At 36.5% G+C, this 72,089-nt stretch overlaps 2 protein-coding genes and 2 pseudogenes across 2 annotated transcripts; all 4 read left to right on the forward strand.

Annotated features, from left to right (window-relative positions):
- The first annotated feature begins 25,832 nt into the window (after window positions 1-25,832).
- LOC149566146 (replication protein A 70 kDa DNA-binding subunit A-like) lies at window positions 25,833-30,572 on the forward strand. Its single transcript, XM_089819571.1, has 2 exons — window positions 25,833-28,566; window positions 28,665-30,572. The coding sequence occupies exon 2, from the start codon at window positions 28,726-28,728 to the stop codon at window positions 29,005-29,007; it is 282 nt and encodes a 93-aa protein (XP_089675697.1). The 5' UTR covers window positions 25,833-28,566; window positions 28,665-28,725; the 3' UTR covers window positions 29,008-30,572.
- Window positions 30,573-31,166: 594 nt separating this feature from the next.
- Window positions 31,167-35,514, forward strand: LOC149566147 (uncharacterized). The gene is made up of 3 exons (XM_089816434.1): window positions 31,167-34,835; window positions 34,936-34,998; window positions 35,089-35,514. Exon 1 carries the CDS (start codon window positions 31,167-31,169, stop codon window positions 32,316-32,318), a length of 1,152 nt encoding a protein of 383 aa, XP_089672560.1. The 3' UTR covers window positions 32,319-34,835; window positions 34,936-34,998; window positions 35,089-35,514.
- A 333-nt stretch (window positions 35,515-35,847) lies between these two features.
- Window positions 35,848-40,715, forward strand: LOC149566148 (glucose-1-phosphate adenylyltransferase large subunit 1, chloroplastic/amyloplastic pseudogene; annotated as a pseudogene).
- A 4,650-nt stretch (window positions 40,716-45,365) lies between these two features.
- LOC149566149 (transmembrane 9 superfamily member 7 pseudogene) lies at window positions 45,366-46,583 on the forward strand (annotated as a pseudogene).
- Window positions 46,584-72,089: the final 25,506 nt, after the last annotated feature.

Genomic DNA, 72,089 nt, shown 5'->3' on the forward strand with positions numbered 1-72,089 from the left:
ACTAAATGCAATCTTTCCTCACTGCTGCTATTGCTGTTGCTCTGTGTTTTTTTTTTCCATCTTAGCATGTACATCATATCTTTAAATGAGTAGAAGAGTTAGTGTTTTAGTATTTTAGTGGAATTATGTCTTTAAGACAACTACGGACCTGTACAAAAAGCAAACTTTAGTGTTTTGCCTTCACCCGACTAGCTGGAAGAAAAGGGGATGGCCAGCAATTTTGGGAATGGCCAGAGGGGACCCGTCCCCGCATCCCCGTTTCATCCCTGGTACGGGTATGAGCCTAAAAGCATAGGGGACATGTCCCCGTGGAACATTGGAAAATAGCTATTGGAGCAGCAAGAGGACTTGCCTACCTAAACAAGGATTCAAATCCCCGTATCATACATCATGATTTCAAAGCTTGCAACTTTTTTGTTAAAGGACGATTTTACTCCTAAAGTATCTGATTTTGGACTGGAAAAACAAACTTCTGATGAAGGGAAAGAGTACAGATGCACGTGGGTTATGGAAACCTTTAGGTATTTAGCAAGGTTATTTTCAGGCTCAGTGCTTCGAATTTTCTTTTTCTTTTTCTTTTTTCTGTAGCTAAGGAAATAATGTAGCATCTTTAAAATTATTTGATATAAATCCCTTTTTTTCCAGTGGGAGATATTGATTCGTGAATTCTATAGGAATACTTTGACTTATAGTGAAGAACTTTCCCATGCAGATATGTAGCTTTTGTGTATGCAATGGATAGGCACTTGCTTGTGGAAAGTGATGTATATAGTTATGGTGTAGTGTTGCTCTACTAATTTTAAGAAGGAATCCAACTGACATGTCGTAACCTCCTAGGCAAGCAAGTCTTGTTACACGGGCTCGTCCCTTACTACTAAGAAAGGCGTGGAGATGTTAGTAGATTCTGATATAAAGGGAACCCTTTCTTTTGTTAGTATGGCCAGAGTTGCAGCCATTGCTTCAATGTGCATACAACCAGAGGTTTCCTATAGGCCATAAATGGGTGAAGTTTACAAGCCTTAAATTTTTTTTTTTATTGATTTGTATGTGAGCAACAAGGGTGGATCCAACTTTATCCCTTACCGAGCATAAGGAAGACTGATCACACATGGTAGCCGAGAACCCAATACATACCTGATGCTATTTCTTTTGTCACAATTGATATAATTTTGGCCCACTTCAAGCATAGGGTTTAGACATGGAGAGACCACTTTCAGCATATGCATTGTTTTCTTCTAGATTTTTAATGAGAGAATTATTGGACTTGTTCAGGTGGCATAGCTGCTCTCGTCCTCTGAGGACAAACATTAATAATCCTGTTTGGTACAAGAACTGGGGGATAATAAGAGGCAAAATGAGTGAGCCATTTTACAAGGCACTTTGAAACTGGTCTAGGCACAGATGTGAATGAGTTTTGGCCCGAATGGTTTTGTGTGTCACATTTTTGGTCTGGATAAGAACATGAGCTAGCTGGTTCTAAATGGATTGTGATACTAGGGTGCAAGGTGGAAAGTACTAAGGCTACTAATGGAAGATATTTGAGCCTTTCAAATAAATGATTTAACAAGTTGCTCGCTTTGAAATTTTTAGCACTGGTTTAGTAAATTGTTCTTGCATGATGCATTGAATTTTATTTGTTCCTTGACTATCTTAGAGGAGACAAAATGATTACTGGGGCGATGACAAACATTGATCACTATTCTTGGGCTTTGGGATTCAATTTTATGATGAAATGCATTCTCTGGATTAATGTCTTGCTGGGAACAGTCGTGGAAAATTCTTTTCTCATCTCCAATCTATAGTTCAAGAAGAGACAATGAATAGATAGAAATCAAGATCTGAACAGCGCCCTTGTTGACATATCCATGGGGAACATCTCATTACAGAAGTATAAAAGTGAAATAAAAATAATCTTTCTTGCAGCCAGTAAGTTGAAGTTTCTAGTCTCGAACATGACAGTTGGAGCTTGATAAAGAATGGGCAGGGTCCACTTTAACTGATTGAGGTCATTTTGTTGCCCCAAAATGCATTTTTGTCTGCATTAATGGATACTTGCATCAATAAAGTGACACTCCTATGCACTATTCTGCTTGTACTGAAGCTTTTTATTAGCTGATAGGCTTTTACATCGGGGCAATCCGCCCTGGAAAAGTCTCATGCAACTGGCAAATGGGTTTTCGTGGCACTTCCACCGGCTGCCCTTTACATGCCAATGACCTGGTTGCAGCAGGGTTCAAGTATTCCTGCTTCGGAGCCACACGGGTGATGGATGACACCGAGCTGTTTCAGAGCCACATGGAACGGCCACAATTCTATCAGCCAGACAGGTAATGACCTGTGATTATCTCCACCGCTATCTACCGCAGTCCAAATGCACCATCATGGATCGCTATAAAATCCCCAACGGTGGTTCATGCTGCAACGGTTCGCACTTCATCTGGATTTGAATGGATATGCCAGTCCTCGTTTTCTATTCCATTTGAATGCCACTTGATGTTTACGGTCATCTCTGATGTTGTTGCTTGTGTTCATTACAGGAACGAGGGAGCTGAGAATTGGGGACAGGGGACACTGACTACAGCGGGTTCGACTCTCACACTGCATTCCAGGTAATTTCCCAAACTAGGCTGCTTCGCAAAGGTTAAATGAATTATGTTGGAAAAGAATTCATTTCTCTAGATTTTCAGACTTAGGTGGGAGACGTTTTATACCCTAAAAACAGGAAATTTACCCAAATTACGAGAACAAATGCTGCAAATGCCAAAACCCTAAAGAAGTTATATGGCCGCTGCTGAAAAACCTTCAAACGCTAGTTACATGCAGCTAAACCATGCATTTTTCAGAGAAATTCTAAAAACCTCCAAAAATCTCAAAACTTGGTAGATCTCATCAGTTGAAGCTTTAAAAGCTTGCCATTTAATTTCTACCATATATTCCTCAACAGATCCACCACCAAGAAGAACGAAAAACCCTCAAAATCTGCTTGAAATAAACTAAAAGTCACAGGGAAGGTTAGAATACATATCTTAAATGTTTGTTGCACTTTTCTATTCAGATTCCTTGAATTACCTCACTCGAAAACATCATTGCGCCATCTGAAATACCATCACAAATTTGTGAAAAAATTGATGCAATTGGAGCCATGATATCTCTTAGTTTTGTTCTGGTTTTTCAAAGGTGAGACCTGCAACTATGAAATGATGGTATGAATAACTTATTACAATAAAATTGAAAAATAAACAGCAAGCATATCTGTCTTTATTCTGGAATCAACATTCCAAAACAAAATCCATCTTTGAGAATGGTTCAGGGATAGTTATAAATATCTAAAATAGCAAATAGTTTAGTTTCACCTCATTAGTAGTATAAGGGGATAAATCATGGTCTATATAAGCTGTAGCTAAATTAAAGGAAAAATATGAATGAGAACTGGCAATCACGGCATTGGAAGATTTGGAGCCTTCACTATATTTATTCATCTTCATAAATATCAAGTTTTATATAAATTTAATGGCATGTTTTGAAACCCACAAGAACATGGTTTGACAGTTAACTATTCAGAACCTTAAGAAAATCACTTTTCTATGCACTGCGCTCAAGCTTTTTAAACCTATTGTCTGTAATAATTTTATTATATTGAATAATTTTTATTTGTACTTTTAATTTTGTAATTAGATAGTACTAATTTTGTTGGCCGTTTATTTTATTTCTTTGAAGAACAATTATATTTAATGAGCCGAACTTCTTTCAATTTGTACCTCTTATCTATTTTTCCATGCACAGTGTTCTAAACATAGCATAGCATATTTTTTTCTAGGTACACTTGTTTGCATTTTGCACATCTTTCAGCCTCTTAAAAAAAAATGTAATAAAAATGTTTATTCTATGTAAATTTTAACAATCTCTAAGTAAATCTATAATCTAGTAATCTAGTAATCAGATTATACCGTGCTATTGAAGAGCAAGGTTGCTACTCATTGCTTCAAAACACTAGTATATTTCCCTGACTTAAGTGCAATTCCAAATTTACAATATAACTGCATAAATACAAACCCAATAAGAAGGCAATAAAATGGCAGTCACAACATTACAGAGAATAATGAATAGTCAAGTCCTTCCATTAAGAGAATTACTATGTCCAATTCCAGGACTATGTCCCTGTGGATGAATGCTACTGTCATTTCCCCTTGCACTCTCCTTTTCACCCATGGCCATTTCATCAAGTTTTACAGAAGGAAAACCTTTATGAAGTATAGCAGCTACTCCATGGACTTCATTTTTGTCTTCCAAACCAACACACTAATGAAAGCACATGCCTTCATAATGACTTGACTGTATTGAGAAGCTATGAATGGCTCAGACAAAAGGTATATATTACCCTGAAGAGAACGTAAACTCTGAGTATTGTATTATTGAAGGAAGAAAGAGTTCAAAAATAATACGAAAAGCTAGAAAGAGAAGGTAAAGGATGGCTGAGATGAATTCTTACAGTTGCAAATTGTACATCAGGAGTTGTAGTTGAGAAGCATGGAATGGAGCAGCTCTTTAAGAACACCAGAAAAACATTAATAATTGACACCTATTCCATATCATATTATTTCTTGTTTTAGTGGATGCCCTCCACGATCAGACCCACTGTCACTCACTAAACGGATTTACTCAAATGTACTCCTAATATATTTAATTTTTTCATCACTGATTAGAGTTTGGGAGGCTCCAATTTGAAGTTTTCATTTACTTTTGTCGGAAAAATTGAATATAGAATGTAAATGTCTGTAATAGTAGGTTCCATATTGAGGTGTATGTGGTCATTGTGTACCCACTTTATATTAGAGGTGTGCAACCTCATAATTTGATTATAATATTTTATATTGAAGTTTATCCGGTCAATGCTATCAGATTTGGGTGGAGGTGGATGTTATATTGATTTACAAACTCAGAGTATATTAGCAGTATAAACCTATAGGATATTTGCAAACTGATAGTGTTCAAGAAGGGTAATCTACATGTGCATGGGGGTACAGAGGCACATGTTTGAATAGAATTTAAGCTCAACACATCTCAGTGTGGGCTGGTGATTGCAGACTACACCCGCGGATGCTATAACCTTCTATTTTTATAATTTAGCATTCAAATTATAATCATTGTGTACCCACTTTATATTAGTGGTGTGCAGCCTCATAATTTGATTATAATATTTTATATTGAAGTTTATCTCGTCAATGCCATCACATTGGGGTGGAGGTGGAAGTTATATTGATTTACAAACTCAGAGTATATTAGCAGTATAAATCTATAGGATATTTGCAAACTGATAGTGTTCAGGAAGGGTAATCTACATGTGAATGGGGGTACAGAGGCACATGTTTGAATATAATTTAAGCTGAACACATCTCAGTGCGGCTGGTGATTGCAGACTACACCTGCGGATGCTATAGGCTGAAAGGATGTTGTGCATTCTTTCGATCTGGCACACAATATTAATAGAGCTTCAAACTTTCTGAAGCTAAATATATCACCGAGAGGAAACTAAAAATGGTTGTGGTAGTTTTTGCAATCACTGCTGATTTTTCATTTGCTGCTTGTCAAAAGTCACTGTCTTAATTTCCTATTTTTTGTTAGAAAATGCAATGTTGGCCCTTTTTCAGTATTTAAAAAAAAAAGTGATTCACAAATAAAGGTAAGAAGATTGCTATCTTTGGCACTCACCAGTATGAGATTAAAGTCACAAATACACTCCATTGAGGAGCAATATAGTTGTTACCCACTTTCGTTCTGCTAGAGTCTTCAAAATTCTGTAGGCATCATGATTACTACCAAAAAAGGACTTCTCACTAAATCTCAGCGATGTTGGTACATCCTTTTTGAATTTCAGAGCAAGCAAAGCAACGTAAACGATGAGCATGCTCACACCAGATTGTATACGTCAGTTGCTTGATGGACACGAAATACAGTCACGGTATCACCTACAGTCCAAGTACTCTCAATCAGTAAACTCCGCCAAGGCTTGGTTGAGAGAGAATGTTACAGCCTAGACATTTCTTTCACCTGGGCGAGAGCCCACCGGAATTTCCTCACGCTGCAGCTTTGTAACGGGAATTTTGTCGTCAGAGTGTTGTTGCCAATCATTCATCTTTAGCACTGGCGGATGTTCTTGATGCACAACCTCCAGACACTTGGCTAAAGGCATGTCTTACATGTCTGACCTCGGTTGTCTCCACCACCCCTTTTCAAAACCTAGATAAGCCTCTTCTCAACTCAGAACATCAAAGATTACCCTTATCATCTCCCACAAATTATCGCTCCCATAGATGAGGCGATCACTTTTCTCGGCACTACGCTCTCCACAAGGCCCAAATGGCAACAATTCCTCATTTGCTCTGCTGGATTTGGCTTTCGATATTTGGTCAATGATGTCTGCGAGGTAAGTTCTGCATGCATTGCTTATGGAGAATGGGATTAGTTTTTGAGAGATTGTTTTGCTGTTGTTTTGTAAGAGTGAATACTATATGTAGCATTTTATGCTGTTACATGTGTTTTCTCCTTATTAAGGGCGTTTAAAACAGGATGCGCTGAAAATCAAATCCTCTCAATAAATGGATTACTGGACACTGCAATTTTTTTGGAATTATGGTTGATCTTGAGCGGAAGCATTGACAACTGTGGAGTGGAGTGATTGCTATAGAGTGGAGTGAATTACTGTTGGTAAATCTGTAAGTTTTCTTGACATTTTCATTATCTGTATTGGATCAGGAATGAATTAAAATGGTCTTATGTGAAGGATTACAAATGTGAGCATGGTTGAAGATGTGAAATCAAATTACACCAATTATCTTAAGTAGTTTAAAGTTTCAGATAAATTTGGGCCTAATTGAGGCTTGAGGTTTTAAACAGCAAACACTCAATTCTGGGTACTTCAATGAAGACGTTATCTTAGCTGTTGGAGGGTCCTTTTCTATAAAATTTTCATTGATGTCAAAAAGACTAAGTAATTGTATCTTATTTATTTTTCGAGAGTAATATTTAAATAGAGAGAATTAAATGGTGGTGTTGTTTACTGCATAGGTTAATTAAGAAATGCACACAGAGAATGAACATGAACTCGAACAGCAGAACTCTTCTTCTTATTCGCATATGCCAAGATATTACATTAGGTTCTGATGATGATTACAATGATCCCGGAGGGAGATATAAATACCGTCCGAGGAACCTTCTCGAAGGTATCCATCGGCCACATACAACATGTCAACTATAATAATAGAACCTTCTGGATACATCTTGATACATGTCGGCCTGACGGCACACATCCTGATACACTGACAAAAACCTTTTGATACATCGTCGGGAACCTCCTGATACTCCGTCGAGAACATCCTGATACACCGTCGGGAACCTCCCGATACCCCATCGGGAACATCCTAATACACCGTCGGGAACATCCTGATACATCATCGGGAACATCCTGATACCCCGTCAGGTACATCCCGTTACATTATTTCCTGACGACATCATCCCCCCCAAAAAGAAAAGTCGTCTCCCAACGACTAGACAACAAAAACTGTCTCCTTAGCTAACCTTGATAGCCATTCGTGCTGCTTAGTCTGCTTCCAACTCTGGGTCCACTGAGCCAAGTGTCGTTGAAGTGCCTTCAACTGGATGATCGACTCCTCCCGAGCTCTCTACGCATCCACCAAGACAGCCTCTTGGCCAACACCTACTCCTAGTGCCTCTGGTACACAGATAATCCATGCCTGCAGCAGCTACAAGTCTTCTCAATTGGTCACACTTCATGACTGATATCCGCAACGACTGGGGGTCCAGGGGGCAACGCCCTCGGCGGGGTTGAGGGGCAGCGCCCTAGGTGCGTTCCTTGTTGCAATACAGGGCGGGGTCAAGGGGCAGCGCCCCTCGCCGCCAAGACCAAATTAGCACTCCGAAACCCACACAAAACTGTATGGAACACACTATTTCTGCAATTTCTTCTGATTCCACACTCTTTCTGGCAATCACTAATACTTCCCCTTCTCTTTAACATCATCTGTTACTCATTTTGAGCATTCTTGATTTATCGACTTTTTTTTTTTTTAGGGAAAACCTCCTCTCACCCTAATTTTGGCTTGCATACCACCTTACTGGAGGACTTTGTAATGTTGCGATTCATTTCCTCACAGACCACCGTACGCAAGTCCTTCCAATACCTTACGCCGTACTAGGACATGGCTTCTAGAGGACATGTTCATGCCGTACGGTGTCCTTGCTGCAAGCAATACGGTGTCACCTTCAACAAGCCGTACGGTGGTATACCTTAACGTCATACGATCTCAGATACAAATCCTACGCCGTACGGTGGTGAAAGTACTCAGGCCAAAATGACGTACGGTGCTTCATCTAGGATGCTGTACGGTGAATGTAATGCCGTACGGTGTTTAATTTGAATACTGCCGTGAGTAAGGAAGCCGTACGGCTCATTGCACAAACATATTTCAAAATGGCAAGGACTTTCGTACAGTGATAGGACTAGGGGCGTCGTACGGTGACACAACCTCCAATGACGTACGATGATGAACTTGAGAATATCGTACGGTGTGTATCGCCTGCTCCTAAGGCCGTATGGTCACTTGACCGTACAATGTCTTTTTTTTCTTTTTTCTACTGCTCCTTATCTGACATATGTACAATATTTACATATATACAGTACTTACAGTCATTTTTTTCAGTTGTTCGTCCACGAAGGTGCGTTATCATGGTAGACAGTCAACTTCGACCTATTCATTGCGTTGGTGACTCTCTTTCCGTCTAGCATCCATTGTTTTACTGCTCCTTTACCATCCACTTCTCGAATTTGATACTGCCCGACCTATTTAAGTTTGAACTTGCCTGGTTTGATCTCATTCTGGTTGTCGTACTTCAACACCCACTGTCCGAGTTGAAACCTGCTACACCTGTTCTGTGTCATCTCCATATCACCCAATTTGTTCTCGAAGCTCGCTACCATGGACTCCGTTAGCTGCCCCTTCTGTCCGTCAATAACACGTCCACTCCGTACTGCTGCAACTTTTATTAAACCCTTCCGCTTTGTTTCTTGTGCGGAATGTATGATGTGTCTTCCTTGCTGTTGGCACCTTTTTATTATATCTGTGGTTCGATGTAATACTTTATTCCTGCGCGGTCGTACAGTGGAATCTTTCCTCCTTTCGGGTTCGTACTGTATGTTATGTCCTTCAAGCTTCAGTCATACCTGCATTTCCTTCTTCGGCTTCTCTGTGTTGTTTCGAACATTCATTTCCTCCTTCAGCTTCTCCATGTTCCTTCGGACATTCATTTCCTCCGTCGTCTCCTCTGTGTTCCTTCGGATTTTCATTTCCTCCTTCGGCTTCTTTGTGTTCCTTCGGACATTCATTTCCTTCTTCTTTCTTACCATCGTCGATCCTTAGCATATTACAACTTGGAAAGAGCTCGTAATCCTCTATCTGCCAGTGGTAAAGACCATTTACTGAATCCAGATCGTCATCTCCTTCCAATCGTAGGACCCTCCTGATCGGGTTCCATACTCTGCCTCCTCTCATCCTCTTCTCCTTTGGAATCCGACGATAGACAAACTTCTCCAACCATCTGAGTGTGTAGATCGATGACATACTTTCGACCTTTGCTTCAAGTGATAAAGTATTTTTCTTCCAATCGTGCTTCGCCTTGGCTTGTACCAACCACCCCCGACCTAGAATGGCATCATATCCTCTCCGCTTCAGTGGGATCACGACGAAATCCAACAAGAATGGCTGTGTTCCAATCGTCACTGGTTGTGCTGTCAGGACTCCCAATGGCTTGATTCTATGTTGATCAGCTGTTAACAGTTGGAATGTAGGCGGCCATAATGTCAGTTGTCCCAACCTTTTCCAAGTGTCTTCAGGCAACACATTGACACCGGACCCTCCGTCCACAATTGTTTCCGTCAATACAGTCTCGAGAATTCCCATTTCGACGACTGCCGGATGGCGTTCGGATGAGAGGGCTAACAGTATCGGATCTTTTGCACTTGCGCCACTTTCCTTTTCCTTTTCCTTTTTGTCCACTGTACTTGCTTCACTTTCCTGCTTCCTTCCATGTTCTCTTGGTAGTTGAGCAGCGGGAACGATGTTTGCGAGTGCCGATCGGCGCTGAGGCATAGTGAGCAACAGATCATTTATCTTGATGGGTATCTTGGCTTGCAATATTTGTCGTACAATGTTTTGTTTTGTGTAGTTTCGTACGGAGGTACTCGGTGTGTCCTTCAGGTGTGTCGTTTCTGCCTGTGTTGCTTTTTGGATCTCTACCCATGCTTCCTCCAGTCTCTTCTCTTCTTCTGCCGGGTCGGGGTACACTTTCGTTTGCTACCGCGTGATGGCTAGAGCCTCTTCTTTGTCCGTCCCGACGGTGATCAAGTTTACTCCCAACTTCAGACACCTAGCATCTTCATGATCACTAGGTCCACACCATTTGCATAACAACTTCGGTGTGTTCGCCGCTGTACACTCTCGGGGGAAGTGACCCCACAGATTGCATGCGCGGCATTGAACTATCGGCTGGCCATTGGCATCATATTGAATTCGACTCCTTTCGCCATTATTGTTGTTGTTGCTATTGTTGTTTTGACTGTGCCGGTTGTTTCTGTATCCGCCCGATGTGGCACCTTCCGTACTGGTGTTCCCTTCCCCTCCTAATGGGGATGCCTCTTGTGTCAGGAACACTTGCTGCGGTGTTCTTGTTTTCAAATTGAAAGAGCATTCCTTTACCGAGTGTCCCATAATCTGGCAAATCTCACAAAATTGATCTTTCGGGCAGGATCCCTTCGTATGGCCTTCCTTCTTGCACTTTGTGCACCACAGTTCATTGCCCTTAGTCTCCTTGTTCATGTTCTTGAATTCCTTCATCATCCGAATCATGTCCTGATCCCTTCGTATGGCCTTCCTTCTTGCACTTTGTGCACCACAGTTCATTGCCCTTAGTCTCCTTGTTCATGTTCTTGAATTCCTTCATCATCCGAATCATGTCCTTTTGAAGGGCACGAACCTTCTTGTTGCTGCCTTCATCATCATTGCTATCCTCTCTTGAGGACATGTCGTCATTAGAACTGGATGAGCTAGTCTTCTTCTTCTTTGTCTTCTGCTCACTTTCTAGATTCATTACCTGGTTATACGCTTCAATGTATGTCGATGGTGGCACGATCTTCATCTTCTTTCGCAGCTTTGGGTGAAGGCCTTCAATGAACCATCTCTTCTATAACTCGTCAGCTGGCTTATTCTCCATCTTATTGATCAAGTCCTTCAATTTCCTTGCGAAGACACAGACTGTTTCAAATATCTCCGCTACAATTTCATTATCATTGCGCAGAAGTTGAAATTCGGCGATGAACTCCTTTTTAATATTATCCCAACTGTTTAACTTTTGTGGATCAGTATCTGTAAACCAATCAATTGCAACACCTCGTAGGGTTGCCGGAAATTGCCTCATCCATTCATTTGTATTCGTTATGCCATTAGCTCTCCAAATCGTTTCACAGGTTTTACAATGTCGGATGGGATCCGCTGCTCCATCACCACCAAATTTAGGTAACTTCTCCTTTGGTCCCGCCATCCCGACGCTCACGCTTGGTATTCCGATGCTCACACTTGGTATCCCGACGCCCACACTTGGTATCCCGACAGCTGTGTTCGGTGAAGAAGGGTCTCCGTTAAGTGAATCTGTTCCTTCTGGAAGTGGATCCTGGACGAAGAGTTCACTCCACACTCTTGTTTCTTCGGCACGCCGAGTTGTGCAAGTCGATTCTCTTCCGTCTGGACTGTCTTCCTTCGGCGAACACCAATTCAAAAACTCCTCCCTTGCCTCTTCCACCAATTCCACCCGCTGTCGCATCTCCTTCAACAATGCTTCCGCACTTCTGTGTCCGTCTGCAGCAATCTTCTAAAATCTCTTTCTGCATTCAGCTTGCTGCGCCAAAATCAGATTGCCATGTGCTATGCGTATTTCCTCCTTGTCCTTTAATTTGTTCTTATTCTTGTTCAACTGATTCGGCATTACTCTTCATTCTCCTGCCTTTCCAGGTCCATCGGGCAACGGTGCCAAATGTTTACTGCATAGGTTAATTAAGAAATGCACACAGATAATGAACACGAACTCGAACAGCAGAACTCTTCTTCTTATTCGCATATGCCAAGATATTACATTAGGTTCTGATGATGATTACAATGATCCCGAAGGGAGATATAAATACTGTCCGAGGAACCTTCTCGAAGGTATCCGTCCGCCACGTACAACATGTCAACTATAATAATAGAACCTTCTGGATACATCTCGATACATGTCAGCCTGACGGCACACATCTCGATACACCGTCGGGAACCTCCCGATACTTCGTCGGGAACCTCCTGATACACCGTCAGGAACCTCCCGATACCCCGTCGGGAACATCTTGATACACCGTCAAGAACCTCCCGATACCCTGTCGGGAACATCCTGATACACCGTCGGGAACCTCCCGATACCCCGTCAGGTACATCCCGTTACATTATTTCCTGACGACAGTTGTTATGGACATATTGAAGAGAAATAATGACTAGCTTAGAGACTTAATCTATTTTGAAAACCTCTTACATTCATGGTGACATATGGGCAATGATAGATGTTGTTCAAAACCTGGCATACCGTTGTTGAAAATCTAAGCACAAAGTACGCAGTGTTTAAAGAATTTGATGACAGTGAAATTCTATTTCAGATGCGAGTATTAAGACATTTAAAATATTTAAATCTTGATAGGAGACACAATGGCATAGAAGGAATATAGAAGGAATCATGTTTGAAGTTTCTATAGAAAATATAAATCATGTTTACGGAAGATTTCATCCCTCTCAAGTTTGAATGATTGCCATGCGATAAAAAAAAGACAATTTGTTCTTTGAAAATTTGAGGGTAGCCTTAACATTATCCAATCTCAACGTTGGAGACTACGACAACAAGTAGAAACACACAGAGAGAGTATATATTGGCATTGAGGATAAATACAGTTGGGCATTTTTTTAATATGCAAATCAACGTCAGAGTGAAGGCTGAGAAAATCCCAAATTGAATCATAATAGGAGTTCCACCATTGAAAGTGGCAGCGGAGAATGACATGTTCTCATGAGCTAACACAGGACTGCAATGGATTTCTCTTTAAGAGGAGTATCGAGAGTGTGCAAGACTATAAGTTTTAGACATGAGCATCTACGGTGAATATGTGGAAGCGATCAAGATTGTACATCAATCTGCCTAATGAAAGACAAAGACAACAATGGGGTCTCTTCTTTAGTAATGCAGAAAGATACCTGAGCGAATATCCATGTCTATGAATGGCCAAGATACAAAAGAAATAAATCACAATTTCAAAAGACAAGTATGATACATGATGGTGATGTTAAACGATATTAAAAGATGGACAAGTCACGACATCAAAAATCTACAGCGAATAAGTATATTACAGTGACAAACATGTTTAATTGATACCATATAAATATTATGGCAAGAAGGCTTGCATTGATTATACAACTATGATATATAATAATCGATGGTAATGGGAAACAACAAACAAATTTACTCAGCGAGCCCTAATATTAGTGGACACTTAAATGGAGTTAAAAAATATTGGCCACAGAAAGGAGCGATGCCATAGAAGATAAGTATTGTTGTGGAATAATGTTTATAATAATACATGTGACTTCAATAAAAGAAAAATTGTAAAAATTCATTTTTGATTTATTATGAACCAAGTTTAGTTTTTAATAAGTATGATGACAAGGAGACCTGAATAATCAAAAGAATATGGAGAATATAGAATTAGTAATAGAATTAGAAGCTATTATCAAAATTTGTGATTAGTATTACAAAAGGGGGAAGAAGAATTATTAACGAAAAAATACATTGATCACGAATTAAAAAGTCACATTCTTTACTTATATAAGATATAAAAAGTAAAACATATCATTTGAAAAAGTGAGTGAATTGAAATGAAATAATAAAAAGAAGTCACGGGAGAGTGTGTTGAAAGAAGAATATATAAAGAGAAGAAAAAGCAGAGATGAATAAAAACAGAGAGAGTGAGATAATAAGTAAGTCAGCGGTGAAATATAGAAATGGAGAGAAGAGTATGAAGTAAGTTTGTTGAAGAATTTATCATACCATAAATCGATATATATATCTATTTTCATGAAAACTTCATTCACACTTTTTCACAATATATATACATATATCAATTTGGGTTGTCCTCAAAATATTTGGAATTTTGGAATTTGTAAGAGCAAAAGACATGAAATTTTAGTTAGAATTGTCTTCGAAATAATTGGGATTTGTAGAAGCAAAAGACATAAAAACAAGATAACAAATATATAAACTACTTTCTAAATAAAAGAAGTCAATCAAAGAGACTTACGGGTCAGTTTGGCTACGGGAATAAGAATATGGAATAGGAATACATATTCCAATTTTGGCCCAAAAATGAGCATTTGCAATTCTACCTAAATAGGTGGAATTTGTCGTCAGTAGAAATTGTGTATCAGCTGACGGGTCCTTTCGAAAAGGTTCTTGTCATGTAGCCGACGGGTCCCTTTGGAAAGGTTCTTGTTATGTAGCCGATGGATCCCTTCGGGAAGGTTTTTGTTATGTAGCGACATGTTGTATTTGGTCGACGGACTCCTTTGGGAAGGTTTTTTAGAAAGTATTTATACACCCTTCGGGATTATTGTAAATCATCATTCAAGCATAATGTAATGTTCTAGCATATGTGAATAATCTAAGGAGTATCTACTATTTTGTTCTATTATCTATATGCATTGTTTCTTTACCCAGTACGGTAAACATTTGGTGCCGTTGCTCGATGGACCTGGTACACAGACAAACGGATGAAGACTAAATGCCGAATCAGTTGAACAAGAACAAGAATAAGTTGAAGGAAAAGGGCGACATACGCGTCGCGCAAGAAAATTTAATTTTAGCACAACAGGCTGAACACAGACGAAGATTTCAGCAAGTTACCGACGGACATAGAAGCATTGAACAATTGTTGGAAGAGACTCGATAGCGGCTCGATTTGGTGGAAGAAGCAAGGGAGGAGTTTCTGAACCTGCATACACCAAAGGAAGAGAATCCAGAGTGAAGGGGATCGACTCGCATGACTCAGAGTGCTGAGGGAGCACGAGCGTGGAGTGAACTCTTCGTCCAAGATATAATTTTGGAACAAATAGCTTCGGTTGACAAAAACCCTTCTTCACCAAATAGCGCGACTGTCAAAAACAACGCGGGTGTTGGGAATAGCGCGGGTATCAAAAACAACGCGGGTGTGCAAAACAGTGCAAGTGTACAGAACAGTGCAGGTGTGATACAAAACAACGCAGGTATTCAGAACAGCGCGAGAGTGCAAAACAACGTGGGAGTACAAAACAGCGCAGGTACACAACAAAACTCACAACATCTAGTAATAATGGCAGGACCAAAAGAAAAGTTGCCTAAATTTGATGGTGAAGGAACCGCCGATCCGATTCGACATTATAAAACATGTGAAACGATCTGGAGGGCAAATGGCATAACAGATACAAATGAATGGATCCGACAATTTTTCGCTACCCTACGGGGTGTTGCGATTGATTGAGACAGATCCACAAAAGTTAAACAGTTGGGATAATATTAAGAAGGAATTTATTGCGGAATTTCAAATATTGCGAGACGATAATGAGATTGTAGCAGAGATATTCAATACTAAGCAAGGAAAGAATGAAACAGTCTGAGTCTTCGCCAGGAAGTTAAAGGACCTGATCAATAAAATGGAGAATAAGCCGGCTTATGGGCTACAAAAGAGATGGTTCATTGAAGGCCTTCGCCCAAAGCTGCGAAAGAAGATGAAGATCGTGCCACCGTCGACATACATTGAAGCGTACAATCGGGCAATGAACCTCGAAAGTGACTAGAAGACAAAGAAGAAGAACAACTCGTTCGATTCAGATGACAATGCATCTTCAGGAGAAGATAGCAGTGATGATGAGGGCAGCAACAAGAAGGTCCGTGCCCTCTAGAAGGACATGATTCGGATGATGAAGGAGTTCAAGAACATGAACAACGAGACTAAGGGCAATGAGTTATGGTGCACGGAGTGCAAGAAAGAAAGCCATACGAAGGGATCCTGCCCGAAAGAGCAATTTTGTGAGATCTGCCAGACTCTAGGACACTCGGTAAAGGAATGCCCTTTCAACTTGAAATCAAGAGCACCATAGCAAGTGTTCCTCACGCAGGAAGCGTCTGCGTCAGGAGGGAGCGGAAATACCAGTACGGAAGGTGCCACATCGGGTGGATACAGAAACAACCGGTGCGGTCAAAACAACAACAACAACAACAATGCCGGCAACAACAATGGCGAAAGGAGTCGAATTCAGTATGATGCGAATGGTCGGCCAATAGTTCAATGCCGCGCATGCAATTTGTGGGGTCACTTTGCCCGAGAGTGCACAACGGCAAACACACCAAAGTTGCTATGCCGATGGTGTGGACCTGGCAATCATGACGATGCTAAGTGCCCGAAGTCCGGAATAATCTTGATTACTGTCAGGATGGACGAGGAAGAAGTCTTGGCAATCACTCGGAAGCAGGCGAAGCTCTACCTTGATCCGACGGAGGAAAAGAAGAGATTGGAGGAAGCCCGCGCAGAGATCCAGAGAGCAACACAGGTAGAAACGACACACCTAAAGGACACGCCTGGTACTTCTGTACGGAACTGCGCAGAACAGAACATTGTACGACAAATATTGCAAGCTGAGGTGCCCGTCAAGGTAAATGATTTGTTGCTCACTATGCCTCAGCTCTGTACGGCACTCATGTATATAGTTTCGATTGCTAAGCAACCAGTAGAGCAAGAAAAGGAGAAATAGGGGGGTGCAAGTGCAGAAGACCCGATGCTGTTAGCTCTTTCATCCGGATGTTATTCGGTGGTTGTTGAAATGGGCATTCTAGGGACTGTACTAACAGACACAATCGTGGACGGAGGGTCTGGTGTCAATGTGCTGCCAGAGGATACCTGGAGGAAGTTGGGACAACCGACATTGTGGCCACCTACCTTCCAGTTGTTAACAGCTGATCAACATGGAATCAAGCCATTGGGAATACTCACTGCGCAACCAGTAACGATTGGAACACAACCCTTCCTGTTAGACTTCGTCATCAATCCCCTGAGGCGGAAAGGATACGATGCTATTCTAGGTTGGGGGTGGCTGATACAAGCCAAGGAAAAACATGATTGGAAGAAAAATACTTTATCACTTGAAAGCAAAGGGCGGAAGTACGTCATCGATCAACACACTCAAATGGTCGGGGAAGAAGCTCTATCGTTAGATTCCGAAGAAGAGGATGAAAGGAGGCAGAATATGGAACCAGATCAGGAGGGAGTCCTACGGTTGGAAGGAGGATCGACAGACGATGATTTGGATTCAGTGAATGGTCTTTACCATTGGTAGATAGAGGACTACAAACTCTTTCCGAGCTGTAATATGTTAAGGGTTGAAGGTAAGAAAGAAGAAGGAAATGAATGTCCGAAGGACCACAAAGAAGCCGAAGAAGGAAATGAATGTCTGAAGCAACATAGAGAAGCCGAAGAAGGAAAGGCGGGTACGGCTGAAGCTGAAGGGAAGAACACATAGTATGAACTCGAAAGGAGGAAAGATTCCATTGTACGACCGCACAGGAAGAAAGTATTACATCGAACCACAGATATAGCAGAAAAGTGCCAGTAGCAAGGAAGACACATCATATGGTCCGCACAGGAAACAAAGTGGAAGGGTTTAATAAAAGTTATAGCAATATGGAGTGGACGTGTTATTAACAGCCAGAAGGGGCAGCTGACGGAGTCCATGGTATTGAGCTTCGGCAACAAACTGGGCGATATGGAAAAGTGAATGGAGAGATCATGTACTTTAAATAAACTTGATGAGCAACAGTTGTAGGAGTGGGCTACGGAGGTGACATAGAATAGGCATAGAGCATGGCACGATAAGCACTTGAAATTGAACAAGTTTTAATCAGGGAAATGGGTGTTAAAGTATGATGGCCAGAATGAGATCAAGCCAGGCAAGTTCAAAGTTAAGTGGGTCAAACCATATCAAATTTGGGAAGTGGGTGATAATGGAGCAGTAAAACAGTGGATGCTAGACGGAAAGGAAGTGTTTGATGTAGTGAACAGGTCAAAGTTGAATGTCTGCCATGAAAGAAGTAACACACCTACGTGGACGGACAACTGAGAGAAGAAGACTGTAAGTGTTGTATATATGTAAATATTGTACATAGTTATTCAAAAAGAAAAAAAAAGAAAAAAAGAAAAAAAAGAGAGTGAGAAGTCACCTACGGACTTCCCAGGCCCGTACGACTTTTACCAGCTCTCCACCGTACGGATTTTATCATATTGATGCGCTGTATGGTTTCTTTAGAAGGCTATTGTATGGTTTTAGCAGAAGGATGCCATTGTAAGTTTTTCAAAGGTGCCACCGTACGGTTCTAAGAGACAGTTGCTACACAGTTCCGTACGGGTTTGTGGAGACATTGTACAATTTTCTAATAGCGTACTGATTACTTGTTAGTAGGCAATGTACGGATTTTGGGTTCTAGCCATTGTACAGATTTTCAGTATAACTTTGTGTACGGGTTGTGAGGTCATCATGGGGTATGGATTTTTCATTATATCATGGCTAGCGTACGGGTTTTTAAATCATTGAACGGGATTTACGCTGCTCACCGTAAACATTTTAAAATGAGGATACTGTACTGATTCTAAATAAAAGTTACTATACGGATTTTCTGAAGATTGGTTGCTATACGATTTTTAGGCATTGTACGGGTTTTTGAAGGAGTCATCGTACAGAGTTTGGAGCTTTCGTGTTATTGCAGCCGTACGGATTCACAAGCAAGGAAGTGAAGATTCAATTTTTCAGAACAGGTTGCCGTACGATTTGAATAAGACTAGGTGCAGTACAGATTTGAGGATTCAACCCCAACCTATCATGTATGGACTTTAAAGGCGTCAAGCTTGACGGATGGGATACTTGATACGTCCAGCCTCTCCTGTAGCCTGGTAGCTGTACAAAATGAATGGGTTTGCAGGAAAGAGGAAGTAGAAGAGCTAAAAAAAAAAAAAAGTCGACAAATCAAGAATGCTCAGAATGAGTATTAGATGATGCCATAGGGAAGGGGAAGCACCAGCGGTTGCTAGAAAGAGTGTGGAATTAGGAGAAATTGCAAAAATAGTGTGTTTCGTGCATTTTTCTATGGGTTTCAGACTGCTCATTTGGTGTTGGCGACAAGGGGCGTTGCCCCTCGACTCCGCCTTGTATTGCGAGGAGCGCACCTGGGGCAGCCCCGCAAGGGCATTGCCCCCTGGACCCCTAGTCGTTGCGGATATCAGTCGTCGGAAGTGTGACCAGTTGATGAAATCTGGAGTTGCTGCAGGCATAGTGTGCTAGAGGTGGAAAGATCTACGGAACAAGCATTTCGAGAGGGGTGTTACACTTGGAGTAGGTGTTGGCCGTGAAGCTATCTTGTGGGATGCAGAGAGAGCTCGGGAGGAGTTGATCATCCAGTTGAAGGCAGTTCAGCGGCACTTGGCTCAGTGGACCCAGAGTTGGAAGTAGAGAAAGCAACACGGTTGGCTATCAAGGTCAGCTTGATTAAGGGACAGTCTTGTGTTAGCAGAGGCTATAGATGCATATGGGTTGGAGACCAGTTTGCTGCAGGCATAGAACGAATGTGTGAGATAACCCTCTCTAACGGTTACCAAAAAAAAACAATACTGGATTGGAATAATTTGTTAACGCTTATCTTGTAATCTTCAGTTTGTATTAACTCAGCGAAAAACACAAAATGGATACCAATGTGAATGGGTAAAATTAATAATAATAAGGAAGAATTCGTATTGTCATCAAATTTTCAAACATACATTAGCAGTTCAAATATTGAATATCAGAGCCCAAACAGAGGAATAGATCTCAAGGAACCTGAGTTTGCCGTTAACAGGAGATTGTGGAATTCGATCAGAATCTACCTTCAAGAAATGACGCTGCTATCATCCTTATAACCCATTTTTCGGGTCTGTGCGCAACCATTCCCAATGTTGATAATGCCTGCAATTTTTCCTCCTTTCAAAATGGTGACTGAACGGGTCTTGGAGCGTTGTTCAGACCGGCGCCTGTTCTTCACATGAAACCCGAGAGACCAGTGTCTGCCCGCTGGATTCTTTTTACAGGTTCGTTCCAAACACTTGAAGCCGCAGATCGCAGTTATTTGAGCGGCGGCCAGCTCATCCTTTCGCGTCCTTGATGTTCCAGTGATTTGGCGGCAGTCTGCTTGGTAAGGAGTCCTGAGTTTATTTCCTAACAATCGCACTCAATGATAACGTTGACTGATCAGATCCAAGAAAAAACACCTCTGCCTAATGCGATCTCACTCTTGAATCGAACGACCCAAGTGGATAATAAATCTGCTCTTGATGCGATTTACTGTTTGTGTAGACCCATTGATTTATTTCTTGGAACAAGGCATTCGGCTGTAAAACAAATCACGGCTCACAAATACTTTGACTGCTGTTATTGGCTAAATGAGGGTTTCCTGATTCAGACGTCCTCCTTCCAATCATCTGAATATGCAAATAATCTCAACATGAAATGGCTGAAAAACCATCTCCAATGTGCAACCCTTCGGAAGATATCCCACCTCCTCAGTTATGCAGATCTATGAGAGTTTTCGTTCTCAGAGACCTCTGGGAATTTGCAGACCGAAACTACAAATTGCTCCAACTGATAATTAGAAACCAATCCACAAACCGCTTGCTTCAAAAGGGAGCCCTATGTCCTCTATTTATCTCTTTGCCGGGAAGTTTCTGGAAATTATCCGGAATCATCTTGCACTACAAATATTAACTTTATAAAATTAAATAATTAACTTTATAAAGTTAGAATACAACCTTTATTTAATATTCGAATGAGTAGGCCCCGCTTAATCGACCCTCTTCCCATAATTATTTGCCTACGAGAGTCAATGATAGGCAAATCCCCTGTTATAATTATGTTGCTAAGAGAGGGACATGACAGTCCGCCCTTTCGGATATTGCTTGCCCTCAAGCAATCTCAGAGCTGGATGCTGCAAAATGGCCTCATTCTCCCAAGTAGCATCTTCGACTGGTAGATCCTTCCATTTAACCAAATATTCTCTGATTACTCTTTGGCGAAGCTGCTTTTCTCTGCTTTCTATAATGAATTCCGGTACCATGATCAATGTCCCTTCATCATCCAGAGGCGGCAAGACTGCAGAAGGTATCACATTCTGTCCCAATGCCTTTTTGAGACGTGATACATGAAACACATTATATACTTTGCTGTCTGCTGGAAGCTCAAGTTCATAAGCCAATTCCCCTATTCGCCTACTGATCCTGAATGGTCCATAATACCTGGGTTTAAGTTTCTCTGACCCACTCTTTTTGAGAGTAGATTGTCGGAATGGTTGAAGCATTAAGTAAACCATGTCGCCCACCTCAAAGCTTCTCTCCGTCCTCTTTTGATCTGCGTATTGCTTATACTGATTCTGTGCTCGAGTGATGTTATCACGTAGAGAGCTAATGATATCTTTACTTTCTTGCAGTAAATCCCCAGCACGTGGAACCCGAACATCACTCATCAATAAGTCAATGAAACTGGGTGTATCATAGCCGTATAAGGCTCGAAAAGGTGTCATTTGGATAGACATGTGGAAAGTGGTGTTATAGCAATACTCACACAAATAAATCCATCTTACCCAAGCCTTCTGCTGATCAACTACGTAATTCCTTAAGTAGCCTTCCACCCATTTGTTAACTATTTCCGTCTGACCATCGGTTTGCGGGTGATAACTAGTACTGGGTGTGAGCTCAGTGCCGCATAATCGAAACACCTCTTGCCAGAAATGACTCAAGAATCTACTATCCCTGTCACTGACAATACTGCGGGGTATCCCGTGTATCCTGAAAACCTCCCTGAAGAATACTTCAGCTACCTGTACTGCGGTATGAGTAGTGGTGATGGGAAAGAAATGAGCATATTTTGTTAGCCTATCCACCACCACATAAATGCAATCACGTCCTTGAGCCTTGGGCAACCCGGTAATGAAGTCCATGGATATGCATTCCCACTTCTGACACGGAATGGGAAGTGGCTGTAGCAGCCCTGCTGGAAAAGTGTGCTCCTGTTTATTCTGTTGGCAAATGGAACACTCACGAACATACTGCAAAACATCCTTCTTAAGTCCTTTCCATGTAAACCGTTCTCGCACCTGTCTATATGTTTTAAAGTATCCGAGGTGACCAGCGGTAGGTGAATCATGAAGAGCTCGCATAATGAACTGCCTCACCTTCGATCCTGGGACTAAAAATACCCTGCTCTTGTAAATAATCAATTCATCCACAAGTGTATACCTGGTATCAACAAGTGTTCCATCAACTATCTTGGATGCCCATGAATCTTTGGCATATTCTGCAATAATCAAATGCTTCCAATCCTCGGAGATCTCAATCATTGAACTAAGATGTGGTCTGCGTGACAAGGCATCTGCCACCACATTCTGTGTGCCCTTAACATAAGATATATCGAAGTCATATGCCTGTAACTTACTGACCCATTTTTGCTGCCTATCATTGAGATCCCTTTGCCCGAGGAAATGTCTTAAACTGTTGTGGTCAGTTTTTATGCAGAATTTGCCACCTACTAAGTACTGCCTGAACTTAGCTAGTGCATGCATGATAGCTAACATCTCCTTGTCGTAAATGCTGAATGATTTCTCGGGCCCACGGAGTTTCCTGCTTTCATATGCAATTGGGTGTTTATCCTGCATTAAAACAGCCCCAATACCATCTCCTGAGGCATCACACTGGAGTTCAAATGGTTTCGAGAAATCAGGCAATGCTAGTACCGGACATGAAGTCATGATCTCCTTGAACCTGTCAAAACAAGTCTGTGCCTTTGCTGTCCAAACGAAAGCTCCCCTCTTAAGCAAATCGGTTATAGGAGCCGCGTGTCGTGAATACCCGCAAACAAATCTGCGGTAGAATCCACATAAACCAAGGAATCCCCTTAACTGAGTTAGGTTCTCAGGAGTAGGCCACTCTACAATAGCACGAATTTTATCAGGATCCATCCGTACACCTTCTCGGCTGATAATATGACCTAAGTATAACAACTCAGTCATTCCCAAATCGCATTTGGATTCTTTGGCATACAAGGATTCTTCTTGCAAAGTCTTCAATACTGTTTCTAGATGCGCCATGTGCTCCTGCCATGTTCGACTGTATACCAAGATATCATCAAAAAATACCAACACGAATTTTCTCAGCTGGTGATGGAAGACCTTGTTCATGGTAGACTAGAAAGTAGCTGGTGCATTGGTCAATCCAAATGGCATCACTACAAACTCAAAATGCCCACAGTGGCACCTGAATGCCGTCTTCTCAATGTCCTGTTCTCTGACTCTAATCTGGTGGTAACCTGATCTCAAATCAATCTTACTAAAGTAGCATGCCCCATGCAGTTCATCTATTAGCTCATCGATCCGTGGAATAGGATATCTATTCTTAATGGTTTTCTTATTCAGCATCCTGTAATCTATACACATCCGTAACGAACCATCTTTCTTCTTAACCAAAACTACTGAGGAAGCAAAAGGAGACTTACTAGGTCTGATGTGTCCCATTGCGAGAAGCTCCTTGATGGTTTTTTCTATCTCATCTTTAAGCCTTTTGGGATGCCTGTATGGAGTAATCATAACTGGTTTAGCGCCTTCTTCCAATTCGACGATGTGCTCGATCCCTCTATCAGGTGGTGTACCAGGTGGAATATCGCTGAATACCTTACTGTACCTTTCCCTCAATATCTGTATGTCGGGATGATATTCTGTCTTGGGTTGTTCCTCCTGTGTAGGCATGAGAGTACACATGGCTGCCCATTCAAGATCCTCATGTCTCACCAATCTTTCCAATCGTCTAAGAGAGATCGTTTGGATATCACTATTCCGAATAGCTCTCAATACATGCTGCCTCCCATCTACTTCGAACTTAATCTCCATGTCCTGGAGTCGGAAAGTAACCTCACCCAATAAACGTAACCATGTCATTCCCAAAACGATATCCAAATCACCCATATTGACCACGTGGTAATCCGTTTTGAACTCATAATTATTCAGGCGTAAAGGCATGTCTCTGACTATCTTGTTACACTTAAGAGTGTATCCGTCAGCAACCTGTACACGAAGACCTTCAAATTCTTCTGTCTTAATACCACGACGCTCGACCAATCTTGCATCAATGAAGTTATGTGTAGCTCCGGTATCAACTAATGTAATCACCTTCTGCCCTGCTAGGACACCACGTAACCTGAAAGATCCTTCCTGTTGAATGCTAGACAAGCGCCCTTGCTGTAGATGCAATTCAGGTTCTTCTCTCTGTTCTGACTTTCCTGTCTCTTCCTCAGATTCTGAACCAGTATGTTCACCCTCTTTCTCCGTACTGTCGGAATCTGATCCCTCGTAATATGCCCACATAACTCTATTGGCTTTTCCTTTTGGTCGCAAGGGACAATCATGATCCCTGTCATATGGACCTTTGCAATAGAAGCATAGTTTCTTCCTTTGCAAGTCGTTTAATGCTTCTGTATCTAGGGGTGTGGTAGATTTCCCTTTGGTTTCAATGCTCCTCCCTTTATTTTTATCGAACTTCCTGTTGTCTTTGAAAGAGGTAGTGCTCCTGGGAGTGAACCGGCTAGAAGGAGCTGTAAGTTCCATACTTCGTGCTTTCCTCATGGCTTCCTGCAGTGTTGGTGGATCAAATGCCTTAATCCATCCCTTAAGGGGTTCAGACAATCCTTCGGTAAATAGGATAACTAACCTCCTTTCCGACACATCTGGTACCATGACTGACAACCTCTGGAATTCACTAATATAAACCTCGATAGTGCCAGTCTGTCTTAATTGTGCAAGGTCGCGAAAATAAATTTCTGGATCCTTCTTATCAAAACGTTCAACCAATCTATCCACAAAGTCCTGGTATGATGTTACCTGATTGTGCTGTAAAGTAACCATTCCATGTGACCACCAATCATGAGCTGCGCCTTCCAAATGCAAGGTGGCATACCTGATGGCGTCTATTTCTGACATAGGCCTTAACGCTAAAAAGGTGTCCAACTTATGAATCCAAGCTTGTGCTGTCATCTGACCACTCCCATCGAAGAAAGGCAAAGTAAGTTTACTGACAGCTCGTTGTAACTCACTTTCATGACCTCCTCTAGGTCTCCTATTCTGGCGGTTATTCCTCATATGTTCTCTTCTTTGGTTTAGATATCGATCAAAGTTCAATAATTCACGCACATGCGGGGGTAATGCTTGCCATTCTGCCGTAGCAGCCCTAAGATCATCCTGAAAATCCTCTGGTGCATTGTCTTCTCCCATCTCTTGAGCCTCTTCCCTTAGGAAGGTAGGACGAGTAGGCCTATTTGCTGTCCATGATCTGCGCCTAGGAGCACCTTGTGATCCTGCCACACTCCTATCATCGTGATCAGATGTGCCTCTTCCTTGATCTTGAATCCTGGGCTGAATAACTCTTTCCATTATGATAGTCAAAGCCTGTAGTGTCTGAGTTATTTCTTGTTGTCCGTTAGTCATGGTTCTGTAAAATTCTCTGGTTTCATCATCGTCGACTCTGGGAAATCTTGGCGGACTCTGTCTTTCACCCATATCCCTGTTCTTGAATATGGTTCTCGAGTACCAACTCCGGAATTAAAGTACTTTTACCCAATCAGGATGGCAGGACTACTGCTCTGATACCACTGAGATAACCCTCTCTAACGGTTACCAAAAAAAAACAATACTGGATTGGAATAATTTGTTAACGCTTATCTTGTAATCTTCAGTTTGTATTAACTCAGCGAAAAACACAAAATGGATACCAATGTGAATGGGTAAAATTAATAATAATAAGGAAGAATTCGTATTGTCATCAAATTTTCAAACATACATTAGCAGTTCAAATATTGAATATCAGAGCCCAAACAAAGGAATAGATCTCAAGGAACCTGAGTTTGCCGTTAACAGGAGATTGTGGAATTCGATCAGAATCTACCTTCAAGAAATGACGCTGCTATCATCCTTATAACCCATTTTTCGGGTCTGTGCGCAACCATTCCCAATGTTGATAATGCCTGCGATTTTTCCTCCTTTCAAAATGGTGACTGAACGGGTCTTGGAGCGTTGTTCAGACCGGCGCCTGTTCTTCACATGAAACCCGAGAGACCAGTGTCTGCCCGCTGGATTCTTTTTACAGGTTCGTTCCAAACACTTGAAGCCGCAGATCGCAGTTATTTGAGCGGCGGCCAGCTCATCCTTTCGCGTCCTTGATGTTCCAGTGATTTGGCGGCAATCTGCTTGGTAAGGAGTCCTGAGTTTATTTCCTGACAATCGCACTCAATGATAACGTTGACTGATCAGATCCAAGAAAAAACACCTCTGTCTAATGCGATCTCACTCTTGAATCGAACGACCCAAGTGGATAATAAATCTGCTCTTGATGCGATTTACTGTTTGTGTAGACCCATTGATTTATTTCTTGGAACAAGGCATTCGGCTGTAAAACAAATCACGGCTCACAAATACTTTGATTGCCGTTATTGGCTAAATGAGGGTTTCCTGATTCAGACGTCCTCCTTCCAATCATCTGAATATGCAAATAATCTCAACATGAAATGGCTGAAAAACCATCTCCAATGTGCAACCCTTCGGAAGATATCCCACCTCCTCAGTTATGCAGATCTATGAGAGTTTTCGTTCTCAGAGACCTCTGGGAATTTGCAGACCGAAACTACAAATTGCTCCAACTGATAATTAGAAACCAATCCACAAACCGCTTGCTTCAAAAGGGAGCCCTATGTCCTCTATTTATCTCTTTGCCGGGAAGTTTCTGGAAATTATCCGGAATCATCTTGCACTACAAATATTAACTTTATAAAATTAAATAATTAACTTTATAAAGTTAGAATACAACCTTTATTTAATATTCGAATGAGTAGGCCCCGCTTAATCGACCCTCTTCCCATAATTATTTGCCTACGAGAGTCAATGATAGGCAAATCCCCTGTTATAATTATGTTGCTAAGAGAGGGACATGACAATGTGAAAGTGATGTGACAAAAGCAGATTTATCTTGTGGTAGTTGTATTTTGTTTTGTAATTGTCGTCCGGAGATGACTTTTTCTTTTGGGGGGATGATGTCGTCGGTAGAAATTGTGTATCAGCCGACGGGTCCCTTCGGAAAGGTTCTTGTTATGTAACCGACGGGTCCCTTCGGGAAGGTTCTTGTTATGTAGCGACATGTTGTTGTGGCCAACGGACTCCTTCGGGGAGGTTCTTCAAAAAGTATTTATACACCCTTTGGGATTATTGTAAATCATCATTCAAGCATAATGTAATGTTCTAGCATATGCGAATAATCTAAGGAGTATCTGCTATTCTGTTCTATTATCTATATGCATTGTTTCTTTACCTAGTATGGTAAATAGAATTGGAATATGTATTCCTATTCCAGTTTTATTTATTTTAGAAAACATAATTTTTGGGTCCATGAATTCCCCATCAAATTCCGACTGAACCAAACAAGAATAAGAATATTTATTCTTATTTTCTATTCTAGAATAACAATACATGTGAATGGAGGTACAAAGGCACATGTTTGAATAAAATTTAAGCTGAACACATCTCAGTGCGGCTGGTGATTGCAGACTACACCTGCGGATGCTATAGGCTGAAAGGATGTTATGCATACTTTCTATTTGGCACACAATATTAATAGATGATCAAACTTTCTGAAGCTAAATATATCACCAAGGAAGAAGAGGAAACTAAAAATGGTTATGGCAGTTTTTGCAATCACTGCTGATTTTGCATTTGCTGCTTGTCAAAAGTCACTATCTTAATTTCCTATTTTTTATTAGAAAACACAATGTTGGCCCTTTTTCAGTAATTTAAAAAAATAGTGATTCACAAATAAAAGTAAGAAGATTGCTATCTTTGTTACCAGTATGAGATTAAAGTCACAAATACACTCCATTGAGGACCAATATAGTTGTTACCCTCTTTCATTTTGCTAGAGTCTCCAAAATTCTGTAGGCATCATGATTACTACCAAAAAAGGACTTCTAACTAAATCTCGGCAATGATGATACATCCTGTTTGAATTTTAGAACAAGCAAAGCACTGTAAACGATGAGCACGCTCACACCAGATTGTATACGTCAGTTGCTTGATGGACACGAAATACAATCGCCTACTGTCCAAGTACTCTCGATCAGTAAACTCCACCAAGGCTTGGTTGAGAGAGAATGTTACAGCCTAGACATTTCTGATGGTACACGTGCACTGAGCTTCACTGCTTGCAAGGTACAATGAACAAATCACTGTGGAAGAGATTATCATCGGCTTGATAATACAGCTGAGAGAATATAATTATTCTACAACAAATAAAGCACGGTAAGATAATTTAAGTCATACACACTACCGCATTTGTCTCTGTACTTACAATAGTGGACAATCTAACATTGGTATTTGGATATTGTCTCAAAATAAAGGTGGATTATCATTCTTGCATTGGATTTGGTAGCTACAACGCATGGCATAATTGGGACACCAATGAACCTCACACTGGAACATGCAGATGATGACAAAGCAGCTGAAATGCCATCAAATATTCACGAGAAACGGAAACACTGTTTTGACCTCACACTGCCACGAACACTCAAGGAGCTGCTGGATGCAATTACACCTATAAAGAATATAAATCCCTACCAGCCACAATGGAATGTCAAGGTCTGTGTAACCGTGAAAAAGGAAATGCATCACTACAATATGAAAAGAGGGTCGGGCCAAATGTTCAGTTTTGATGTAATAGACAGCAATGGGACTGAAACTTGAGTGTGTTGTTTCAATGATTTGGCAGGAAGCTACTATAAGAGTACAGATTGGATCTACATATATCCCATCTAGAGGAGTGATAAAATCTGCAAACTGGGTGTACAACAAACTAAACAGTGGACTAGAAGTGACCTTACAAGAAAACTCAAAACTACTACCTTGTGAAGACGACCACACCATCCCAGGCCACCAGTTCTCCTTCACAGCACTAGAGCTAATTGCTCACATGTCAAACTACTCTGTGGTTGATGTCATAGGGGTTGTGACCTGTGTACAACCAACATCTACAATAAGAAGAGCAAATGGAACTGAGGTACCTCGATGCACTATACAATTGCTTGATATGTCTCGTACACGTGTTGATGTAATGCTATGGGGAGCACCAGCCAAACAACTGGGCAGCCAATTGCAAGAAAGGTATTACTTGCAAGACACTACAATTGTTGTCATCAAGGGTGGAGAGTCACAGAATTTAATGGCAAAGTAATTAGCACCACAAGTAACACACATAATGATAAATGTTCAGACATCAAAGGTGGAACAAATAAAAACATAGTTCATTGACAATGTCAAAGATTATGGTGAGCCATCAGTCACATACGCTCCACTGCCTTCTCCAGTAATATGAATGACAATTGGTGATATCCACAAGCATGTCAGCCATACTCCTCACACCCAAAAGTGTATACTGAAGGCAACTACTATAGAGATCAACACAGACAAGATCTCTTACCCAGCTTGCCCAAACCAAATGAGAGGGAAGCAATGTAAGAAAAAGCTGATGCAAAATGAAAACGAAGAATGGCACTGCACAAAATGCGACACCACTTATGCTGAATGCAACTACAACTACATGGTCTGTATACAACTACAAGACCACACTGGTGAGATTTGGGCAACGACATTTGATGGAGGAGCAACACAACTGTTCAACATGCCTGCAAATGCATTGCTAGAACTAGAAAGCGAAGATGAAGATGAAGACAAAGCACAACAAGTTATTTGGGGCGTATAAAATAATCAGTATATATTTACCTTGACATGTCAGGCTGAGACATAATAACGAAGAACACGTGAAGGCGACCATTGTCCAAGTGGAAAAACTGGACCTCGTGGCAGAAAACAATAAACTTTACACCAGATCATGCAGATAACTAATGAGACACAAGATGACCCAGCCAGCTGAAAAGGCACATCACCAATTTACAAGCAGCATTGGCCGAACAGATTACAAAATGGCAAATAGGATATTTTTAGCAACAATGTACAGTACAACATGAATATGTAAACATGTGCTACTAAATATTACGATGTCACAAAACTACAAATATACTCAGTCTCCTCCTTATCATCACTTCCACCTTGTATGCATGACCTGGCAAGCATTTACACTTTTACTACTGTATACATCTTTACTGTGTATGTATTCAGACTACTCTCATGTGGAAAAAATATCAGCACTTGTACTTTTATTGCTGTAAACATCTATCGGAACTTGTACCTTTATGTTTGAATACAACTTTAGCATATACAAATATATCTGCACCTCCACGTTGTACACAAAATCTAATCAGCAATTATACTTTTACTACTATTTATTCATACTCCTATGCATAATTTAATCAGCAATTATACTTTTACTACTGTATACATCTTTATTTCGGATGTATTCATACTCCTTCCATAAATGTGCAAAATCACACTGTCAATTTGCATTGTTCCAAACCGCTCCACCACATCTGTAGAAAAATATTTGCTCTTGTACATTTACTACTGTATATGATCAAGGCTATTAAATCCTTATACAAGGAAGAGTGCTCAATGTAATAAGATTTTGAAACAATTGAAGTAATTCTTTTCCTTCATTTTATATCAATTTTTCTATAATAGTCACCTTTGTAATGTTTTTTTGCAATAAAGTGTCATTGCTGTTAATGTTCATTGTTTTGAAGTTAAATTAGCATGAAATATGTCCATCCTTGCTTTCTAACCATGATATAAATACAGCTACAATTAACATCATGGACATGACCAACAATTGTAGATAGTAGTTTTCCACAATCCATTAGAATTCTTAGCTGTGTTTTCTGGGTAGATTGTGTTACAATTTTTTGCATCAAAAAATTGTGACACAATCTACCCAGAAAACACAGCTAAGAATGACCAACAATGTCGAGCTCAAGAGACAGCAGCGCAGAGAAAGAAGCAGAGCATACTATGCACGACATAAAGAACAAATATGTGCTCGTAGAAAACTGAAACAACAACAAAAAACCACCAATGAATATGCTCAGGAATCAGTAGGAAATCCAACAAACCTCTTCACTGACAACCCCAAATTCATAATTGCACTAGAAAGATTTCAACAGAGAATAGATGCTCTAAGTGCCCAACAAACATGTACCATTTGCAAAGAGTCGTATCCAGGCATGGCTGTCTACTCAAAAAACACAACTTGCAGAAGATGCCACAGTGAAAACAGTACCCATCGATTCTTGCAACAATATAATATGTATCCAGGCGAGCAACCATCTGTTTTGGCTAGGTTAACACAGGTAGAAGAAATGCTCATAGCCAGAGTCAACCTAAATTTGCAAGTTACACATGCTACAAGAGGGCAATATAAGTATCAAGGACATACTATAAGTTTTCCCCAAGATATTAATAACATAGCAAGAGAGCTTCCACATAAAATTCAAGATTTAGATGTTCTCATAGTTCATAGGTTTGACAGAAAGGACCATTCTTACGAGTGCTATGTAAGCAGAAGTCACGTGAGAGAGGCAATGGAATACAAAATGAAAAATGATCCACTATACAGAGATTTCATTATCAATAATAACCACCTGGCACAACTTCCTGCGAGCAGAACTGATGTGTTGAATGTCGTGCACAGTATCGAAACTATAAATGACACATCAGCTGATATATCAGAAGGTGAGAGTGACGAAGACTCTACAGATATTGCCTTATCAAATACATCATCCTTCGTATCTACTCTACACAATAAGCAACGAGAACTTGATGTTATCAAACAAACATTAAACCTTGGTGAGCACAACACTTATACAATTGATTGGCCTAACATTGCAACATCTCCTATTAACGAATACAACACAGAGGGACTACTAGATATGGCATTTCCTACATTGTTCTCGAATGGTCTGGCACTTCCAATGCAACCATGGATTAAGGAGGCCAAGCTACACGAGTACGTAGTACACTTAATTAGATTTCACAACCAGAGATTTGGAAGACATCCAAGATTTCACTACTTTGTGCTTAACCTAATGATGTGCCATCACAACTAGTAGTTAGCAACAACTTTCATAGAGCAAAATGCCGAAGAAAATATTCCCAAAAACATGGACGGCCTACGAACACATATGAACACACTTCCCAATACCCAACTAGCAGAAGAGCTTATGCATTACGAAAGCACCATGAGGGGAACACGACCATATTGGAATAAAAGCAAATAGATATTTCAACCATGATTTACCAGCTAGGCCCACCTACGCTATTTTTCACACTAAGCACAACTGACACAAAATGGCTAGATTTACAAAACATCTTTTACAAAAATTCCACATTGCATCAAGAGTCGGGAAAGCACCCCTTAGAAAATGTAATAAACAACCCCCACACAATGTCATTGTACCTACATCGACAATTTACAATATTCCGTGAGGAAGTAATTGAAAAACTCTTCAGAGCAAAAGAATATTGGTACAAGTATGAATTGCAAAGCCGAGGCATTGTACATGTACATGGGTTCATTTGGATAGAAAATGCACTAGACATGACAAATTTAGATTGGGAGAACAATGTGGCCGTAGAGGAAGCCCAAAAATTCTTCGATGTCTACATCAGCGCCTAGAATCTTAGAGAACAAACTGCAAGGAGCAACTCTATACACAGCTCAGCTAGGGATGATCCCTGCCTACTACAAACTGATGACATCCTCAATAAAGATTGCTTGAAAGATTACACTGAAATACTCAATTGTGTTGAGAGACACAAAATGCAGAGAGGGAACATGCTTACGGAGAAGAGGACAAACAAAAGAATGTAGGTACAAGGCACCTTGGAAAGAACAACCTTGCTCAACATTGACATGTGACCAATCCGGCATAAAGAAATATGAACCTGCAAGAAATTATGACAGGCTCAATGTACACAATCCCGAAATGCTCTCCATATGGAGAGCAAACATTGACTGTCAAGCTATAACCTCAAAGAACCAAGTATTGAAATATATAGCAAAATACGCAGCAAAGGCAAAAATAACATCAGAAATCTGCAAGGACATGCTAACCAGAATATGTAGCATCGACCAGACAAAAGAGACTGCTGCAAGAGCGTACCAAAAGTTTATGATGGAGATAGTAGTAGAACGAGATATAAGTGCCCAAGAAACGTGTCATATGCTACAAAAATTACTACTAGTATGCAATAGACCTTTTGCCAATCTGAATGTAGGCCAAAAGCTTCTACACTGCCTTACTAGCACAACAAGTGAAACACATCTACAAAAAAACTACTTACAAACATATATGAACCAGCCACCAGAAATGGAAACAATATCATTGTTCGAATCAGCCCAAACAGTCACCTATGCATCATGGCGGCAAGGAAACAAATGGCAGGAGCGTAAAGTCCAAGCTATTGTTAATGTATATCCCAAATTCTACAACATTCTGAATGAAAGCTCTGAACATTTCCAAACTTTTTGTTGGAGTGAATTACTATTATACAAGCACTTCTGAAATATTGAAGCTGATATAGGTCTCACAAGATGCAATTGTAGCCAACTGGAACCAACTGAATTCGAACGGCTAAATAGTTTGGCATGTAAGTAGTTCCATGGAAAATACCACTGACAAAACATACCAAGATGATAGCGAAAATGAGACAACTTCACCGAAGGACATAGAAATGCAAGAATGGCAATTGCTATCGTGCATGGGCAATACTAGTTACACTGATTTGGATGATGGGCAATACTAGTTACAGCCAAAATGCCCAAAGTGATGAAGATCAACTTAAAAAAAATGTACTCTTGTGCAAGGGCCAACACATAATGCTTATAGTAAACATATGGACACAAGCAGGACTTGTTAATGGAGCACTTGGGACCATAACAGAAATCATATACAACCCAAGCTGCGAGCTGCCAGACATTCCCATGTACGTTGTAGCAAGCACTGACAACTACAGTGGTCCACGATGGGATCCACAAAAACCAAAATGTGTTTCAATAACACCAATCACACTTGGCAATAGAAGGCAAATACCAGTCACAATGGCATGGGCAATTACAATTCATAAATCCCAAGGTCTCACACTCCACAAAGCAACAATCGATATTGGAAAAATAGAACGCCAAGGCCTAACATTCACAGCCATGTCGCAAGTGAGGTCGTTGAGCGGACTCCGCATCGACTCAACTGTCTCATTCGACAGATATAGAAAGATGCAGAACAATCCCTACACCATTCTCAGAAAAAAGGAAGAAAGGCACTGGCAACAATTGTCGTGCAATAGTACCAACTAACTAGGGCATAGGACCTCGTTGCAGTCAACCACAACTTTAGAAAATAAATGTAAGTAATTTTCCTTCCATTAAGAGCAGTTACTTTTACACCAACATTGCATAAACAGGAAGCCCTAACAACTTTATACCTGACAACGTTATATGTAGACATTCCTTTAGACAAAATCTGTTTTTAACAATTTTTTCTCTTTAGAATCAACATAGGTTGAAGACATTTTGACACAAAGTACTTTCGAATTGGCATTAAAGGGAATCCCTGAATACTTTACAGGTACACAGTTCTTTAGCCAAAACAGAATTGTACAACAATTATTTCAACAGCTTTCCATCAAATCTCTTTCTAACCATTTACGTATGTTTGGAATAAACAGGAGATGCAAACGTTTTCCAGGGAGCCACTTTGGAAGTAACAAAAGGCTCTAATGGCCTCACAGGTAATCATCTAATCGCATACGATAGCCTTGTAAAGAAAACCGTTGGACAAGTTTTTGTGTACCCTCTTTCTAATGAGACGATGTCTTCAGATTCAACAAAAGCCAAAAGTGATGGATACAATTCCAGCATACGCACTAGCAATCTTCACCGAATATAGGTCCTATAAATGAAAGTATTCTCCACTCATTAATGAAGAAAATATTGTTGTTTGACTTAAGTTGAGAATGATAAATATTAATCTAGCATTGGAACATGTTTCCCTTCCTTTGTGCTGGCAAAACACAAATTCTGGTAGCTTGTGGTGGCCTGTCTACACTCTTTCCAGGCTACATTCCTACCTACTCTGAGACTTGCAACTAACGAAGGATGCACAAGGCATATGTTGGATAGATATAATAATGGATAACGACAAATACATTAATTTTGTTTTTGAGATTCACAATGCTTCTTACATTGAATTTGTAAACTATTATGGTTACACTTTACATATTACTTTGAATTGGTTGTTTCTTTCAGTAGGCTGTTTCTGCACGAATATCTATTAGACAGGCTGCTTCTCTATCTTTTGTTTTTTACTATTTTAAACTTTTTAGCCACCTACAAAATTCTATGCTTCATTCATACAAATTATCTCTTGTTGGTTGTAAATGGTGCTGTCAATACTCAGCAATGAGAATGTCGTTTCATTACAACAACAATGCTCTGACTAAATGAAATTTATTGTTTACTGTTAACTTTGATAAAGGTTATTGCTGCCATTTGTCAATCTCTTGTATATTTACCTCAATCTTCAATAATACTCTGGCTCATACCCTTGGAATAATCTAACCAACAATGAGCTTCGAAACATGGACCTTCAGTCTCAAAACTGTGCAGCTCTTATTGGCTATACACTCGCACCCCACCTTGGTGTAAGTGCTAGTTTTAAAGCACTTGAGCATTTCTCTAGGGATTTTAATTTTGAACTTTCAATACAGAAAGACTATCAGTTCCAACTGAAACTTAGTGTGAAGACTACTTATGTTGGGTGATTTTTACCATAACTTTGTCTTGATTATTAGATGGTTAATGAGAGGTTGATTAAACTCGTAACCTGCAATTGTTATTAAAAATTGATGGTTATGCTAATCTCATGTGTGCAACAATTTTTTGAGATTTTTTTCTTTTCAGGTTTTGTAACCAATTAGCTGCTTTAAAGTAGGCCTTAATATACTTTTGGATAACTATTTCTTACTTTAGGAACATTGTTCTGGTTATTTTGAATTGCTCTTAATAGCTACTCTGCTACCTTCATCTATAAATTCCAATCTTTTACAATGGTAAATAAAATTCACATTGACCTCTGGTTGTGCTTCTAACAGCTGTTCTGCTACCTTCATGTATAAATTCCAGTCTTTTACAATGGTAGATAAAATTCACATTGACCTCTGGTTGTTCCAATTTTCAAGGATAACATAATTATGTGAATATAATATACTTGGAAAAAACAAATCTGATGTTTGAGACTATTGTATTGACGGAGTCCATACTTTGTAGACCTGGACTTGCAGAGTACTTCATTTTTTCACTCTTTTACTGTACATTAACCCCAAGTGGGTCTTCACCATTTAAGCCTCCACTTATCCCACTACTCTTTCCATTTGAGCCATCAATTATATTTGAAAATGGTGAAGGATGTGATGGAGCAAGCCTTGAAATAAACAAAATTCTCCTTTTCAAAATTAAAACATACCGAGTGTTTGATATTCACAACAAAGAGCATAGCTTGAAAATATGATGAACAAAATCAACTCTATAATCCTTAAAATGCGTCTCATTAATTATTACCTTCCTTTTCAAAAACTTTTGGTAAGTCAATAAGGCGTTCATGTTTTCAAGTCATTCTCCAAGCGGCTCTAAATCAATACTTAATTTTGTTCTCTCTTTATCTTGGGGGCCTATGTTTGTTCCCATTATCCTGATTTTACATTGTTTCAAAAAAAATACCAGCTGTTGTCTTAGTAGGAAACTTAAAAACAAATGGAAAAATTGCACGAAGTGCTACCCCTAGTAAAATCCCTTGCATAGGAAGCACAACCACATGACGCATCATCAAGAGTGTACGTGATTGGGTCAACACAAGTCAGAGTGTATGTGAGTGGCTCAACTCAAGTCAATTTTGGATAGTGTGTAGGATGAGTAATAATATTAGAAATATTTTGCAAGATATTTTCACAATTATTTTTTCCTATTTGAACCCAAAAAAATCTTTAATTGTCGTGACTTTTCAACATTAGAACATTTGGATTTCTTGCACTATCAAAATCAGTAGATTTTGGAAGAAACAAAATTGGATTTCTTGCACTATCAAAATCAATAGATTTTGGAAGGAACTTTTTGTTAGAATGGTTAAAATCTATTCACATTTGTCTCACTAGTGTAAAGTTTCTGCAAATTCTGTTGTAAAACTCGGACTTCTATAATATCCTTTAGATTGTTGAAGATGATCTTCTTAATGTTCTGAAGGTAGGAGGAGTTATCACCTTTTAACTCTAATCTGAATTTGTTTTATATTTGCAATATATTCATATAGGTATTATTGCTTGAGGGAGCAGACTTGTGTTTATTGCGTATCCTCAAACTACAATAAAACCTACCCTTTATATCAAGACTAGAGGGTATGTCCCTTAAAGGGACATGACCCTCTCTAGGTTAGCCCAAACACCACTTGTAGAAATCGATGCCTAGAAGGAATTAACACTTCTCTGACCAGTATAATTATCATGGTTAATATTTGACACTCCCTCTTAACTTGATAATCATACTGAGAGAACATATCTAGCATCATCAATTATGATGAATAAGCATAGATTGATACTCTATATCCATCTGAATCTTCTAAGAAAAATGGTATCATGTAACATATGATACTAAGTCATATCACAATATGACTTATCACTTTATACTAATGATGTTAGTATTGCATGTAATGCAAAAAACATGATAAAATTTGAAGAATGATTAAGTTCTTCATTTATCTAGGTTGTGATTCATAGGAACTGACAATCCTATATCAGAACTTGATCTTGAGTTAAGATCTATTAGAACACATGATAAAGTCTGAAGAATAAATTCTTCCTTTATCCAAGTGATTCATAGACATAGAAATGTTTATGTCACAAATGATCTTGAACTCACCTAGATCTAACAGTAGTTCTATATTGTTCAATACATTATTTGAGGGATTGTCATCTCTCATAATGTCTTTAATACAAGTATTCATTACCTCAGAGATCGTCAGCTCTTAAATAATGAATATAGATGGTGGAGCCCATAACAGTCAATGGCCTAACAAATAAAATTATTTTATTAATAATTTAAAGAATACAAATGAATTACAATTCAACCATACCAAGTCTTTTCCTGAAGTGATCTATCTTCACTCTACAGAGAGGTTTGGCGAGAATGTCTGTTGTTTGATTTGCAGTGCAAATGTATTATAATTTTACATTATTCCTGCCTACCATATCTCTTACATAATGGTAAGGAATTTCAATATGCTTGGACCTGTCATGAAAAACTGGATTCACCGAAAGTTTGATGGAACTCTGATTATCACAATGAATAATCATAGGATTCATGGCTTGACCAAATAATCCCACAAGTAATTTCCTTAGCCAAATTGCTTCTCGGGAGTCCATCGTTGGTACAATGTATTCGACTTTTGTGGAGCTTTGTGCTACTGAAATTTTTTTTTGCATATCCAAGATATCATTGTTGATCTTAAACTAAAACAACATCTTGAAATATTTTTTCTATCTTTAACACTTCCACCCAAATTTGAGTCAGTGAATCCATGTAAATTTAAGTCAATTTTCTCATATTTGAGCCCAAGATTAAGAGTGCCTTTCAAGTATCTCATAATGTGTTTTACTGCAATTAGGTGAATCTCCTTTGGCTCACACATAAACTGACTTAAGGCATTAACAACATAGCAAATATCAGGTCTTATATTTACCAAGTACATAAGGGACCCAATCATCTATCTATAGAGAGTAAAATCTATGGAAGGTGATTTTGCTGCCTGTAGGTGCACTTTCAGTACACCATTTTAAAAAATTTTAAAGTTGCCTCTCGTAAAGAATTTCCCAAACTTGTTTCTAGTTTGCTTAACAATGTTTCTATGAAGGACAAAGATCAAAGTTCTAATGCAGATGTGAAAGTTCCTATGCCACAATTCAGAGTTCATTGCCTTGGTTTAGAATTATAGATTTAGTTTGATATGATTTATTATGCTTCTTCAGCTTCATGTTCATAATCTGACTTAGAAAAAAAGAAACAATTGAGTTAGTCTTCAAAATTGTTTGATTGAATATACAAAAAGAAGCAGAATTGGAATTGGAATTAGAATTGGGATGGAGAATCACTTTTCATGTTTTTCGCAATGTGCTATCTCATTATACAGTAAAGCTAAATTCATCATGCAGACTTGAGTTCGAGAGAAAGATGAAGATTCCCAATATCATCTTGAAGTTGAAATCGAAGCCGAGCAACATCCAACATGTGAAAAATATGATTGTGTTTGAAAGGTTCCTATTGGGGGTGCATACTGTTTAATTGATGTGCCAATGAGTAATTGTATCGATAGTGGAATCAACAAAGTTAACATTCTTACTCAATTTAATTCAACTTCTCTCAATCGACACCTTGCATGGGCACACAACTTTGGTAATGGAGTAAACTTTGGGGATGGCTTTGTTGAGGAATTTCTATGGAATATTTCGTTTCATAAGCAATAAGTATAATATGAAAGGCCTCGGCTGCTACTCAAAGACTTGGAGAAAAAAAAAGAAATTGGTTTCAAAGTACAACAGATGTTGTGCATTAGTTTCGTTGGCTTTTTGAGGATGCAAGAAATAAGGAAATTGAAGATGTCCTGATCCTATCTGGAGATCACTTATATGGTATGGATTATATGGACTTTGTTCAGAATCACATAAGTAGCGGTGCGGATATTACCATTTCATGCATCTCTATGGATGATAGTCGTGCATCTGATTTTGGGTTGACAAAGATTGATGATAATGGTCGAGTCCTCTACTTTAGTGAGAAGCCAAAGGAAAAGCCTTATATTGCAGCAATGGGTGTCTATATATTTAAAGAGGATATCCTCTTGAATCTTCTAAGATGGTGCTTTCCTACTACAAATGACTTTGGCTTAGAAATTATTCTTGCCTCAGCAAAATAGCAAATCTTGCTCTCACTGCACAACCATCCAAGTTCAGCTTCTATGATGCAAAAAAGCCTATTTATACAGTACCTCAGAGTATATTACCAAACAAAGTTGAGCAGTCTAAGATCGTGGATTCAATTGTTTCTCATGGTTGTTTCTTGAAAAGCTGTTCTATTGAACACTCAAACATTGGTCTCCAATCTCGCATAGAATTTGGTGTTTCTTTAAGGGATATGGTAATGCTTGGTGTAGATTACTATGAAACAGATAATGAAAGAAGATCACTTCTTGTAGAAGGTGGAGTTGTTATAAGAATTGGAGAAAACACCAGTATCAAGAACAAAATTATAGACAAAAATGCATGAATTGGGAAGAATTTCACCATCAATAATGTAGAGAATATACAAGAGGCTGATAAGACTACTGAGGGATTTTACATTCATCGTGGAATCACTGTAGTCCGAAGAACTCGACAACACAATCAAGGATGGGTTAGTTATTTGAAAAGCCAGTGACGTGGCAAGTCATTGCTAGGTAAATCCAAAATACAAAAAAAGAACTTTGGATCGAAATTGTTTAATGTACAAGTACAATGTGGAATGACAAATCCAAAGGATTTGTATTGCAATGATACAAGTGCATATGTGTTCTGAGATATTGCGCATCCAACTGTAAAAGTGTATGAACCATTTTCACAATAGATATGGAGGGGAAATTCTTCTGTTATATACCCATTTAATAGCTCTAGATTGGTCTCATGTTAAAGGCTTCGGGTTACAAATGATGCCTGATCTCTAGATCCTTAAAAGTTCGAATAGAGCATTAGATAAGAGAAGCATAAAGCATCAAATTGGCTCTCAATCACATGATTTGGCTATCATTATCAACTTAAAAGATTAGAGCGATTATGACATATCATGTCATGCCCAAACTACGAGGGCAAAAACACACAAATCTTTTTAAAAAAAAAAAATTATTATGATGCTCAAGTTGATAAGTTTGCGATCACATTACAAGAAAAGATTCACTACATTACATCACAAGTTTATAAACTCTTGAGGATAAATACATTGTTAAACTGAAGCTCTTGCTTTTAAAATAATATCGACCTTCATTTCGTTTCATATTAATCTTAAAACAAAAGATTTAAATTTTCTCTATAACATTATAATTAAAGATGGATTTATCATTTATTACATAGCATCTTTTATTTCATATAAAGTTATCATTACAAGAAAGAAATTATAATCAAGTTCCACTAGATCAAGTTCAATTACAAATTTTATAGACAATTATCGATTTACAATTTAATCGATATTGAAAAGTCGCTAAGAAAAAAAACAATTAACTAGAATTAAAACATATTATATATATATATATATATAAAATTTATGAACTTTAAATATTTTGACTACTTTAACATAATAAAAATTAACTATCAAACTCTTACTAATTTTAAAATTTAAACAATTAACAACTAACTCAATTCTAACTGATCATGAAATTAAATTTTCTAAAATAAGTAACCAACTAAGTTAATTAAAATTAACTAGCAAACCAATACCTACTAACTAAAAACTTTTATTAAATTAAAACTAATGTTACAAAAAATTTAACATAAAAATATAATCTAACTAAAATTAACTCCTAATACTATAAATCAAAAACTAACTTAAACTAATCACAAATAATAACACATAAATATAACTAACTAAATCATATAATATGACACAAATTTAAATACATAAAATAAAACAACTACCTAAATTAGTCTAAACTAACATCTATCATTAACTTATTAAAGAAACATACTAACTACAATTAACTAAAAGTAACCATAAACTAACTAACCTATACTAAACTTTACTTAAACTAAACTAATCTAACTAACCTATCTTAACCCCTTAACATTTTAACTTAATAAAAAACATTAATAAAACAATAAATAACAACTAAACTAACCTACAAACTAACCTAAAATCTAACTAACCCTTAACTTTAACCTGACTCCCCTTACACCCCCCCTGCTACCCCATCACATGGGCAACGCTTCCCAAGCGCTGTCCTTGGGACAACGCTCTGCCCAATCAAAGCAGCGCAGACCAATGCAAAGGGAGGCATCCAAAACAAACACAACTCCCAAATTAACTTCTCTTTGCTAAAAGAAATACAACATGCCCACTTGCAACCAAAGGTGAGCGCTCCAAACTTAGGAGAAAAAGGTAGGGGGATGGGACAGTGATGATGTCATCATAATGATGACAAAACAGACTTGCAAAGAATAAAACATTCTTTTAAAACCTCCTTCCAAAGTGACGTCCACCAAGGTGAGGAAACATTAATGACAAAGTTTATATGGTAGGAAAGGATATAAGAAGCTAGGATATTTAGATAGTTATAAAGTATTGCTTTAAAAACATAGAGGGTCTATTATTATATTAAACTGTAATAGTATGAACTCTTTTTTTTTTTTTGCCATACAATTTCCAGAATGATATATGTGCTCCTACAGGCCTTGTATTTTTTTTACATGCATTTGAAAACTTACTTGTAGGTTTAAGTCTTACTATGGAGTTTTATAGGATTGGTGTTTTAATTCATAATGATATTAACTTAACACCTTATTATGTATCATGCTCAACAAAATCAACTATATATTTATTTAACTATCGATTATAACTGATGGAGCAAAATTTGAATAACATATTGACTAACTAATCTTAGGGTAATTTAGAAAATAAAGAGATAAAAAAAAATGATAATGCTCTATTCATTTGAAGGGAGTATCAAAACACACCGAGTTCTTTCCTCTATCGTGTTTCAAATTTAAGTTTGGATATCTTGACATAATTCTTTCCTACATGTTCTAGCAAATTTACTTTCAACACAAACAACCATGAACTAAATCATATCAAACTCAAAGGAGATACCATACATTTACAAATTGAATCTTGCATAATTGAACATCATCGATTCATCTCATCTTTAATATACATTCAACTGACGAAATAAAATACGAAAACTTCAAGAGAACCAAAGATTACTCAATCACTTATTTTATTAACAACCTGATTCAAGGGCTCAGCAAGGAAAGAACCAGGAAGAAAACCCGGCGTCATGGCCACTACAACAAAATTGAAATACAATAATCATAGGATTCCCATCTCCAAATTTTCAACAATCCAAGATAAGTTTCCTTCATGGCCCTTATCAAGGGGTATTTATCTTTTTCTGCATCACATTTCTGAGAATCGTGGAGGGAACATAATCTGATCAGGTGACCGAAAGCATGACCAAGAACAATTCAAACATGCATATACATACAAGGTTATCACAACATGATTCACAATGAATCAAAACTAGGGAAAGGTGGATTCTTCCAACCAAGAGAAGTCAAGCACAACACCAAACAGATGCCCAATCGGGGCTATATACCAAGAACTTCTGTTCTTCCATTTCAACATCCATAATCATACAAGGTTTGTGCTGACAGGTAGGGGCCCATAACACCCTACCCTTTCTCCCTCTTCTCATCTTGAGAAGAGACTCTACATTGGTTGGAGTCCGACTAAACAGACCTTTCCCAAAATTGGTCACTTCTGCCCTCTCCAAGGGTGAGTAATACCAAAACACCCATGCAAGAAAAATCTCAAAAAAAAATTTCAAACATAAACATGAAAGGAAATCATCACAAAAATAACATGGTTTTTCAAAGCTTCCCAACATACCCACAAACATACAAACATCGAAACAACAACAAGGTAGCATAAGCATGAATCAAGAATGAAATCTGAACAAGGGAGATGAGAATTCCAACCTTCACAAAGAGGTAATGGCAATGAACAAGTTTGAGTAGAGCTTCCCTTTCCTTGCTTCAATCTTCAAGAATCTCCTCTCTAAATGTAGAGATTGGGTAACCACCTCCACAAGACCAAGAAGGGCCTCTAAATAGGCCTCTAACTCAACCACCCAAAAGGAGCAATAACTACTTCCACCTACTAGCAATTCTAGAAACTCCTAACTCAACCTACACTATGGTTAAACCCTAGGTGGAGATGAGGTGAGGTAACTCAAGATAACCATGGTCAATTTTCGCACAAAGGCAAAAAGAGACTTTTTGAGTGACCTCAAAAGTCAAAAAAAGGGGCTTAGGGGTTGGAAAAGACCCCTAACCCATACTCATACCCTTTGGGTATAATTATATCATGTTTTAAGCCTTAGGAAAAAGGTTTAGAGCCAAACAAAATCTAGGAATAAAATAGGACCTACCAACACTCTATCATTGTAGATTAAACACTAATCCGGGTTAAGGGAAAACTAATCTCGATTAAGAACCCAAAAGCAAACTGACACCAACTAAACCAACTTGGGTCCAAAGATTAAACAACTAACCCTAAACAGCACACTAAAGCACATAAACAATTTACGAGTGTCAAGCGACACTAAAAGAATCATAATTAGGAACATTAACATTTACTGAACATAGAAAGATACATACATACATCTTACAATACAATAGGTGAATTACAAACAAGGTTTCCAAAATTAACACAGAGAAATTAGTTCTATTCCTCCGTCGGTTTCCTCGACTAAAATATCTGCACACTCATTGCACACATCAATAGTCCCGAAAATCACATGTACATATATACGTATCAGAAATTCACATAAATTGAAACATTCATCAATCACGGTTTCTTGCATCCTACTTATATCCTTTATCATAAAGATTCCAAAATCAATGTGTTAATCCTACATTTTACTTAATTCCTCAACATACATATACATAAAGCATTAAATGATAGACATCAATATATGAAAATAACATCACACAACATGAAATAATATGATATGTTCAAGTATCTGATAATGTCTCGACATCTCGAGTCGCGAGTAACAAAAAGGTAAAGTAACAACTAAGGCTACGAAGGGTCGGGGCGAGGCCTCACATATCACAAGTGTTCGATCAATATTGTTTTGGCGGAAAATACCCTCCCATGCTTTTTTTTTGCAAGGATAAGCTATTTGCTTATTTTTTGCAAGGAGAAGTTATTTTCTCATTCTCTGCGAAAGAGAAGGCCATGTGGGTATGATTCACAATATGCTAGTTGATATACACAACCATTGGAAATATGCAGAGACTGCGAGAATAAAATGCCAGGTGTGCCAACAATTGATATGGATAATGTCTATCTTCACTTCGAGGGTGATGAGCCACAGGAGTGGACAAGCTAGCCTTAACTAAGACACAACTTCCTTATGATTACTATTATTTGGAGCCAAAGGAGATCATCAACAGTGCTGAAAATTTGGGAGAAGTTCTTCATAGGGATCGCATTGAGAACTTTTCGCATGTGTTTGGGATGAGAGAGAACACGCTACACAATTATGTCTGTGAAAAGGTTGGATTCTGCGAAGAATTTCAAGGAAAAAATAGATGACAAGTATCGTGTGCGAATGATTCTCGATAATCTTCTTGCGGTAGTACCTAGGCAAAGGAGGGATGGAACCCCAACATATTTGTATGAACATGGCTTCCGTGTTGGCTTCAAAGCAAGCTATGTAGAGAGTATAGAAGAAAATTATTTTATCCACAACCATTTGAACTTTGAAGCGAAGTACCACAAAGATGTAGAGACTAATACTACTCTTATTGTTAGTTTTGAAGTCACACCTTTCAATGTAAAACATGAATGTGAGCAGCTTTGGGAGCATGAGAATCCACATTTGATAACCTAGAAGGCAAACACTAAGCACTATGTTTTAAGTTCTGATGCTCCCCAGGAGGTAGAGTAAGGTAAAAATGTCATCTTCAGTTATGATGTTACTTTTGAGGATAACCTTGTGAAATGGGCATCTGGATGAAATACATATCTACTAATGTCAGATGATCAAATCCGTTGGTTCTCCATAATTAATTCATTGATGATTGTGTTGTTCCCTCCTGGCATGGTGGCAATGATCATGATGAGAACTTGGTATAGGGACATTTCAAAATATGACCAACTAAAGATATAGGATGAAGCCCAAGAAGAAACAAGATGGAAATTAGTCCACAGAGATGTGTTCAAGCCTCCTAGTCACTCTAGCCTGCTTTGTGTGTTTTCACGAGTTTATTTGTTGGCTACTCTTCAGCTCGTTTGTATAAGATGTTCAAAGGAAAATATCTATCAGTTGGGCTTCATTAATGCTCATCTTAGTGGGGGACAAAAACAACATATATCTATTGCTAGAGCTATTTTAAGAAGCCCAATAATTTTAGTACTTGACGAAGCAACCAGTGCTTTAGAGGTTGAAAGTGAGAATTATATAAAGAAAGCAATTAAAAGAATTATGCATAACGATGGTAAGAGGAAACAGGTTCAAATGTGAAAGAGAAACTCGAAAGCTGTGAAGACATAAATATGAGAAGTCATAAGCAAGAAATTGAAAGGTCAGTTTTAGTAACTGAAAAGTCACCGACGGAGAAACTGAATAGTTGCTACAAGGACATTATTTATGGTTAATTTTGAGAGGGATTGAGGGTTTTGCTTCTTTTCTGCAGAAGGTAGGATTGCTGGAGTAGGAGGAAGACAATAGTTTCATTCATGCATTTCATTTCATGTACTTAGGGGATTTGCATTTTGATTTTTGTAATTGATTTGACAAAGGGATTGTAAGCAAATAAAGCTAGAGTATTCTTATTTGTTTTGTTCAATGCAAAGAGAGGTTTTATGCTTAATCAAAGCATTTGGCAATTACTTTTCGAGTATAATTAATAAGAGCATGGTTGTATTCAGTTTTGAGCATTTTCTTGCAACTTGAGTCGAATGGCAAATGGGTTGTAGATCAGAGTATTTTCAACTATTTCTATCGCAAAGATTAGAATGTTTAGTCTTCTTTTATTTCAGTTTCATTGCACTTACATAATTTACATTCATATTGCATTACCGGTGTTGAGAAGTCATAGGAATTGTGGATTCTTGGCATAGGCTAGATTTAGGAGTTAAGATCTGCCTGAGTTAGTTCTGTCTAGGGCTAGCTTGGTTTTTCCTCTTCCATTCTCAGGTTAAGAACGAACCCAATTGGTTTAGGAACAAAAAAATTCATTGAATATTATTTGACAAGGGAGCTGTACCTTTCAATTTAGAGGAAATCTATCAATCTGATGATAGATTATCCAACTGTTGGTATAGGGCCGTTCTTTCAAATTTGGGCATTTGAGAGTTGAATAAAAAAGAACCAATCTATTTACCAACATTGCCACTTCTTTAAGTTTATGTAGATTAGTCTCCATTGGAGAATACATAGACTTGCAATTCCACATTCCAAATCTCTTCAAAATATCTGATGTATACTTCCATTGATTAAGTATAATGCTGTCTGAATTTTGTTGTACTTCCAGTCCTAGGAAGTAATGAAGGAGTCCCAAGTCTTTCATCTCAAATTCTCTAATTAGATCTTCATTGCATTGATCTATGAGATGATCATCACCTGTTATTAGTAAATCATCAACATATAGTATTAGAATTACCATATCATCTTTATTTGTTTTATAATATATGGATCAGCTTCATTTTTGGAGAATCCTAAGCTGATGAGATACTTATCAATTCTTTCATACCAAGCCCTTGGAGCCTGCTTAAGCCCATAGAGAGCTTTCTTGAGCCTGCAAAAAAAAACATTAGGATCATGAGTTTCAAATCTTTTAGGTTGCTCCAAATATACTTCTTCTGTAATCTTTCCATTTAGGAATGTTGTTTTTACATCCATATGATGTACTTTCCATCCCTTCGATGCAACAATGGCTAGGACTACTCTTACAGAGGTGTATCTGGCAACATGAGAAAAAGTTTCTTCATAATCAATCCCTTCTTTTTGAGAGAATCCTTTAGCTACAAATTCGGCTTTATATTTTCAATGCTACTGTCAGCAACATGCTTTATTTTAAATATCCACTTGGAAGAACCAAAAGATTTTCCTTTAGGTCTACGAACAATTTTCCAAACATCATTCTTCATAATAGATTGGTATTCTTCTATCATAGCTTCTTTCCAAGCTGTATGTTTAATAGCATCTGAAGTATTGGTTGGTTCTGATTTAGACAAATAATTCATGTTTGTTGTATAACTAGAAAGTCTTTTGGGTCTTTTGCTTTCTTTGATTGTTCCAAAAGGTGCAACAAAGTCTTGTGCTTCCTTGACTGTTTTAATGGCCCAAAGTGGTCTTTTCTTTGAATTTTGAATTTCTCCAAGATTAAGGTTTTGAATTTCATCTTCAATTTTTTCCATGTTCTCCCTTTGAGACTTAGAGTCAGTATTTATTTCTTTCAGAACTAGGTGAAGGAGAGGGTTCTTCAGAACTTAGGGCTCTTTTGAATGCTAGATCTTCTTCAAAAATTACATCCCTACTAAGTTCAATATTTTTCTGTCTAGCTATGAAAATTGTATATGCTTTAGATGCTTCACTATACCCTACAAAAATGCCTTTCCTCTGAGAGGGTTCTAACATAGTTCTCTTTTTTTATTAGACCATGGATATATATAAGGCACCCAAAAATTCTAAGATGACTTATATTGGGTTTAACCTTAGTAAAGACTTCTTCAGGAGTTTTATCTCTAAGGTAGGAGTGAGGGCTTTTGTTTTGAATATAGACAGTAATACAGAGGCTTCTGCCCAAAGATAATATTCTAGATTTTGATCAAATATCATAGCTCTAGAAGCTTCTATAATTGTTCTATTCTTTCTTTGTGCTACCTTGTTTTGTTCTAGGTTATAAGGAACGAAATACTTCCTCTTAATTCCTGTTTCTTTACAAAACCTTTTAAACAAATCTGAGGTGTATTCCCCTTCATTATTAGTTCTAAGAGTTTTAATTTTATGTCCTAATAAGTTCTTAGTTAATGTTTTAAATTCTTTAAATCTCTTTAGGATTTCTTCTGATTCTTTGCATTTTAAGAAGTAAATCCAAGTTTTTCTAGAGAAGTCATCTATGAACAAAATATAGTACTTGAATCCTCCAAGAGAAGGAACAAACATAGGTCCACCTAATCCGAATGGATTAATTCCAAAACATTATTAGTTTTTCCAGTGCTATCATGAAATGGACTTCTGGTGTTCTTACCCAGAGCACACCCTTTGCATATGCTTGAGTGGTCTTTATTTAGTTTAGGCAACTAGTAACCATCTTTTCCATAGTTGATAAAGTTTTGAAATTTAGATGTCATAACCTTTTGTGCCATATTTCATTTATGTCTGCAGCTTCATGAATTAAGGCTTGAATAGGTCGACTAGGTTTTGAATTTAATTCATACAAATACCCTTTTCTCTGACCAATCAATTTTGGTTTCTTAATTGAGGAGTTCTTAGCCTAGGTTATTACTTTACTGTCCATGAATGTAACATTATGTCCATCATCTTCAAGTGTTGTGACCGAGATTAGATTTCTTTTAATTCTTGGTACATAGAGTACTCCTTTGAGAAGAAGATAATTTCCTAATTTTAGTTTCAAGGTGAAATTTCCAATTCCTTTGACGGAATGTGTTGAATTGTCACCAATGGTGACTTTGCTATTAACTTTTTCTGATATAGAGTCTAGTGATTCTTTGTATCCTACAATATGTCTAGATAATCCACTATCAATCACCCATGCTTTACTTGAGACTTCATTTGACAATGACAAATACAATACATGATTCTCAAGATCATAGTTATCTTCTTCCCTTGTAACATTTTTATAGTTCATTTATTTTTTAGAATTCTTAGGGCAATTATATCTCTAGTGTCCAAAATTTTCACATCTGAAGCACTTTATTTTGGATAGATCTTTCTTAGATTTGTCATTCTTTTGATTTCCCCTTTTCTTCTTGCCTTTATAGGAGTTTGTATTAAGAACATGAAGTTGTTCATCTTCCGTTTTCAATTTCCCTCATTTCTTTAGTTTTTTTGATTCTTCCTGAAGAAAATCTCCCTTAAATCTATTGAAGTCAGGAAGTTTATCTCTAACACTTACTCCTTATGTGAAAGTTTCCCATGAATCTAGTAATCTATCTATAGCCATCAATGTTAGTTCTGTGTCACTAATGATAGTTCCTATACTTGCAAGTTCATCTCTTAGGTTGGAAACCCTTAGGAAATAAGAATCCATCGATTCTCCCTTATTTATTTGTATGTGATTTAGTTGCCTTTTTAGTGCGAGAACTCTAGTTGCATTGTTAACCTCATATGCATTTAGTAGCGCATTCATCATAGCAAATGTTGTTTGATGTTTAGTTAGCATAGGTACGATATCATTTTTCACTCCATCTAATATGATCTGAATAGCTTTCCTATTTCCTTTAATCCATAATGATTTATGAGGTTTAACTGTAGGTTGTTTGGACGTTGATTCAACAAATTGTTTTACATCATTTTCTTCAAGAACCATCATGATTATGAATTTCCAGGCATCAAAGTGTTCTTTCCCATCAAACCTATCCTTGGGTCTGATTATGTATACCATTGAAGTTAGGAGAATGATGCTAGATATTTATGAAGTTTGATTACTTAATTTATAGAGCCTAGGTTTGACTGCTAGAGCTCTGATACCATGTAAAGTTTCTGCAAATTCTATTCTAAAACTCAAACTTCTATAATACCCTTTAGATTTATTGAAGATGATCTTCTTAATGTTCTAAAGGTAGGAGGAGTTATCACCTTTTAACTCCTATATGAATTTGTTTTATATCTGCAATATATTCGTATAGGTATTATTGCTTGAGGGAGTAGACTCATGTTTATTGTGTGTCCTCAAACTACAATAAAACCTACCCTTTATATCAAGACCAAAGGGCATGTCCCTTAAAGGCACATGACCCTCTCTAGGTCAGCCCAAACACCACTTGTAGAAATCGGTGCCTAGAAGGAATTAATACAATGTTTAACTAACATAACCATTTGTTATAGTAAGTACAAAATATAATTTTTTCCAAGGATCACCGTCCATCCTAATGCCAAGTCTAGTGTATATATAGGCTTTCTATGATATAATGGGTGAAGATTAAGGTGCGATTTGCACTTCTCAGACCAGTATAATTATCATGGTTAAAATTTACCAAATGGGATGGTAGAGGAAGGAATATTAATGGTGATGTAGCAAAAATAATTTTTGGTTTTTGTGGATGATATTCAAAGGGTGCTTTTATTGGAGAAGTTGCAACTAGACCTATAAAATATATCAATACATTAGACTTATGACCACTACTCTTTGATTATTCCTATAGTAAGTATGATATAATTACAAGTAGTAATCATGTATCCCCATGTTCTTGTATTACATATTTGCTTCCAAATAAACAATCCAAATAAAAATTTTATTTTAAAAGGTTCAAAATAAGTCTCCAAAGATAAATAATTAATGCTAGAATACACCAAGAGTTACCTTGACTCGAGGGCAATTCTTGTTGACCATTTTCTTCTTGTTGACTAAGGGCCTATTTGGTTGTGGGAATAGGAAACTAAGAATAGGATTAGGAATACAAATGAAGAATAGGAACTGAAAAAAAGAATCGGGAACAGGAATATGAATAGAGATCGAAATAGGAATAGGAATAGGATTTGTTATTCTACACTTTGTTTGGTTCTATAAAACATGTGTAGTCATTTGATTTGGAAGGGGCAAATGGTGATGAAACCAAAATAGGAAGAATGGTAGATCGACGTTGAAGCAAACCAAATCAATCTTTAGATTGTTGAAAATGCTATCATTGATGGACAAAGAGTACGTGTTGTAGAAAAATCGTCGAAGTGCACCCTCCAACTTATTGTCAAATCTAAACTTTTCTTTCACTTGGACCAGAAGCTTCTGCACCTTCAATTTCCATCGCAAGTAGCTTATCTCCACCAAGAACAACAACACCTTCACAACAACCAAGCCATAGAACACATTCAAAGCCGGCCTCTGATTCCACTTCTTACTGTTGCCCACAACCTTGCCAAAATTTTGCCTTGATAATCTCCACACAGACAGAAAATGAATGCACATCTCTATTTCATGTATCACATCTATATGTGAAATATCATAATGATTTAATAAAATGATCCCAAAAATAAAGAATAAAGAATGACTTGTTTGCTTAAGAAGAAGTAATATATGAGTCTGCAAAACTGGAGACGAAGAAGAGTCACAAGGAAAAGTTTACAAGTAACTATGATACACATGATTTTGTACAATCAAAGTGCCCAATATTTCCCCTTTCTCACTGCATATGCTTCCTTCAAATTTTGACTTGGATTTTTAGACCTGCTCACTACAATCACAAATGCCGCTAATAATAATAACAAGATCTAAAATTTTGCCAAAATTATAACTCTATGGTTTTGCTTGAGAGTGTAGGGGATTTGAAAGATTTGATTCGCGAGGCAGATTCAAGCTCGAATAAGCAATAGAATGGAATGGACTTCAAAATCAAATAGGGCAATAGAGTGCAACAAACTTCAAAATTTATCAAATAAGAAAAAGTTAAAATAAGAATAGGAATAGCTATTCCAATAATAAGTATTTTTTAGAATGGACACATGCTCATCTTGGTTCCAAATTGGGAATACAAATTCTAATTCCCAATTCTAGTTTGACGCACCAAATAGTGAATTAAAAATAATTTCTTACTCAATTATACTTTGATGCACCAAACGGAGAATTGAAAATAAATTCCAATTCTCCATTCCTATTCCAATCGAATTCCAACAAACAAACGGGCCTAAGTGACTAAACTATTAAGAGAACAATATTTCATAATATAAGCAACAATGAGCCCTTTGTAACCTTGGCATTAGATTGAAAGTAAAATAAATTAGCCAAATCGAATGGCAAAACTTTGGCATGCTTGACACAATAAAGTATAAATAAAAGCATAATAGATTAGCCAAACCAAATGGCATCTTTGCATATATGAGATAAGAGATATTTTCAAAGCATAAGTTTAATAGCTACTGCACACCCATAAAACACAAAAGTTTAATAGAAATTCAAAGAATTAAATTTGATATTTTTGTTGCATATTTAATTATTTTTTCTCTAAAGTGATATGAATTAAAGAATATTTTAAATTATTGCCTTGCATTTTTAGAATTGACAATCTTTACCAAATTTACAAAAACTTTGTTCAACTTCTTACAGTTAAAGATTTTTTTGCAATACAAGAAATTTTTGTTGGAATTCCAAGATTAGAAGCATACATAGATAGAGAAGCTGACAACATCTTATTGCAAAGGGCGGTTGGTGCAGAAACAACTAGAATTTTGAAATCTAGAAATCCATAGTCCACATTAACAACAGGAGTTGTTTGCGAATAAATTCTTCGCTAAATGTTCAAATCCCCCAATTCTATATCAAGATACAAAAATAATACAACTCAACACACACAAAAAAAAAAAAAAAAACTAAAATTAATCTTACTTTAAGAAAAGAAATATTACTAAGAAGCTCACAATATTTGAAGCATTTTCCCCAAAACAAAATAATTCTCATACATTAGTCATGTAGATCCACAATAAAACTAGTTGAAATCAAAGTGCAAAATTACTAAACCAAGAGTGTGAAAAGAAAAGCATTACTAAACCACAATAAGGAGAGCAAGAAAACTAAGATATCACAAATTCAACATGCCATTACCTCTACCTTTAAGTAATTTTATAAAAAGGAGAAAGCAATCATGAGAACTCCATGACATATGCTCTGCAATGTATAATTTTGCCCATAATGAGAAGGAAGTGTCCTAGGCAAGAAAGAATCAGTACATGAGGAGCCCAAATAAGAAGCACCACCACATGGTCCTTGATTTGATCATCAAAACTCTTCGACAATAAATGAGAAACATCTACCTCCAAAGAAGAGTCGTCCCCAAATTTGTACCCATGGAACAATCATAGAAACTAGTGGAAAACTATTTTCCTCTCTTTAATCTATAGTTCAAAAAGAGACAACGAGTAGATAGAAATCAAGATCTACATTGTGCCCTTGTTAACATATCTATGAGGAACATCTCATTACAAAAGTGCACAAGTGAAATAAAAAAATTCTTTCTTACAGCCAATGAGTTGAATATATATATATTCTTGAATATGATGGTTGGAGCTTGTTAAAGAATGGGCACGGTCCAATTTAGCTAATGGAAGTTATTTTGTCGCCGCTAAACATATCTTTGTCTGCATTAGTTTATACTTTGTACCCAAAAAGTGACACTCCATAGTGTACTATTCTTCTTGTACTAAAGCTTTTTATTTTAAAGCGCTTAGAGCATTTCTCTAAGGATTTTAATTTTGACTTTTACAATATAGAAAGACTCCTATTCCAACTGAAATTTAGTGTGAAGACCACTTATGTTGGGTACTTTTACCATAAAATTGCCTTGATTACTAGATGGTTAATGAGAGGTTGATTAAACTCATAATTTGCATTTGTTATTAAAAATGGTGGTTCTACTAGTCTCATATATATATGCACTATTGAACAATTTTTTGGGAGTAAAAAAAGAATTTGGCATGTTTTGGAACCACATAGCTGATTTAAGTAGGCTTTAATATACCTTTGAATATTTCTTAGTTTAGGAACATTGTTCTGGTTAATTTGGATTTTTCCTAACTATTATGTTGCCCTTGTGCATAAATTACTAATCTTTTCCATTAGTAGATAAAGTTCACCTTTTCCATTGGTACATAAAATTCACATTGAACTTTGGTTATTCCAACTTTCAAGGAAAACATAATTATGTGAATTTATAGATGCAAAGAAAATAAAGCTAATGTTTTAGACCTTTGTATTGATGAAGTCTATATTTTTTGGACTTGTACTTGGAGAGTACTTTGGAAGCCCCATTTTTCACTCTTTCTCCATACACCATCCCCAAGTGGGTCTTCACCATTTAAGCCTCTACTCGTCCCACTACCCTTTCTATTTGAGCCATCAATTGTTTGAAAATAGTGAAGGAGGTGATAGAAGAAGTCATGAAATAAACACAATTTCCTCTTCAAAATTAAAACATACTAAGAGCTAGATATTCACAAAAAATAACATAGCTTGAAAATGTATACTTGGATAATGAACAAAATCAACTCCACAATCCTCCAAAAGGATCTCATTAATTATCACCTTCTTTTGATAAAACCTTTGGTAAGTAAAGAAGGTGCCTATGTTATCAAATTATTCTCTAAGCAACACTAAATCAATACTCAAATGTGTTCTCTCTTCATCATGGGTTCTGTGTTTGTTCCCATTATCCTAATTTTACATTGTTAAAAAAAAACACTAGTTTCTATCCCCACAAGAAACTTAAAAACCAATGAAAAATGGCATAAGGTGCTACCCCTAGTAAAATCCCTTGCGCAAGAAGAACACAACCACATGATACATCATCAAGAGTGTATGTGAGTCGTCCAACGCAAATTAATTTTGTATAGCTGTAGGATGAAGAAATAATATTAGAAATATTTTACATGATATTTTTATAATATATTTTTCCTATTTGAGGAATTAAATTATTAATTGCACTCTACTTTCTAGCATTAGAACATTTTGATTTCTTGTAATGCAAAAATTAGTATATTTTTCAAGGATTTTTTTTGGTAAGAATGATTAGAAGCTATGTGCATTTAAGATAGTGGAGGAAGGAATATTAATGTGAGGCAATAATATGAATTTTGTCTTCTTTGGATGATGCTCAAAGGGTGTTTCCCTTGGAGAAGTTGCAACTAAGCCTATAAAATATGTCATTGCACTAGAGTTATGACAATTATTCCCTGTTCATTCTTTCAATAAGTACGATATAATTACAAATGGGAATACATATATCACTTGTTGGAAATAACAGGTACTGAGAGATGGGGGGGGGGGGGGGGGGGGGGGGTGGTGGGGCAGTAATCAATACTCTAACAATTCACAAAGGTAACACCGGGAACCCAAAGAAATTAACCTAAAGTTTCACTAAGTTTTCCAAACATTTATTTTATTTTAAAGATAACAACTGAATAATAATAGATAAAATATAGTAGAAGCAATAACTCACATACATAAACACAATCCATAAAATAGATTACATCTCTTAAGGGTCGCATGACATTGAATCACATTAAGTATAATTAATACTAAATCTAAAACATAACAAATCCACCATCAAAGAATAACTACAAGTATGAATTTATTTAAATAATATACAATTATCTTGAATGCCACTTGGCAATAATCAAAATGCATAATCATCTGTTGTACAAGTCACAAGGTATGAAAAGCTCAAAGAATAATACATCATGAAATAAATTGCATCATCTCGTAAGATCTCTGAAATCAAATACAATGCAATAAAGTATAACCATCCATCATAATACAGAAGATCGAAATGAAAGGGAATACAAAATAGGGAACTCCAACAACAACATCTAACTATCGAATCTCAATGGTAAAAGCAAAAGGAACTATCATTTGACCTCATGAAACCTAAATGGTCCACTTCCACCATACTTAGGAGATAGTCTCAAGTCCCAAATAGGATAACAATCCCAAAAGTCAAATCCAACATCTAGGTCAAGGAAAACCTAAAAGCAATCTATCTCAAAGGTACTAAGACACAAAGAAGACATCTAAACCTAGAGGCAACCATGACACATAAGAATCTACTATGTTAGTGGGCAAGTGTCATCGCATGAGCCAACTCTAAGGTTACCTTGGCAGCCTCACTAGACTCTGGCCCCTTAGTGACTCTATGTGGCACCAATATTCTTTTGTACTAACAAGGCATACTAACGAAGCAAGGTTGCAACCACACATCCTCTCTACTCCCATCCTAGCCTATACTAGCACTCAAGGCATGGGAAAGGAAAAACAATTACTCTTATTAATTCATTTTACTCTCATTTAATGAAATGTTATCACTTATTAAAATAACTTAAAATGGGTTACCTAGGAAACCACTTTAGGGCTCTAGCCTCTAGTGCAAGCCACTTTCAAACATGACATAAAAATAACCCACCCTAAGCTTAGAAAAGTACAAATCATAGTATCACAGTTTTCACCTCAGCCCTTCCAAGTGACTAGAAAGCACCTATAGACAAATCTCAATATCACCTCAATTTGATACAAGCAACTAGAAAGCATCAAAAGATAAAACACAATAATTACTTCAGTCCTATACAAGCAACTGGAAAGCATCAAAAGATAACTGATCAAAGACTCAAAGGTTACACCAGTAAAGTCATACCATTCACATCAGTTCTATACATTTAACTGAAAAGCATTAACAAACAACAAATCAAATCTCATTATAGAACACATGTGACACATCACCATGGCTGGGTATAAATGATCATAACTGAAAATTATAACCATAACATCATCACAGAACAAACCCCCAAGCCTCTGGTAAACATCCTAATTTGGTCAAGGTACTAAGTCAAAACCCAAACCCCAACATGAAATACAACATACTCCCAACAGAGTTTTAACAACTATTTTCATAGTTCATTTGGTTTTCATAACACAAGGGTTCAATATTCAAGCACAGTTTCAATTTTCATTACCAAAGTATCAAAACTACTAAAGTTTTTGAATTATGAAACGATGTTATAAAATTCCCCTAATAATAGAAATCATTTTCATATAAGTTTGAATCATCAATTAAAATCCCAAGTTTGATAAAAAATTCATTTTCTAAATTGTAGTCCCCAAATATACTTTCCCAAAAAAATATTTTAACAATTAAAACTTTAATTTAAAATTTATTAAAAAACAACAACAATTATTATTAAATTATTAATAAAATAATTATTAATCTCTTAATAAAATAATAATTATTAATAATATAAAACTATTAATAATATTTAATATTTAATAATTTATTAACAATCAATATATTTAATTAATACATTACAATTAATATAAATTAAAAAATTTATTAAAAAGGCATTTATGGCCCACCAACCTTTGGCATTGTTGCCGCAGTAGTGTTGTTACTGCAACAACAACAACATACTACCTTACGATAGTACTTGCTGCTATGACAACAACTGCAGCTACCGTGCAGCCTGTATGCACACCACAAGGGAGAAAAAGGGGCGAAGGAGGGAGGTCAAGGTGGTGGCCCTCCTCCCCATAACAATATAATAAATATTTTTAAAATTAGAATCGTACACAACCCACCTAAATGAAATCAAATTTCATTTTTAAATATTTATTATATATATATTTATATTATATGTTTTATAAAAAATAAAACAATCGATCTCCATTTGAAATCGTTGAACCCCAACCTTATTTAGTATTGTTACCACAGTAATAATTTATTACTATGGTAATTAATATTATATATTTTTAATAAACAATTCTAATTTAAATATGATAGAATAAATAATTACAATCAAATGAATTTTGCCTATCAATTTATGATATCTTTTCCAATATCCCCATCTCGAATCCAATCACTCAAACAAGGGTTTCAAAACTAAATTTATTCATAGATGTTTTCAAGAAACGAAGAACAATAAATTCATAACAAGGGTTTCAAATCAATTGAAATTTTGAATACAGATCCATCAATCATGAAGAAGAATAAATAATTTCACAGAGGAAACTACTGCGCAAAAATCATGAGATCCTACCTGAATCTGATGCTAAAGCACGAACGCATAGAGCTCACAGGTGATTTCCCCTTCTTTTGAAAACCATCTTCTTGAAAATTGGCTCCTCCAAATCTCGGTATAGATAAATGAACTCTAATTTCCTAATAAAGAGTTTTCTCCCCAAATTAGGGCTTCAATTGTGCAATCATGTAAAACCCCTTTTCTTAATTATTTAATTATATTTTAATTTCATGCACCAACTTTTTGCAATTAATTAAAATAATCTTTATTAATCAATTCCTTTTTCTATTTTATTAATTCATGAGATTTTTATAATAATACATTTATTAATTCAACTAATAATATTATTTAGAGTTTATTATTTAAATAAAGCTCCTAAATAATTTATTATTAAATTAAATAAATATAAATATTTCAAAATTAGAACTTTAATTATATCTTTTAAATTTAATTATTTAATTTAATTTATTTCTCAATTAATTAAATATTAAATTTTCCTTTATAAAAATTTCATTAAATTAAATCATCAAATTATCTTTTAATTTGATTTAATTACAACTGAAAATCACACTAGACCCATAAACCAAAATATAAAAACTCAACTAAAGACAAAGATCATAATCAAACTCCAGGGTCAAAATCACTAATTCATGTCACTTGACGAATTTAGACGGGTAAACAACTCAGATACTTGTCCTACTTTCTAGGACAATTGACTTAGGTTAGGGTTTGAACTCAAGAATTATCTCCCCACTTTTACCATTGAGATACTGCGATAGGACACACTTATCTTGGCAATTTAGGGAAGTTGATGCTTGGTACTTGCAATCTGCATAATATCTGAGCATGTGCACACACACATAATTTAAACTAAACAAGCAATGGTAGGGAGTGGTGCATCTTGTAGATCTCGACTAGTAGGTGACTACGACTCCCTCCCTCAACCACATTGGAAACATCAATCATAAAGTAAAACATACAAGTACACCATACACATGCAAGTATGGGTTAAGTATCCATAGAACTGCATATAAATCATTCATCTAACAAATCATCATGAGATAACTGAAATTGATGTATGAACCTACATGTATCATCATATAAATAATCCTAAACACATGAAATATCCAAGTAACTCATCACATAAATCAACTGAGTATGAAATAAAATCTAATCTAGTTTGGTAACCAAGTACTGATAATCATAAAACATAATTATAAAACTGGCCTAAAAGAATTCAATAATCCAATATGAAAGGTAAACTAGGGGAAGACATTACAACAAACCTTTACTAATATTCACAACTTGCACCAAAGTAAACTTTCCAAAATTAAATGCATGTAACTAAAACATAATGTAAAAAGTGCAATGAACAAAATAACGAGACATGTACACACATAACACCATATTTTTGGTATCATGGAAACCCTTGGTTAGAGGAAAGAACCATGGTGGGGATGACATCCACAATCTTCTTACTGCAATAGAAAAGAGTGCCCAATTAGGAGCTTACATTTTTCACTTCCTAGGTGACTCACCCTATTAGGAGTGACTGATACATTGTTAGAAGTATCTAAAGTCCAATTATAGACTACCCTATTAAAGGATTTTGATCCCACTTATATAATGTTCACCCTCTTAAGGGATTTACAATTCAGTCATGTTAAAGACTACTCGGTTAAGTAATTTAACCTTGTTGAAATTGTTAGAAATACAACAAGGGATAATGACCTATGATTTCCTCTTCTTCAATGCTAATAAGATCCCTTATGCTCTATCTTTGACCTCTCTATTCAATCTTTCAGCTTCTCTGCAAGTAGATCTGTGATTACATCTCAAATTATTTCACACCAATTGTTGTAACTCTTTCTTCCCTCTCACACTCTTTTTGTCATAGCAATTATCTCCTTTTATGTCATCTTTACCTCTAAGATGTGAACCTAATTAGGGTTTGCATTTCCCTCTGAAATTATTTTTTCATCCTCAAAATAACTTGCAAATACTCAAATCCCTTAGCGGATGTCAGATCACAATTTTCAATGTAAAATTGCTCTTCATGTTCAACTGCTAAATTTTTTTTCTTGAATTCATGCAATGATATGTACATAGTTCCCTATAAATTGAATCATTCAATTCCTTGACCAATGTAATGTGTTTTGCATGTTGACTAGATTCATTGAATCATCATCAACATGATTGATTTATCCATTGGATCAAAATTGGTTAATAAACTTGGTTTAACCTATTCACTATATTGACTTGGTTTTATACTTGGATGATGCTTAGAGGGTGATTCCCTTGGAGAATTTGCAATTAAACCTACAAAATATATCATTGCACTAGAATTATGACAATTATTCCCTACTCATTCTTTCAATAAGTATGATATAATCACAAATGGAAATACATACTTCACTTGTTGGAAATAATAGGTACCAAGAGACAAGGGGAGAATCAATACTTTAACAATTCACAACTTGCACCAAAGTAAACTTTCCAAAATTAAATGCATATAATTGAAACATAATGTAAAAAGTACAACAAACAAAATAACGAGACATGTACACAAATGCTTGACTCAAAAGGTTGCCCTTCCAGCCTACCAATTTCTTGTTAAACTTCTTTATGAGATCTTCCTAGAAAGAGTCTGGAACTTTAGGTCCCAAAGGGAGACCCAAATAAATACAAGGAAAAGATCCTATTGAACATCCTAGAATTTCAACAATTTTGTTCTGTCTTGGAATGGGGTTGTTAATAAAAAACAAGGAGCTTTTATCCCAATTAATCAATTGACTTGAAGTAGAGGAGTACAAATTAAGGGCTTTCTTAAGGTTTCTAGCTTCCTTGACATCATCTTTACTCATAAATAAAGTATCATCAAAAAATTGACCATGAGAACAAGTAAGAGGTTGAGAAGAAGGCTGCAAACCTTTAATATCCCCTTGCAAAACTAGTTTCCCAATGTATCTTCCCAAGCAATTAGCCAAAATAATAAAGAGGATAGGGGATAAAGGATCTCCTTGTCTTAATCCTTTGGAAGGGTTGAAAAATTTAGAAGAGCAACCATTCACCAAGACAACAATAGAAGAAGTGGAGATCAGCTGAGATATGATTCTAACAATCTTATGGTTAAACCCAAAAGCCTGCCAAATCTTTACAAGAAAACCCCATTCTACTCTATCATAGGCTTTGGCAATATCAAGTTTCATGATGAATCCTTGTTTGTTAGAGCAAGATAAGGAATGAATAATCTCATGAGTAGTAATAAAAAAATTAAGAATTTTCCTTCTTGGGAAAAAACCATTTTGTTGATCAACAATAAGAGAAGGAAGCACCAATAGCAACCTAGAAGTGAGAACCTTTGAAATAATCTTATAAAAGGAATTACAAAGACTAATAGGTCTGAACTAGTCTAGAGAATCAACCCCAATCTTTTTAGGAATTAGACACAAGAAGGTAGAATTGATCTCCTTAAGCATTCTTTTAGCCCCAAAGAATTCCTTTATAGCATCACATACATCTCTTCCAACCAGATACCATGCCTTCTGAAAAAAGAACATAGGAGAACCATCTGGTCCTGGAGACTTATCCCCTCCTAATGAGCTAACAACTTAAAAAATTTCTTCTTCCTTAGGAATGGATCCTAACAATTTTTTTTGTTCTTTAGTAATTAAAGAAGGAATCACCTTTAAGAGATCTTCTTGGTTACCTACATGAATATTAGGATCAGCTATCATTAATGAAGAGAAAAAAGAGACCATCTCTTTTGAGATATTATTTTCCTTAGTTATCTTTAGATCACCCTTTTTAAGATATGCAGTATAAATTTTAGCTCTGTGCTTCAGGGTGGAAAGATGAAAAAACCTAATATTCTTATCTCCTTCATTCAGCCAAATCGATCTAGATCTTTGTCTCCAATAGATTTCCTCCTTAGTGACAATGTCATGAAGCTCAACAAGTTTTTCATTCTCTTCTCTAACAAGGTCAGAAGAATAGCCTTCCTTCTGAATCTTGCTCTGAATACTTTGGAGATCCTCCTTTAAAGTAGCTTTATTCTCAAAAATATTACCACAACATCTTTTATTCCATATTTTAACCTCCTTTTTAACATTTCTTAATTTTGCAGCCACTCTAAAAAGAGTAGTACCTTCAACATCTATATTCCACCATTCAGCCAGTTTACTTTCAAACTGTGGATGTTGCATCCACATTTTTTCAAACCTAAAAGGAATTTTTTTTTTTGAAATTGATCTTTTCTGCAATAAATATCTAAGGGAAATGATCAGACCCAATTTTCTATAAAGCCTCTAATTTACAAGAAAACTCTTTAGACCAATCAAGGGAAATAAGGGCTCTATCCAATTAGGCCTGAATAAAATAATTACCAATCCTCTTATTACTCCAAGTAAACTCAATTCCATGAAGATCTAGATCCATTAAACCCTCTTTATTGATGAACTCCATAAGATCCAATCTACCATCCAGTTGACTCGCATTACTTCCCTTTTTATATGATCATAGAGAGGAACATTAAAGTCCCCTAAAAAAATCCATCTCCCAAAGTAATCTTTACTCTTTACATCAGAAAGAGTCTCCCAAACCTTTTTACTAGAATTCTTTAAATTCAGAGGATACATATTAACAATATACCAAACATTTTTTTTTGTCAATGCTAGTAATTTTGACCACCATAAAATGTTTACTAGCATTTAAGATAGTACTTGAGTAAAAGGATTTCTTCCATAGCATCAAAGTACCTCTTGAAGCTCCTTCTGAACTACTAGCTTTTATATAGTAATCTTTAAAAGACTTAATTTGTTTAACTTTCTCCTTTTCCATTTTGGTTTCTCGAACCAACAAAAAATCCAGTTTATGATCTCTTACAAAATTCCTAACAATGTCAAGTTTATGACTACTATTCAAACCCCTTATATTCCAAGTAATAATTTTCATATTTATTTTTTGGGAGTAAAATCCAGAATAGTTTCTTATCGTCCATCAACAATATTCTACATACTTTCCATTTCTCTGGTTTTCCTTGTAGATTTCCTTCCAGTTTTCTCTGAATTCCAACATTTGGTTTCACCTTGGATTGTTGTTCCAATTTACTACTACGAGTCTCCACTCTTTTAGGAACTGAGTTGTTCTTCTTTTCTAGCTTTTTCCTTTGGTTTGGTTTTTGTTTCAAGTCCTTCCGTTCTCTTTTTTTCTTCTCAAAATCATCATCATTCTTAAAGAGAACAATTTTTTTGCATAAAGTTGTCTCAAGATGTTTAGGGGAAGCAATGTGATTTTCAGTCACATGAAGATTCTGGTCTTCTTCTTGCACCATCGGTTTGCAACTATCTAATAGAATTTCACCCTCCTCTAATTCCTCCATCTCTACTAGATCTTCCCAATTGGTCTCACTTTTCTAATAAATAACTATTTTTTTCATCGTATCCATCAAGATTTCTGTATTATGCTTAGGTGAGGCAGAAACCAATATATCCCCAATCTCCTGATTTTCACTGCTCAAGTTTTCCTTCAAAGCCAATTTTTGCATTTTACCAGATCTCAGAGAATCTGAGTTCAAGTTATCCTTCGCATCTTTAACATGAATAACTTTAGGTTTCCACACTTTCTTTTGGACTTTGGCTTTTTCCTTTTTATCTTTCTTTTCAGTCTTAAAGGTGTTCTTTCCTTTGTTAGGACAATTTTTCACCCAATGGCCCTATTTTTTATAGGCAAAACATGTATTTGGGAGATCTTCATAAATGACTTCTTGCATTCTTTTCCCCAATTTTTAAATGAGTTCCACTTTTTTAGGGAGGTGATTCAAGTTTGCCACTTTAACATATAACCTGGTGCTCTAAAGTTTAGTTTTCAAAGCCGTTGCCTAATCCATTGCAATAAGATCCCCAAAGGATCCAACAATTCCTCTAAAGATATCTTCATGCCAAAACTCTAAGGGAAGGCCAAGAAGTCTTATCCAGATTGGACTAGTTAAGAAGAAGGTATTAGATAAATCCATATTTGGCTCCCATTTTTTAATAGTGAGAGTACTTTTGCTGAATGCCCATGGCCTCCACAGAGAACCATACTCATGTCTTCTTTGTAGTTAAATACAAAAAAAAAAAAAAAAAAAAACCATTCAACATAGGGGCAATATCAACTTGACCACAGATAGCCCATTTTTGTTTAACCATTTAAAAAAAAGGTTTTTATATCTGGTCTAGCCCCCATAAATTTTCCCACAAGAGTAAACTCCATAGAGGAAATAGAGAAATCAACAATGGGATCCAGAATAAAAATTTGAAACTCACCTTTCTCCCAGTAAGCATTCAATGTTACCAGAGGGAAGGATGATTTTCCACTTGGTTTCCTACCAAACAGGGATGACCAAGTCTTTGGAACATCGACTCCTTTCCATGAGTCTTGTGTATTCCTTTCAATAATAACCTCCACACTATCCAAAGGATTTTTCTCTTTCTTGAATACTTGGCCTGTCACATGATTTGTAGAAGAATCCATAGAAAGGTCCCGGTCCCCACAACTAGTGGAACCAACATCCATAGATTTTTCAAAAAAGGCCATATTTTCCTCAAGTTGCCCTTCTATCCCATTAGAACTTAGTAGATTTCCCTGAATTCACCCTTCTGTCCCGCCTGGATCAATTCCTCCTGCAAGATTCTTCCCCTACCAATTTCCCGCCTAGAAATGCACCAGACAATTCAAAAACAGTCAGAGTGCCAGCCATTGTATTAGTGCAATGCCTATTGTTTTATGTTTCTTTGTTACTAGCACTGGACTTTAAGTAGTATTTTGTTGTTAACTGGTGGATTTTAGGTACCCTTGTAAAAAACCTTTTTTACTTAATAAAAAAAAACCCAAGGAAGGAAAATAAGGCACTTTCTCAGAGAAGCATAAAAATCGTAGATAAACATAGTCTTTATTCATTTTGCCCAAAATCCCTTTTAGAAGCTAATAAAATCTGTATACAATTAGGAAACACACATTCAGATCAACCAAATTTTTCAAAAACTCAAGGAAGAGAGAAAGTATCATCTTCTAAATAGAAGTAAAGATGCATATATCCCTCCCTATAGGAAACATGAATTTGCAACCTATCTCCATAGACCAGATCCCCCATTATAAAAAACTAACATAAATCCTCCTTCCAAGATTTAGCATAAAGTAGAGATCATCCCAACTCAAAATTTAGAATGATTGGAGGTAGAACAAAATGCTCCATCTTTGAATCATCAAAACCCTAACACAAAGGACATCCAAATCATAAGTAATGAATTTAGTGAAAGCATATGGTGGGGATGTAAGGATCAAGGGTTGCTTGTGTACTAGAATGGTCTAACATAAAAAAATCTCCCAGATGGTTAAATGGCTTCAGGAATATTGCAAAGATTAGGTAAGTATATCCTTCTACTCAACTTTCTTAATTTATTTACATTGTCAAAGAGACTAGATTAGGGATAAGCTTCTGTCAGACTCTTATTGTTTATTCAAAGGACATTTATTTAAAAAAATTAAATGGGAACCTAATTTTAGTGAACAATTGATGCATAATAATTTTGCCTCAATTTGGATAGAATGCAAATCTCTTCCTCTCAATTTAAGCCATATTGAAATCCTAAAAAAATTTGGAGATGACCTAGACAATCTTATAGGCATTGAACCAGACTTTAAAAAACTAATAACATAAAATTTCTTCTCAATGTAGCAATAAGTAGGATGACTTTCAATTCCAAAAAACTGATCACTAATAAAGTCATATATAGGTTAGCTTTTGAAAAATATGAAGGAAAAATAAATGATATCATTAGTACCAAAACAAACAACGTGAAACAACAAATATATAGAATATCAAATCTACAAGATTTTAAGGATCCCTTACCCTCAAGATAATGAACTTGATCAGAGGAAATTCAAAGAAAATAGGAAAGGAGATCAAAAGGCCAAAAGTAGAAACAATAAGATGGGGAACATTGAAGACATATTTGAGGAAGGTGAAATCAAAGACAACAAGAGTGATAACGTTACCCCATCTAATAAAGTAAAAGGACATGGGAAAGGAGAGGGCTTAGAAAAAGAAGATCAAGGGGTGGATTTCTATAGATATATCCAAAAAAACTTATCTAGATTACAACAATGCAATCAATGATATAAGGATAATCCACTTCTAGAGGAAACTAATAACATCATTAAAGATTATAGAAAGCTATCTTATTAGCTACAATTACTACATAATGATATTGAAGACCAATTTATTTTGGGAGAGCACGCAAACCAAGAACTTGATAGAAACCATATACAAGAACAAACAACAATGGAGAAAAATACATAGGAATGGAAAGATAAAGAATACAAAGACATAATAAAAAGAATAATAGAAAGAAATATACAAACCGCAAATGGGAATTTGAGAAAGGATATAAGCTATGAAAAATAAGAATAAAATCAATCAAAAGAAATAAGTAAGTAGTTATCAAATAATTAAGAAGAAGAACGTAGACCTCCACTCCCCTAAGGGATTACAACTTGGAAGGATTAAGAAGTATAAAGCAATGCTAAGACATATTATGAAGACCAATAGATAGAAAAGGGTAATGAACAATAAGAAAATCAATAGGTTAGCAAGTTTGGAAAAAGATAAAACCTTGAAAAAAATGTTTATCTCCTAGGATGATCCAAAAGGAATAAAAGAAAAGAACATTTTTTTCTCAAAAACATGGAAGAACATACATTGATCATCTAGCCAAAATAAGGGGTCTCTTGATACATAAAATACACAATTAGGACTGAAAATAGTTATGTAAACTTAAAGAGAATTGATGAACCTAAAATCCTGATAGAAATAGAGACTTCTATGAGTAGAATGTAGGCTATAGACTTAGAAGACAAATAATTAAGCAAGGAAATGGAAGAAATGAGAGGAGATGAACTAGAGGATAGAAAATTTTGGGAAGAATTTGGAGTAATAGTTGAAATAGAATATCACAAAGGAAAACAAAAGAATAATAGAAAATATTTATTAGAAGAGGTTGAGAAGGAATTAGAAGATGAAGAAACAGATATAGGGGGTCATCTAGTGCAAGAATCGGAAAATGAAGAAGAGATCATAGAAGATGAAATGATACTAAACAACATCAAGAATGCAAGTGAGAACATATATAGCCTTGAAATCTTAGTTAATCAATATGGCTTAAAAGCACCAAGACGTGGAAAATAAAAAAATGAATACATGAAGAAAACTCGTCATTGAGCTAAGATCAGAAATAGGACTAGCAAAAAATTAGAAAAATATTAGTGATAGACTGAATGCAAGGAAGGGGAAGTTCCTTCCCAATGAGCAATGAAGGTAACTACATGGAATGTTAGGGGTCTAAATGCCTCTACCAAACTATGCTTATTAAAGCATAATTTAACCATATTTTTTTATGACATAATTTTGATCAAAGAGATTATGTTAAATAAGGAAGAAGGAAAAACAAATAAGAAAGAAGTTGGGTAATTGGAAGATAGAACTAGAGTCAAATCACAAGGAGTTTCAGGAGGAATAGGCATTATATGGAATCTACGAAGAATAGAGTTTTGCAAAATAGTCATGAACAAAAATTGGATGGGGGGAAGAGCCAAAAGCTTTAGAAAAAATCTCCATCTAACCATCATCAACGTGTATGGGCCTATTCAGATAGTAACCAAAAAAGAAAATTGAGACGAAATTACTAAATTTTTGGAAATTAATCATACAAATAACTTTTGCATTGGAGGAGATTTCAATGCAATCCTAAATTTGGAAGAAAAATATGGTGGAACCCAAACATTATCACAGGTTATGATAGATTTCAGAGAGTGGTTCAGCATGAATAGCCTAATGGACATATCCCTAAGCAATGACAATTATACATTGAATAATCAAAGAAAAGGCTTTTGTCATATAGCTAAAAGACTAGATAGATTCATTTTAAAAGGGGATCTAAGCAACCTAAATGTGACATTTCACTCCACTATCCTACCACATGCAAGATCGGATCACTTCCTAGACATAATAGAATTTGAAGAAGGGAAGAAGCTGATAAGAAATCCATTCAAATGCAGCAAAAAGAAGAAGTGGTTTTTGGACAAAAACTTCATGCATAATATCCAACAATGGTGGCAAGAAAGCACCTTTGAGGGATCCAAAATTTATTGCTTTGTGTCCAAACCTAAACTACTTGAAGAAAATATACTAAAATGGAAAAGTGAACATTTCAATAATATCTTCAAAGAAAAGTTAGAAAATGAAGAAGAATTAAAGAAACTTAATGAATAAATAATTTAAAAATGAATGAATAATGAAAAATACACTAAAGAAAAAGAACTATTAATAAAATAAGAAGCCATATTGGAAAAAGAAGAAATATTCTAGAAATAGAAATCAAGAGAAAATTTGTTAAAAGAAGGGGACCGAATTAATAAATTATTTCACAACAGTACTATTAACAATAGAAATATAAATAAAATCACAAAAATTAAAAAAATTGAAGGTAACATGGAGGAAGATCCTAGAAATATAGTTGAAATATTAGTAGACTATTATATGAACATCCTTAATATTTATGAAAGCCCCAATATAATAGCTCAAAATACTATATTAAATGTGATTCCTAAAGTAATCACAGATGAGGATAATAAGTATCTAAACAAACTCTTTACTTGAAACTAAAAAGCACTTTTTAGCCTCAACTTGGACGAATCTTGTGGACCTAATGGATTTCAAAATTTATTCTTCCAAAAATGTTGGGATATCTTAGGTCATGATTTTTGGAAAGCTATAGAAGCCTCTTGAAATGTAGGATCTCTGTTGGCCGAAATTAATCATACCTTCTTAACACTAACCCCTGAAAAAGAAATTCATGAGGAGTAGAGAGACTTTAGACCTATGGCTCTCTAAAACACCATCTACAAGATCTTATCTAAGGTACTAGCCAATAGACTAAAAATAGTTTTACCTAAACTTATATCAGAAGAACAAATAGGTTTTGTCCCGAGTAGATCTATTCTAGATGGCATAATTATTATTCAAGAAACTATACATTTAGCATAAAAGAACAAAGAAGCATGCATGCTCATGAAACTAGACATGCAAAAAGCCTACGATAAGGTAGACTAGAGATCCTTATGTAAGACTCTAGAAATTAAAGTTACGCCAAAAGGATTCTTCAGTACATCTAGAGGAATATGACAAGGAGATCCCTTATAACCTTTCCTATTCATTATCATGGCTGAAGTGTTTGGACAAGCAATTAAAAAGCATAAGAAGATAGGAAAATTCAAGGAATAACTGTAATAGATAATATGCACAAGGTGACACCAACAATTTGTTGATGACACAATCCTTCCTGGGGAAATTTCAATAAAAGAAGCCCTTAACTTTAAACATATAATTTAGAGGTACATGGAAGCCTCGAGATAGATGGTCAACACCAAAAAATCTGAAATTCTCTTTTTAAACACACCATCAAATAAGGAAGAAGATATTTTCAATATCATGGGCTTTAGAAAGGTATATTCCCTGCAAATATCTAGGAATTCATTTAGGAAAAAATAAATAGAGGATCAAATGTATGGAACCCAATCCTAGAAATGAAAGGAAAAAAAAACTAAATTTTGGTAAGGGAAATGGTTAACTAAGGTAGGAAGAGCCATAAAAATCAAAGTGGTACTATCCGCTATATCCACATACCAAATGTCTTGTCTTCCTTTGCCAAAGGGGGTAAAAAAGAAATTTGATTCTAAGCTCATAAATTTATTCTAGAAGGGACTAGAGGACAAATTTTTTTTAGCTTTAATCAAATGGGATAATATCTATAGACCAAAAGAAGTGGGTGGGTTGGGAATAAAAAACTTTAGTTGGCATAATGAAGCTTTGGAAGCCAAATTAGTATGGATAATGTATCAAGAAAAAGAAAGCAAATGGGTACAAATTATGTCTAATAAGTACCTCAATAAATCTGATCCATTATCAATCTTTAGGACTAGAAACCCACCTAAAGGCTCCTTAATTTAGAACTTTGTGCTACTATGTCACCATATTATTAGCAAGAATCATACTTGGGACATAGGGAAAGGCAAGGAGGCCCTATTCTCGAAAGATTCCCAGGATGGACTCCAATCACTTAGTAGCTATAATCTCCCAAATAATGTCAAGAACACTCTCATAAACATATGGGGGATACATGTGAACGAATACAAGAAAGAATGACAAGAGGAGGATAAAGAAATATGGGAGTGGAAATTGGTGGAAAACACAAACTTAACATTGTAGGAAAAAGAGGCATACCAAAAATTTGTTTTACAAACACAAATAAATTATAAACATAAGAAAGATAAACTAATCTAGGGCACATCAAAGGATGGAAAATATAGTGTTAAATTAGTGCATAACATCATTACCTCCTCTCAAAGATGGGAAAAGATTAAAATACCCCTAAAACTATGTTGGGATTCAACATGTCTTCCCAAGGGAAGAATATTCTTAAGGGTTGCAATGCAAAAATTAATACTGATTATAGAAAGGTTTACAAAAATAGGATTTGAGGGCACATTAAGATATAATATATGCAATAAGAATTCAAACTATACCAATGTCCCTTTACAACAGAAAGCTAGAATTAGCTTTGTCAAATGCTCAACTAGATCACATCATTACCCAAAAATATGAATAGTCATTTAAATAGCTGGCCCACCTTTGAAGGTAAGAGAGTATATATAAAACTCTAGAATATAAATCCATCCATTTTGTTATGTGAAATCTAGAAGGAGAGAAATCGAAGAATCTTCAATGAAATCAAAATGACCATGCCTTCCTTCTTCAATAAAGTAGAGGCAATCATCATACAAGTAATGAACAATCACCTCAGAAACACAGGTAAGGAAGAAGGATCATTTTCATTTCATATTGGGATGTTGACATGTGTAAAAATTGGAACAATCTAATTAATCCCCCAATGATATATGCTCAAAATAAAAAGCAAGCACAAAGAGAATGTAGGTGGGAGCCCCCCAATAGGTTAGGCTAAATTAAATTTTGATGAAGCCTCCCATGACAACCCAAGTAAAGCAGGATTAGGGTGCATTATTCGATCAAAATCAAGAGACTGAATTGTAAAACAAGAAAAACCACTAGGAATCAAAACAAATAATATAGTAGAAATGGAAGCATTAATGGAGGGACTTAATATAAGTCTAGACATGGATGTAGAAAAGTTAATTATTGAGGGAGACTCTCAAATAATTTTAAATGTAATAAGGAAG

This window comes from Cupressus sempervirens, chromosome 3 (assembly GCF_028749045.1).
Source record: "Cupressus sempervirens isolate cs-2001-9-10 chromosome 3, ASM2874904v1, whole genome shotgun sequence".
NCBI lineage: Eukaryota > Viridiplantae > Streptophyta > Pinopsida > Cupressales > Cupressaceae > Cupressus > Cupressus sempervirens.

Coding starts and splice junctions, on each gene's coding strand:
- LOC149566146 (XM_089819571.1), top strand. CDS start 28,726: ATGAACCTCACACTGGAACATGCAGATGATGACAAAGCAGCTGAAATG.
- LOC149566147 (XM_089816434.1), top strand. CDS start 31,167: ATGACCAACAATGTCGAGCTCAAGAGACAGCAGCGCAGAGAAAGAAGC.